The following is a 71,377-nucleotide window of genomic DNA, read 5'->3' on the forward strand; positions in this document are numbered from 1 at the left end:
CCTGCCTTTGTTTGAACTGGAGATTTCCTATGAAAACTCAACGCAACACGATCTCTTTAGCAAAAGAATCCCCTCCCAAAGTGTTTGAGTTCACCTCAGTGTAGATTTATCCTCCATCTTTGTGGGAGTAATGTACCAGCAACAAGCAATTAGGAGATATCTCAAATGGAGTTAGAGGGAAATGTGTGGATGCAATATGTTTCTGGGGCAGACTCGATTTCCATCTGTATCTCGTTATCTCATATATTCCACTATGCAAATACCCCAGCAGGCTACAGGAAGTCGTAACTTGCATAATTGAAAAAAGAGAGACACGATCTCAGCAAAATTAGTTGACACATGCGCTGCAGCTTCATTTTCATTCACCCTGAGCCCAAACAAACATGCAGCCACACATAAAAAGCAGAGCAAACATGAAAAGCAGAGCAAGCCACTTGATTAAGACGGCGCTAACACTCCAGAAAATATCCTCATCCAACCTGGCAGCCAACGTTACAACTACATCACTGTTTGTGACTTGAGGTGCTGCATTAGAGACTTGTATCTGCTCGACAGCTTAATTACTGCAATTTCAGGGCCAAATATCAAACAACTCTCGTAGTAAAACTTCTTGAATCTATGCCACTGTAGACTATTCTGCCAGATGCATTTACACTTCCTGAGCATTAAATATACATGCAGCTGGGACTCACTATAGCTGAATGCAGAATCCCCTTAACCTTAAAAAACTGAGTCTCCAAGTCAGCGGCCTGACTTTTAGACGTGCTCCATTATCTCAGCACATCTTGTCTCTGCACAGTTGAAAACCCCTAGATTCACACTGCGAGTTTTCTTTCAATAATTAATTGACAGACAGAAAAGTGCAAAAAGGAAAAAGTAAGTGGAAAGTCAAAAATATAGGCGTGTCGACATATAAGACTGAGTAGGATTTACAAAGAAGAAAATAACATCTGTCAACAAAGGACATTTTAATGATGTTTCAAGTTCCTAATCTTGTTAAAGGAATTCATTGTTTTACCAACACACTCACTGCTGCTCTGTCACACAGCAAGACAAATACAAAACAGCAGCGACGGGGAAGAAAAGTTGACCGTCTGATGCCCTGATGCTCAGCAATTCACCAAAATTACATTTGATACACAGCAATCAGAATCAAGTTCTATGTTATTAAAATCAGCGGGGAAAAATAAGTCACGTGCAACATCTGGTGAGACATGCTGGAAAGTATGTCGATCATCTTTATGGTCCAAAGTCATGTAAGTGATGCTGCTCTGAGTTTGTGTGTTTGTGTGTTTGTGTGTGTGTGTGTGTGTGTGTGTGTGTGTGTGTGTGTGTGTGTGTGTGTGTGTGTGTGTGTGTGTGTGTGCGTGTGTGTGTGCGTGTGCGTGTGCATGTGCGTGTGTGTGTGTGTGTGTGTTTGGTTTTACAACACTGCCATAAATATCTCATTAGATAAGATGGAGACAAGATAAGTCAAGAGAGACTTTAACATTCAGGTCTTTCCAGTCCGACATTCTAGTCTGAGGCAAAAAGGCTCCTCAAAATAATCGTATGTTTCCTCACTTCAAGATGTTGCCAGCAGAGTTGTGTCTTTTTTCTAACTTCTTTTCAGTATAGTTTTAAAATATGAAACAGGCAAATACAGAACAGAAATGGGTCAAATATCTCTAAATATAACTAAGAGTCTTAAAATGAGTTCTGATGCTAAAATGAGACACATTACAAAAAAAAAAGAAGAAAGGGACATATTTTAAGGTTTCTTTAATGTGTCTGTGAGGTGATGTGACGGGTTAATTAAGGGTACTATTCATCTTATAGCTCATTTAGATTAGCGTGAGGTCTATGAATTATCTTCATATCTGCAGCTCTGATAAGAAGACAGTGAGTGGTTGCAGTGAAGCTTAATGTATATCCATCTGGTCCACATAAGATCAGGCACAGTGCCGTGTTTCACTGCATAAAGACAAGGCTGTGTAGAGACCGACTGACCCCTCTGAGCTCACTAAACCTGTTCTCACTTAAGATGCATCCACACTGTCAGATCTATGTGATGGTCACTAAGGTCGTAACCCAGGTCAGCCACAGATGTAGTGTCTTTCCAATGACAGAGAGAGAGAGAGCCTTAAAGGTCAAAGGGCACTCAATTACATGGAACCATTTTGTCACATTTATGTTTCACGTTTCAGACGTCTGAGGTCATGTTTCAAAAAGAGGGCAGAGTTTCAAAAACCTTTTAAGACCCCGATTTCAAATGCGACAAATGATCCAGATTTGGTTGAATTGTTTGGAGACGCGGTGTCACTCTTAATGTCACGGAGAGGTCTTTTCTGGGTCACAGCAGGTCAGGGCTCTCCTTTAATGTTCTCCAGTCAAAAAAACACATCTTGGTTTTATATAAGTTGTCAGCACATAAATGAATTTGCATGACGGTTGTCCAGAATCCCTAATATGTACATGATGGCATTAAATTAACAAAAATGTCACTTAATGTGGAAGCAAATTTAATACACATAACAACCTTTTGTGTGATTTTTACTGTTGTGTTATGGTCCTGCACCAGTGTATGGGTGGTGGCTGTTCTTGTTGAATCTTTGATTATCCCAGAGCATTTTGTCTGACTCAATAGACAGCAGGACAAGCCTCTTTTCAGTGGATGCATATAGACTTACCTTTCATGCACTGCAAAGAGGAGTAGTGTTACAAATTCTGTGTGGGAGAACATAAAGCACATTGTGAACATTTGATATTGGTGGCAAAAGGAACAAATAGGTTTGCAAAAAAGATCACATTTCTACACCTGGTGAAAATTGTAGTGCACTGTCTATTTCTTTGTTGTTGAATTGATGCACATTAATTATTATTTGTAGAGAAATGTTACAATTTAAAAAAAAAAAAAAAAAAAATGTTTTTTTTTATTGGTTCATATAGGCTAAGCAAAAAGTTAATATATAGGTAAAGACATTCTATGAAGTCAACAAAAGTGACTCAGTAGTTTTCACCCACTTAAATTAACAGTTCCACTGCAGCAGCAGGAGTGAAACTCTCAGGAGCACTAGTCCGTCTCTCCAGGATTGGTGGGGGCTTCTTGTTTAAGCCAATAGGCAGGGAGCAGCGCTAATGTCATTTCACTGTGACCGCCGAGAGGAGAACCATAGCGCACCGTGCACCGTTGAAATGACTGAGATGTGGTGACAGTGGGTGAAGTCAGACCAGGCTCTCTCTCAGCTCTCCTCTCCAATGCAGCCAGTATCTGGGGTTTAAGCTTATCACTTTGCACAGCTCAGCTTTGCGGCACAGCGGCGCGCTCTCTCTGGACTTTGCATTTTAATGCCAATGAGACGCAGCGTGAATCACTTCTCTCACTTCAGGAATATTGGTTCTGGATACTCGGTTTACTGCGACTGAACTCTTTTGGAGGTGAGTGGACCAGGTTATTAAAAGTATTTAACTCAAGAATCTACCTAGCTTTTAAACAATTTCACCGATGGTCCCATCTGTCTGTTTGTATGATTTTTACGGCCAATTCATTTTAATTTTTATGATGCAGTGGCAAAGAAAATACGGACCTTTTAACTTAAGTGTTGTGGTTTTGATAATGAAAACAAGCAGCACTTTAAATTATATATCGTTCAAACACTCACATACTCTGTAGAGACCATATGTTTACTTCTGTCAGCCCCAAAACTCGGTATACTGGTTTTAATCGCGCTAACGCTACTTTGCGCTTTTACGCAGCAACATCTCCAAAGAGACACGTTCCACTTTCCCTGCGCGTAAAGTCAGAGTAACCGCATTTCTCTGACGCTAAAAAAAACATAGCCTGAGACGTCGGAAGTGTGGAGTCCCTGGGGCCTCCAGATGTATGGACTCAGCTGTCGCCTGTCACTTTGGTGACAACTGGTCGGCGCTCTGTGACCGCTGTCTGTCCGCCACCGCAGACTCCGTAGCTGTCAAGAGTGCTGTTTAGTGAGAGAGAAGGTGGTCACATACCTCGGCCACATACAGTACGTGTAGTTACTCTCACTTTCTTAAATTTTAACCATGATCGATAACTTTGGAACGGCTGCAAAAAAATAAACATTCTTGGAAGTCATTACAGTTTTATTAAAGTAAGTGAAGACATCTGGAAACGTATTTTTCATAAGAATAACTTGTTTTGAGAATATCCATGAGTCAGTGTGGATCCCCTTGATAAGGTGATCTGTTCTGTCTTGCTGTAAAATTTAATGACTGGTTTTAAATCTGAATTTAAGACCAAGACATACTTTTTTCCAGCAGTTCCAATGTCGTGAATTAAAAAAAACCTGCAAGCTGCTTGAGTGAATTCATCACTCCTTGTGGACCTCTCACAGAGCTAAACATGCCATAAAGGGTTTCCTTTGGAGACCAATGACACACCCTTAAGTTTCAAACATTTTCCAGCCTCAGAAAGTGCAAAACCTACGAGACACAGGAGAGCAGTTAGTTATATTTAACCAAAGCTGTCTAAAATAATATTTTACTCTCATTGGTCCGCAGTCAATATCTCCATAAGCCTTTCAATCTTGAGCATACCTTCTTTGGGACTGACAAAATGACCCCACTTGAGTTAAACTGGCCTGAAATCTGTCACTACAACCACAGCTGATGAACACAGAGCACTGCTGTGATCCCAGGACAGTTCAGCTTGAAGCCAGGTAAAAGGACAGATGCAGGATATGGCTTTTTTTTTTTTTCATTTGGACATATGAAATTGAGAGCTTATGGAAGGGTTGCGGGCAGTTCAAGTGAATATGCATCTAAATAAATGGTATTGGAGGACTCTGACAGTACAAAGGAGGAAGATTAACTGTAGGTTCTGCAGTGTCAACAGTGCCACTTCAAAGTGTAACTCCCCAGGTCCGAGTCTTGCTATAATTGTACCAGAAGCTATTTTAAAACCTGGTCACTCCCGTCCATGATTACAGCACTTTAAATAATTTCCCCTTCGTTGTTTTATTCTTGGGATACTGGCCAGTAGAGGAAACGATCAGACAAAGAAGTAGATTGAGTGTGAGTGGGTAAGTGCGGTGGACAGATACAGCACAGAACCAAGGTGGTAGTGTCACCTAGTGGCCAGAATACAGGTTGACAGCTTCACTGCCTCGGAGTCAGAGGGGTCATTTGATTGACTTTTAAACCATAAACGATCATTCGTTCAGCCTAGGATTAAATAAGAGCATGTAGGCCTACATCTACGATTTAGACCTGGTTTCATATTATCATTGCAAATTAATGATTTACATCTATTTAACTGTGAATGCCATGAGATGTACCACATGTGTCGTATACACTATATAGACTAAAATCTGGGTCTCATACTTCACAGCTGCAGCTATTAATGTGTGCATGATGTAGCAGAAAAGGCATGTGTTGGGGGCGATGTAGCTTATACTTTCAATGATCTGCTGCAGGTGAGAATTCTCTCATGATGTTATTTATAGACTAAATGATTTACAAGAGGTGACTTTGGAGCAGTTCCACATGTCACACGCTGCTTGTTCCTGTCTCATTTCCACAGCCTTGAGGTGAATCAAAGGTACCATTAATAGAATGAAAACACTTCTAAAGTGTGTTGTTCAGGATTTGTGTGTGAGCGCAAGAGGGAATTAAAATAGCTCTGGCCTTATAATTTTTTGGACACAGTAATGGAAACAGTTCTGATCCTTCTCAGCCAACTCGATGTTTACTCACTTCATAAATGTGGATTATGTTGATGGTTTATTTGAGTACCAAAGCGCTTTGTTAAATACTGGAGGTTTTGAGTCTGGGCAGCAGATATAGATGGGTCTATGTCATGTATGAGCACCGAGTAATGCAGTTTAGAGCACAGCAACAGTGGTTTAGGTGGAAACAAATCACAGAAATGAAAACAGTTTCAGACATAAACAGCAGGGCATGTCGCGTGTGTCTGAGATGGACAGAGACAAAGTGTTCACCTCTGTGTGTGTATGACTGTCGTTAGGTGTCGGAGAGACCCAGCTGAGTGTGAATGAGCAGAATATAAGTCCCAATGTCTGTGTGTGTGTGTGTGTGTGTGTGTGTGTGTATACGTTTCCCACTGTTGATTTAAAAGCCCAGTACCAGTGAGTGAAATGTACACAGAGGCTTGTTTGTGCAAAGCTAGAATGAATCACCCTCGCGTCCGTGTAAATCGCCGGCAAGCCAAACACTCTGGCAGCCCTTTATCCCCAGACGTGGCCCAGCTCACCGCAGCAGGGCTAAAAGCGGAGCGGGACAGGGCCGTGTGTTGTGAGGAGCTGTCAGAGGAGGCCAGTCTTTCATGGCTCTGGATGGGGAGATGTGGCATGGAGTCATGTTGCCACAGACAAACTCCACAGAGCAGAGTCCATTGACTGTAAACTGTTTGTGGTAGGTTGGCAGGAGATCGGATGAAATATGGCTTGTTTAAACGCCGGTGGTCCCTGAAGCTGTGGTCACTGGGCCTGGCTGGATGAACGCTGGCTTGGATGGTCAAATGTAGGGCACTGTTACAGTGCGGTCGTCCAGAGTGGGATAACCATTGTGGATGTTGCTGTCTGTCGGAGAGATTATAACTTTGTGCTTGCCATACTGTAAAGTTCCCCCTGTGTTACTTTCAAACAGCATCATGTATGAGAGTCAGTGGGATCTGCCTGAAGCGGTGGCACACATTGGATCCACATGCTAAGCATTATTCTAAAGTGATTAAAGGTAGTTAGTGATTTAGCGCTTGCAGGCACAACTTTGTTTATTAGGAGCTGCATGAAGTTAGAGGAAAACGGGTTTGGCTCACACACTGGAGTTTAATGCCTCAGCAGATCTCTGGTAACCACACAGCGTAATTGTGGGACCGACCATCAGACCACCACGATGATGAAAGTCGTACTCGACACACATGTCTCATTATCACCACCATGTACAGGCATGATGCTCAGCTTTGGATGTGTAGTGCATAATAACCATGGTGTCGTGTTACAAAGCCGGTTATTATCAACATGTCTGTCTCTGATAAATGTCAGCAACCTCAGTGATGGAGAGTTTGGAAAGTTCATCTGACCCAATGTTACGCAGTCAGGGATACCTGCAGGAGGGCTTGTTTTCACTCTGTCCTCCGCTTCTGTAGGGATCCATCCAATCCATCACAGCATCACAGGGCTAGAAGCAAAAGAAAACATATTAGCCTGAGATAGTCATTAAAAAGCCCAGCTCATTTCCCCAGCGCACAACAGGGGATTCAGTTAAAGCTTTCCGGACTCCCGCCTGGAAATATGCAAAACACACACTCCCTCCCCTTCTCCCCTTCCTGTGGCTCTTGTTCCTCCTGTTAGCATTGTCACAGGGGTGGAGTCAGTGAGCATGGATGATATGGAAAAGGTCAACAGGGTTTAAAAATGGACCCTGCAGGGCAAGGGATTTTTTTTTTTGGACCGACAACAAAGGTATTTCCTCAGATTTTTCTGAAAGGTTACAGTTACAGACTGTGGGGACAGTGGCTGGATGTCTGCCAGAATATTCCTCTCAGAACATTTACTCATTAAAACTCCTGTCATAGCCTACTGTGTCATTAATCTGGTTTGGAAACAAATGTATGCACAGTTTGACCATATTCCCAAATCACACAGTGCTGAATTTGATTATAAGTCATGCAAAGTATTTCCAAAAAAATATCATAAGAAGATTAACAGGAACATAAAGCAATAAATCAACACATTATCTCCTTCCCGCTCCCGATGATTTAACGAGGTGTTTCTTCTTCTCTTTATTTTTCACTGGAAGAGTTTTTCATGAGTTTATTCAAAGATAATTCCTTAACAAGATGTTCCATCCAAGAATAGTGGATGCCCTGTTTACCACCTCATATACACAGCGCATGCTTAACATTCATAATGAAACACTCAGCCTCTTCCCACTTCAGTGGTTTGGCTCCAAAGGTGCTGAATTCTGACATTATTAGCATCTATTTATAGTTCCACCATTATGAAACTCTGCAGCAGGGTTACAGGTAGACAGCCAGCTCTCAATCAAAGCAGATGTTTTAAAACCAAGGATTACATGCATTTTGATTCCATTTATTATTTGTTCAAAATGAAGTTTGGACCTACTGTAAATCTATGCACATTGTTATACAAGTTTTAGTGCGCTGGTTGGATTTAGTGTTCTGAAGTGAGGGTAGGCTTTACAACAAACAGCAGTCGTACAAGAAAAAGGGAGGAAGTTCACAACATATATAGCAGTATCATCATAGTGCCACAGAATCAACTAATCATAGCGTTTAAAACAAGTAAGTGTTGTGAAAGGCAAGGGAATATTCATATTTGTATTTGGCTTTCAACACATCTTAGGTTTTAATTATGTGAAAATGCAGAGCTATCATTCTTTAACTGAATTGAATTGAGGTGATGTATCATTTCATTAAGTGATGCTGTGAGGAGGACTAAGTTGAGCTATATTTTGCAGCGCTGGACACAAATAATGTGATAATAGAAAATGAATGCAGGGATTCTTCTTTTGAAAAGCTACCGACTGGAGCGCATGTTCAGTCACATTATTTGTTCTGTTCATTTTGATTTCCTAAACACTCAATTTAATGCTATTTTTGTGTTACATCCCTCCCTCCCCTTCTCCCTCCCCCCTTCCCCCCCAACCCCCCTCACTGTGAGTATCACTGATACCTCTTATAAAGTTTACACTGGATTCATGTTTAGTATTTTCTACCTTGTAATATCTTATAATCTGTTCACACGGAAGAAATGTATTATTATCAGTTGGAAAGAGCCATACATCACAGTGAAGGTAAATGTTGCTGGATGACATACAGATGGGTTAATATTGACAAAGGCCAACTGAGGACATGTCTTGCAGAGCAGCAGCCTGAGGCCCACAATGGGCTCACTGAGCTGACACAGGAACAGTTCGTTTGGCCACAACAACCTGTCGGCAGCCCCTAGTGAGAGGCCAGTTCAAAGAGTCAGACTTTTGTTTGCTATGCTCGCACTGTCTTCCTGTTAGGGGTTGGGCTCCCAAAGAAAACAAGAGCGCTGGCTCAACAGATGTGTACAGCTGTGCTTGTGTCCTGTCCGTAGGCAGGCGCACACTCCTGACAATTCAGGGAGCTTGTTGGATATTTTATGATTTAAAAAAAAAAAAAAGGCAGCTCATATTTTATGGAAAGGACGATTATTTTTCAAATAAAACGCAGTGTCCCTTCACTCTGTCACATGATCTGTGGCTGAAAATGGTTGGGTGTCATTAGTGACCTCAGTATTAGCAGTGCCAAAAATAACACATTGATGCTGACAGAAACAGACACATTACATGCAAGGTTTCTAAGAATATGCCCTGCCCTGGAGGACTGGTATCCGTAATTTGAAGGGTGATAAGGTGGCCAGTTGTGTCCTTTTTTCCATTCCACACATGCATTACGCCAAAACACGCATGCATGCACACACATACACACACACACACACACACACACACACACACACACACACACACACACACACACGCACACACACGCACACACACGCACACACACACACACACACACTCAGATCCCAGGCACTAATGTCTGGTCTGTATATCAGATACACTGACTGAGCCTTCCAGAGGCCTTCAGATTGGACCTCACTATATATACAGCGTAACATGCAACTCCTATACTTTATCTATGCTATCTACCACAAGTGAGACTTTGCACTCTTTTTAAAGTTACATGTCAAAATTCACATGAGGAAAGTCTCTGGGTTTGAAGTGATACGGGTACATTCATCTTCATGTTGAATTTGTCACAGAAATGACTCATTTAAAATGAAATCAGAATTGTATGACTTTACTGAGTATGCATGCAGAGATTTAGTTTAGTCATGGCAGGTCATTAACTAAAGTTTTTGTGATGAAGTCATTCCTGCTCTAATGTTACCTAATGCCAAGTTTAGACTATGTTTTTTCAAACACAGTTCGAGACAGACAGTATCGTGCGCACCACTTCAGAAACTTAATAGTCATCTAATCTGACCATCAGAAAAGATTATTTTCAAAATTTTACAGGAAAATAGAAGAATTACCAAAGTAAAAGTGCAGTGAATTATGTTTTTTTTTTTTTATATATATATATATATATAATTTGGAGAATCAGAGCACTGGTATTGGATCAATATTAAGAGTCAGCCTATAGCCTACATTGAGGTAAAGGGAGACATAAAGTTGGATAGATGGTTTCTTTAGTTTATAGTGTTGGATAAAGCCACAAAGGACATACAGAAGAAATCTATAAGTTTCCCTCCCAAGATGTAGCTTTCCAAACATGCATAACGTCTTTGTCCTCTTAAGACGTGAATATTTTAGACATATCTAACAGACAAGCCAACAAGGCCCATTTCAGACCAGACTAAAAATCCAGCTGGAAATTTTGTTTCTGTATGTTTTAATATGAGTCACATGAGGAGGTGAAAGGGTCAACAACATCAGAGCAACGGGGAGCCTTACAGGGGAGATCGTTGGGCCTCTCCTCTGCTCTTTCTGCTGTTTTACTACCACCTTAATGACTTAAATTGTATCCAATTAAGCAGCGCTGGAAAGAAGCATCCCCGCTCACAGTTGTCAAAGTTCCCTCTGTGCTGTGGCACTGGAGCATGTGTTTAATTAGAACGCTCTAAAAAGACTGTAACAGAGCGTTTCTTCAGGAATGTTAATCATTAGTGGGATTCTGACTGAGCAGCTCTTAACTGTTTGAGAGTATTGTTGGATTCCACGGTTTGCCTTTTGAAGCCATGCGGTTCAGGAAAATGTTCCACGTGTGGGAATTGTCAACCTTTTCTTCTTAAAAAAAAAAAAAAAAAAAAAAAAAACGGCATCGTCTCCTTCGACAACGGCCGGCAGCGCTCACGCCCGAGTATTGCCTGTTTTGTTACGGCGGTCTCATTCACGTGTCCATTTGAGCCCAAGGCTGGCAACACAGAAGAAATAGTTCTGCTGCCATATGAAGTATATACTGTTGAACTTAGAGGAAGGTTGAGGAGTAAAGCCCAGATGTGTGAGGTGTGAGGTTTAAGGGGCATGTGAGCTCGACTCCCCGAAAGTATGAGGTCATAAACTGAAAATATAGTGAAGTCTCAGACGTCACGTGTTGAACCTAGACGTCGATGGGGTGCATGTTTCAACAGAGTTGATCAAACCTTTTCACGAGGATGGAAATGAAGGCATGGAAAACCTGACAGTTTGCACGGTCATAGGGAAAACATTACAGCTTCATAAAATGATGGTAAAGCAGAGACTTGTTGGTTGAACACACTGGTTTGAGGTGTAAATAGGGCTGTTTGGTAATTTTATGTCTATATTCATCCCAGTTTGTCCATGGAGACCACACATGACAGGCTTTGCCCTTTGCTGATCCACTGCTTTTGTTAGTCCAAGTGTGTAGTGTAAGAGCAGCCCATTCATCCTCAGCCTGCTCTGTGTGCAGACAGCCACAGGCTTTTGTTGAGTTATAGCGTCCTTAAATAAAGGGGCTTCCTCCCTTTAACAGCCCCGGGAGCTCTGTCGCTCCACTTCCCATTGTTCCCAATGAGGTCCGGCTTTTACAACTAGGTGAGAGGGTGTCAAATTGAGGGTGAAATACGACCCGTCCCGATCATGCACCACTGCGATGTTTGGCAAAGCAGTTACACAGTAGTGTACGTATGACCAAGTGAAGAAACAGTTCCCTGACCCCCGGCTTTGTTCCGAGATATGGCACGTCTTGTTTTGCATGTTACTGCATGGAAACTGAACATTCATGTTCTATTACATCATACATGACACAATGAGGTTGCAGCAGATGAAATAAAAAGTAGAAATAAACAAGTAGATAAGTGGTGTTTTGGGAGATTGCTTTCGTAAAACCAGAACCATTCAAACTTACGTCATCTACAGTACTTAACGAGTATTGTGTTATTGGTTTAATACAACAGTATTACATACTGTAATCTAATAATTAAACCCAGACAGCCTCCTTATAGACTTATAAAGTAAACATTGAGACCTTCTGTGTTTCTATTTGGCAAGTTCGAAAATTAGATTTTCAGTAGAGGTGTAAAAGTTCACATGTAACCATATCTCATTACCAATTTAGTCCAATAAATCTCAAATGCTTTCTGTTTTCCAAATTCTATTTTCATACTCAGCACTCTTGAGAAACACATGATCTTTAGAGTCAAGCGAGTAGATATTTCTCTTAAATTTTTACAAATGTCTCTTGTCAGAAACTAAGGTCAGATGCCCTCAGCTGCCTCCAATGTGTCAGAGTGAAACAGTAAAAAGGGGTTATGTGAGGGTTATAGGACTAACAAGCCCACAGTCTGACCTGAGTTTGTCAGCGCCAATCTAGCTAAGTCAATATCAATGCGCTGACTGCTCCACCAGTTGACCTTTTCCTCCCTCTTTCAAGGCGTAAAAAGGATTGTTGTTACAGTAGGGTGATAGGCTTTTATTGGCCTTTATAACTGAAGCTTTTGTTGGGCCTGTGTCCTGCTAATACCCGTTGGCAAGTCATTTAAACCTTGAGAATGCCTACTTTTTATAAGGTAGCTCACACACCAGTGAGAGCTCTCCTCAACAATGGTCATCAATGACTGTAACTTAGAGACTGACCTTCCCTTTGCCCCCTGCGGTACCCCAATTTAGGACAAGACAGAAACTTGTCTCATTTAAATAGATTACATCAGGCTTTAATTCATGCTAGTGTCACAGCGAGGATTATATGCTTGCTGTGAGATGTAGCACTCAGCAGATGCTTGGTTTTATGGGTTCCCTTCTTCAAGGACGTGTTTGGACCAGAGAAGAATGCAGTTTTATCGTTGGGCGTTGGTTCTGATGATCATCATCTCTGTCCTGTCATTGTCAGGGCATGCTGGTCACAGACTACCTCGCCGCTAGCACAGGGCGTATTTTTTTCTTCTTCTTCTTCTTTTACAGCGGTGAGAAGGTGCAGACCAGGTGTGAGATGCTGTTCAGGTCGTTGTGTCTATGACAGGGGAATAGGCCGTAAAGCCCCGGGGTCATAGATTTATGGGTCATCTGGTGCTCTCTAAGGTCAAGGGTCAGGGACGCGAGACTTGTCCAGCTTTATATTATTCAACTATGTGAGGCGAACCTTGAACTGTGCGGGCAGCTACTGCTAACTTTAGCTTGGTACGATCGGTGATTCTCAGCGGGTTGTTATTCTGATACAAGTTCCTGTGTGAGAGACTAAAGATAATCCGCTGATGCCTTTGAATAGATGTCCACCTTAGTTCACTGTCAAAGTCCACACATGTAAACTTCAGTTTGTGGTGGCCTCTTTGAAACCTGTTGCTCAGCTATCTTTCAAATGTCCAGCTTTGAAATCCGTCCAAACTTTATGAAAAGACAAAGCATCCCTTAAAATGTCAAAGTATCGCATTAAATGAAGATGGTGATTCATTTTTACATGTTGAGAAAATAAAGAACAATTCTTTTTTCATAATGGCAAGGATGTTGCTCTGCAACTTTTGTGCTGATTAGTTGACCATCTTGGCTTTGCATTTCATGAATCCAGCCTGGTGGGGGTGGTGGGGTGGGGGGCATTGTGTCGTCCCTCCTCTCAAAGACTTGCTAATGGAGCAGGGTGCTGAGTCTTTTGGACCAGCACAAAGGCCTGAAGTTTGCTGTGAAAGGGTGCCTCTCCTCCCTGGCCTTGGCTGCTACAATGGCTTTGTCCGCACACCCACACACCTCGACAGTGCGTCCACCACGCAGGGGGTTAATGCCCATTTTAGTCAAATCCAATGGGTTTTTTTTGGTAAACGTTCTCTTACTTTTTAAAGAGTATATCTACAATTTTAAACTGCATTTTGTTTACATTTAAATACCGGCCACCATTCACCACCCACGCCGTGATATTTCAGCACATAATGGTGTGAATGTGAAGAGTGTGGGCGTGTAGAGGATGGAGAAATGTTAGACGCTGTCAGTCACAGAAAATAAATGAGCTTTTGGTCTTCAACAATCTGTGGTCTGAGTAAAGGAGAGTGCGAGAGCACTTAACTGACATTGTGTCCCAACTTCAAACAGTTTGACAGAACTGTGCATACAAATAGGGAAGACATTTTTTTTTTAAACAATGTCACTGCTTTTGCTACATAACATTATTGGCCTTTGCAAACCTTGCACTTTAAAAAAAATTTAAAAAATTAAAAAAAAAAACAGTTTACAGAATTAGGCCCTGACGTCACATCCACAAAATCAAGCAGCTACTAAAGTGTTTATAAAGAAAGCAATTCTAGCTGTTTAATAGATTCCTTGCTTCCTTGTAAAATGTTCTAGTGCTTTGTTTTACAGTCTTAAAGTATGTTAACACTGAAAAGGAAGCTCTGCGACACAATTATGTCCACTGGTAAACCTGTCCTTTTGGGCGAAAGCAACACTTTGACATTGCAACTAAACAACCAGAGAAGGATGTAAAAGGTGCAACTGTTCAGAATTTGACCCGAACTGGTCACTTTTGTTTTCTGAGGCAACAGGAAGAGAATCACGTTCTGACATTCCTGCAGGGGTGAAGGAGAGGCAGAGGTCAGCTGCGTCCTCCCGGGGTGCTTCACTGGATGGGCGATTATGTACATTTGGGTTTAATAGATGTTGATAATTTAAGTTCCTGTCCTTCCTGACACACAACAAAGGCAAACGGAAAGGATATTAGCCAATAGTCTGAGACATTCAAAACCCTCGTTGTAATGATTTTTGTATTTTTGTAATGTTTCTTGCAATAGGCATTACATTTTACGACATTGTTATAATTATATAATGTTTGCAATATGAAGATGCACAAAAAAAAAAAATACTGATTGATTATATACACACTTTATGTTATACAGCATATACTTTATGATTCCAGTGATAAGGTTACATGTATGTGTTTTTCCGGACGTACCAAAGCTGATTTGAGCGACGTTGGACATTTTTAACTCTGACTCAGACCATGTTAAACTGATAATAACAGCTTTGTGGTTGAAATATTTGTCTTCCAGCGAGGACTTCCCTGACTCGCATGTTAATGGCCTGATAACTGCTCTCATGTAGACTTGCTGACATCATGCTCAGTTCAGTGGGAAGGGTTATTTGTGAGGCTGATCTAAGATGTCGTAGACGGTGGGAAGCTATCATGCTTGCAGGATAAATAAAGCATATTTCTTTCATTTTCATCTGACAATCACTCTGTAGTCATAAAACTGTAGTCACTCTATCACTTAGTGACATTTTAGCGCGAAAGAAAAGAGAGACAAACCACCAGATAAACCAACGTCTGACTGTAACATTGACCACCCTCCCCACATCTTTGGACTGTTGATAGGGAAAGAGAAAAAAAGAACGTCACGTGAAAGCTGTTGTGGATATGGGGCGGTTAGTGTGGTAAAACGAGCTCTGCCATCACTGATGTGCTACTTAAAAAGCGCAGTTCCTGTGAGCTGTGCTGGTGGTTCTCATTTGAGAGCATGCGTTTGAAGTGCGAGGGGAGGGTAAGCGGGAGGGGAGACGCCTCGCTCTGCCGTATCCTGCCGTGACTGGCTGCTCTGAGGTTAAGGGGCCGGGCTGAGGTTAGGAGGGCTGGGTCGAGGGAGCGGGGGGAGGAGTGCTGGGGTGAGAGAGACAAGGGTGGGATGACCATCTGGTCGGGCTCCTTCATGTACACGCACACGCACACACCTCGCTCAAACACTCTCTCCCATGTACTCAGACATCTCCCTGACTTTTTACAGTCTTCTCTTTGATATGGGCCGCTCCTTCACTGACAGCTGCGGTAGAGAAGGCTGACTGCTCCCGTCCCGGATTTTAGAGCTCAGAGGATCTTGCATAGATATGGAGGCCAGAGGCTGGAGAAGAATCTAGGACTGGCTATAGTGGTGATAAGATTATTTTTCCTGCACGCCTCAGGAGATTTGGCCTACACTGAGGTAAGACCAGCAGGGAACTGACTGAAGATGTAAACTGGTTCCTCAGAGGAGTCTTCTTTGGGTTGTAGAGAGGCTCTAAGGAAAACATGTAGACTTCATCCTTATGTGTCTGTTGAAGTTCATTGGAGTCTGATGAAAAGTTTAAACATGTACGTGAAATCTCTTGGTTTATTTAGCGTAACATGAGGATAGATTCATTATTAATCTGTGTTTTGCATGATGTGCAAACATGCAGAGTATTACACATATAGATGGAGCAATTTCTGATATTTGCTGAAGTGAAAGTCTGCTTTCAGAAGTGCTCTTCTGCAAATAAGGTGATGTGAAGGGTGTCATTGTCTTCTGTGTCTGCTGACTCAATGCACTCGGATGTAAATGTGTAGATCTCTGTGGGGATGTCACTCCCATCCATTTGGTCTTGGAAAAACACTCCCCCGGCCGAAAGGAGGCCCCCTTAAGTTGACCAAAAGTCCGGACCTGTAGCACCTCGACACTGGATAAACCCGCTTTGGTTCTTTGGTCGGCAGCATTTCTGCTTTGGCCTTTCAAGTTGACTGCATTCAGATGTTGTGCGAAGAGAAAAAAATATGAATGAACATCTTCAGTGCTGTTTTCCAGCTCTTGGTTTTTATGAGGCTCGGTTGGCTTAGTCATGTTTGGTATATAAAGATCATTCACTTATAACTTTAACAGTGATTTACCAGTGAGGCTTCTGGTTCTCACAAGGATGTAATTGTCTCACAAATCTTATTTGGCCAGCAGTTACTATAGGTTTTTTTTTAATATATACAAAGGATATAACATTAAGTGCCAAAACTTGACAGGTCGTCATTTTGAAATATTTGTGTGTACAGAGAAAGCAATGTTACATATATGCATATTTTTCTGTCTTGTCTGACATAAAAAATAAACTGATATGTCTGTGTTGACGCTCAAGCAGGCAGAAACTTTGAACTGAATTTCTTGTTTTTCTCTCCAACTAGAGTCTACGCTGCATTGCTGAGCTAGCAGAAGCCAAGTTAAACATGTCGGGCCGGTCCAAACTGACAGAGAGCACTGTGTTGGGTTGTGTGCATGTCCATCATCCACTTCCTAGAGGAATATAGACAGTAATTCAGACCAGAAGCTGCTTGTTTTTCCTGTGCACTCGTTGCAGGGTTGTAAAGCCAAGGCTCCAGTGTCTGGATTTTGGGGGTCTCTGTTTTAAGTGTTGTTGGATACTATTTAAAAATGTCACTGTTGGCTGTATTTATTGGTCCGTTGCAGTATGAGGTCTTGTGAGAGGTTTGTATTCCACCGAGTGATAAATAACATTACACTGTAGTTAAGACAGAGTCAGACACTACTTTCTTAAGGGAGAATACAAACGCGTGGTTATTTTGTTCTTTAATGAATCGTCTTTGCGCCCACTCATTCACTGAGCTTCTGTTATACAGAGCTTGTAGGAAAATAAGCTTCATTGTGCACCTCTTAAGTGAACACAAGCCCTTCATTCATTCTAAATAACTTGTGGGATGTTTTAAAGATTTGCATTCACTGAAGACCGTTCAAAGCAAGCATGTGTTTGAGCATCCCTCTTTCACCTGGCTTGACTTAAATTTCCTCCTCTTTTGTGTAACAAGACATTAACATTTTCATACATGCCAGTCACCCCATTTTAGCCACAGTCTGATGGGGACACCCCCCCCCCCCCCCCCCCCCCCCCACACACACACACACACACCCGCCCTCTAGCCCTCTGTGGGCAGATCAGTCAGATATGCAGGCCTGCAGCTCCCAAAGCCATGTTAACAAGCACCTTTACAAAAGAGTGAGGGGCTGTTAAACATTCAGGACTGCAGGGGTCTGGCTAGTGTGGGAGGAGGGCAGGAAAGGGGGAGCGGGGTGAGAAAGAGGTGGAGTTTCAAAACGAATCTCACAAACCATAGATCCCTTGTTAGGAGAAAAAGTTTAAAAGCCAGCATGAGTGATGAGTCAGTAAGTTGGCTGGTCAGTCTGAGCACGGTTTGGTTAGTTGGCTCACTGCTTCTGTCACTCACAATGTCGAGGAAGCGTTCTGGGCAAAGTCAGAGGAAACAAACTGCATGACATCTGAAGGAAAAATTAGCATGCGAGCAGATGTGTTCGTTTGAGAAAGGGGGCTTTTGCCTAACCGTGTACATCCCGTATTCCTGGCTGAAGTTCAACCCTGACATTGCTGTGAGTCAGGTTTGTCAGTGAGAGATGTCCTCGCAGATACTTGGCCAACATGTGAAAGCAAACATCTTTCTAACAAATGTAGCACAAGAGTGACTGATAAAAAACATTTTTTTTTTTTTTTTTAATTTAGAGTGAGGCTAAAGAGTCTCTGGGCTCCTGACTGAACCTGCCTTACAGTTAGCCATCTCCCACATGAAACCCAAGCTGCACTCAAACAAGGCCACATTTTTGACGGTTATTTTGGTCTCATTTGCAAGTCAATAGATGCCAATAGAACAAGAGAGGGTCTTATTTCTCGCCCTGCTCTCATCTGCGGACAGGTTATCCGGGTTTGAGGGCTTTAACTCTCATTTATGAGGAGATAACGCACCACATCTTCAGGAAGAAAAAAAGACTTAAAGAGAGATAAACAGAATCTTGATGGAACAAGCCTTCAGTGGATTCTTGCACAAAGGCACCATTGTTGAGGACATTAGAGGCATTTTAATGGGACATGTCACAAGCCTGTTTGCCTAAGCTGAGTTTTTGGTACAGTGCAGTCATAAATTCCTCTCAAAAAGCACATGAATCCACTACGACCACTATCCATCACTGTTAAGTCTGATAGTCTATGACTAGGTATGTTTAAGTTGGCATGCCAGTTATTGCTCATGGCTGGCTTGTCCTTCAGGAAGATGAGTTGATGTGAATAGCCAGTAGCTGCCTGGACTAGCATGTCTTGTTACATTACATTACATTTCATTTAGCTGACGCTTTTATCCAAAGCGACTTACAATAAGTGCATTTCAACCACGAGGGTCTTGTGGAGCAGTTAATCATCCACAGACATGCCTATCTCATTAAAAACGAAGGTATGTACATGAGCATACCGCCGAGTCTGACAGGGTGTTGATAATGCTGTTTGCGCTCGTGTGGACCAGCTTCGCCCACAGCAGGCCGTGTCTTTCTGTCTGCATCCATGTGTGTGCATTCCCTCTTCAAGTATGGGAGCTGCACACTCCCAGAAGCAGCCAGGCACATATATCATTCAAGGAGAGAGCGCAGATTTTCAGGCCCCTTTACTGTCACGTCTGTGTTCAAAGGCTGCACTCGAGTGCATCTGGTTTTCTCAGCTGTCCCTCTGTGGCCCTCTGTGCCCTTGCCGGCCATAGGGGGTGGCTGCTCGGGGGGAGGGGGAGGAGGGAGGGTGCTGGATGCTGGCCGTGCTCCCATTTGATCTCAGCTAGAGCCCCTTGGCCTGAGAAATTACCACAACTGGACACACATTCATCTTCTCCATGTTTACACGGTCCTAAAAAGCTTACAGCAGCTCAGGAATAGAAGCTGAGGGTTTTTAGTAGTGATGTTAGGAGCGGTGGACAGAGCGGTGCCAGACCCATGAAGGAGTTAGATATGGAGGGATAAATAGAGGGGGGGGGGGGGGGGGGGGGTGAGCACATGGAGGTGACGAACAATTACTCAAAATGAATTCAAGTAAGAACAGTTTCTGAATTGGTTTATGTCATGAACACGTTACACTTGGTGACATTTTCTTTTGTCACAGAACAGAACATTTTCTCACCACTTTGTCTAATTGTAAATTTACAGACCTCATATAACGGATAAGTCAAGACACTTTTGAAAGAACAAATAACACACTCTTCCTCTCACAAAACACATAACAAAATGTTCTTGCAAATAAACAGAAGTAATAAGATTCACTCTTGCGTGCAATCTTTTATATAAACTTAGGGGTTTTGCTGTAGACAGTCTGGCTAATTATATTTAAACATTGAATCAGTTGGCTGATTTAATTTCACTATTCTTGTGCTATTATTAAACTATGTTTTAGAATTGCCTCGTTATAAATATGACCATTATTGGCATACAGTATGTTCACTTTGTAGTTACATTTGGCAATAAAGATTAAATTCATGTAGTGATTTTTTTTTTTAATTTGTATTTATCCAGCTATGTACAGATTTATTTTGTTTCTGTTTTGTCACTACAGCTGCACTGTCATGTCTGCAGGACCGTAGATGTGTAGAAATGCATGAGTGACCATTTTCACCACACACACAGATCAACACGATCCTAGTCTTTGATCTCCCTGTTCTATTTTGTGCCCCTTGTTGCACTGTCAGTATCAGTCAACCCAGTCCGTCCGCATCACCCCACTATCCATCCCTCCCTATCCAGCTACGTCACCTGTCTGCCATTGCTTTGTCCGAGATGAAACAGTGATCAGACACTCACTGCAGCAGGTTGGAAAACAAACAGTCCAAAGGAAAAAGGGGAGATGAAGGGAGAGAGCAGGCTTGTGGACATTCCCCATATGGTGGCCGTTTCTTAAGGCTGGGCCTGTGTTTATACAGACCTCAGCCTCAACTGATCAAGCCAGCATCAGAGCCCATGTGGTGGCCCCTCTTGGGACATTGCATGACGGAGCACCTCGGCGGGGTAAAATGATGACTCATCCAGACCTTAAACTCCACAGATGACGTGAAACGTAAAGATTTAGCCGGTGGCGTCTGATGCAGAACATTGGCTAAAAGTTGGAGTACATAGAAGCAATTTCGAGTTCACTGTGTATTCATTCGAAAAGCTAACTGCATACCGTCGCTATAATGAGATCGGACGTCACCTCAGGGAGCTTCGGGAATTTCCTAATGGTCTCCACAACCTCAAAAGCCACATGAGGAGGGCACATGTTTAACTGCCACCACACTAGCAGTGAAAGGGTATAGTTCTCTTTATGAGTGTCATTGCGTAGTAGACTCATCACCAGAAGTGAACCAAGTAAAGCCTGCTTGGATACCATAATGGGCCTTTGAGGGGGGGGGCTGTTAGCCTCATAAAAGAGGCAGCGATGGTGTGATTCAGCTGGTGGTTAACATTCAGTGAAATAGCGCTGACATGAGAGAGCCAGATTAGATGGACTGAGGATAGTATTATGCAGGGACTGATGTCAAACATCAGCTTGATAACAAACATCTTGTTTTCTTATCTTTCGATCCTCCTGCCTGTTCCTCTCCTCTCCTCTCTGTCTTTCCTTCTATCTTTTTTCTTCCTCCAGTAAAAAGAGAGTCTGATGAGCCTGGCGAGCGCAGCAGGGCCGGCCGCTGGCTTCCAGGGTGGGGCGCGGCAGCGAGACTTCATGATGGAGCAGAAAGTCAGTAAGCTAACCTCCGGCTTCCAACGCAGCTCCACCTCCGATGATGACTCAGGCTGTGCATTGGAGGAATACTCCTGGGTCCCACCCGGGCTTAGACCTGAACAGGTAAGCAGAATAACGCTCACAACTGACTGTTCTTAGTGCTGTACGCAGTTCATCATCTTAAACAAACCTGCTCTATTTGAATGTGGTCCTTTTGTGCTCAAAGTAGACTGGCAACATGACAACGTTCTCTTTAATTGTGGTATCTATTTCACAAATCATTTCTTCCCCGAATCGCCACGGTGGCTGACGGTGTATCCTCCTGACAGGGAATAAAAACAGCCCTGACCTGATTCTAACTCCCTTATAGCCCATTTGCCTGGCCCAGATAAATGCTATTCAGCACATTACTGAGCAACACACCAAGAAAAGCCTGTAATGGCACCAACGGGACACACAACATATTTAATAAAACATGCTTGGTCTTTTTTTTGTTTGAGGCAGACTTGTCAGGCGGTACCAGGCAGCCACTTACAGGCAGGATGTGTGTACTTTTATTTACAAACTGCGGTACAGCAAAGTCTGCTTGTGATTACGAGAGATCTGTTCAGAGGAAGACTTGGTGGGTCGAGCCTTCTGCTGCTGGCAGGGTCGGGAATCAAGGGGCCCGTCTTTTAACAAGCCTTCTCCTCCACAAACACAAGCAGGGCTGTTAGTTGCGTCCGCAGGGCAGCCAGTGTGATGTGGCACTTTTCCCAAATCTGCTGCATTTTTCTCCCTGTTGCTCTCTCTTTTCTAGCTCTCTCACTCCATCCCGCTTCCCTTGTTAACCAACACACATGGAAGCAATGAGCAGGTGAAGGGCAAGAAGAAATGGGCTTGCAGCAACCCCAAAGTCTAAACATGCATGGCCTTTTGTTTTTTGGGAAATGCACAGGTCAACTGTAATGCCTTTACTGCGGCCATTTCCCTAAATGAGCCGTGCATTATGGGTCATCATTACAGTGGAGAGGCACATAGGGCCGTGGGTGATCGCTGACTGTTCCTCAGCCCCCAGGGAGCTGGATGGAGGGTAATAGCAGCATGAAGATGTGCATAATTTATGGTGGTGAGGGGGGGGCTTCGGGTTGATTGTCAGGATAAATTGCTGTAACCCCCTCTCTAGACGGCCAAAGCTGCAGGAAGTCCCACAACACACAAGAAAAGCACATCCCACCTCTTTATCTGGCTGACTGTAATAGCCCCTCCCTCATAAAGTTCAGTGGTCAGTCCCGAGGGTCAGGGTGCCATCATGACAGGCTGCTTTGTCCTGTCCCTATAGAGACAAACATATGACCAGGAAAATACAACCGTTAAACTGATTTGACCTGTTGACCTTAGTACAGATTTATGAAGAAAATGAGTCCTCCAGTGCTACCATCAAAGAGCATTGCTGCTTATGTTTTGCCCTCTTGAAATAAAGCTGATTTGGGAGTTTGGAAAAACTCAAACAAATGACTTTGATTCCACAAAGTCAGTCTTCCATACATTTTACACAGAGCCATCCCAGAATGTGTTCCATCACAAATAAATGGGTTGGCTCTCTGGTTCCTTGGAAAAGAATTTGTGTTAATAAAAGTTGGGCTATTCTGTCCAAGATAATAACAATGATGTATCGCTGCAATCTGATGGATGAAAATTTGGGTTTAAAAATGTTTTTTTGGGCGGGGGGGGACCAAGAACTATATGCTCAGAACAATGTCCACAAATTACAGAAAAGGTATAATTTGGAATAGATTCAGTTGTCTCGTGTTGGATTTATTGAACCTTTCAGTTCCACTAAAAATATTTTGTGTGTGATATATTCAGAGTTTTAAAAATATTTTCAGAAAATGTCACTAAAACGTACCTAATGCCTCGATGCCCCGATCTTTCCAGGTGCAGTTATATTTCTCCTGTCTACCTGAGGACAAGATCCCCTATGTCAACAGTCTGGGAGAGAAGTTCAGAATCAAGCAGCTCCTCTACCAACTGCCACCACATGATAATGAGGTGAGAATATTTTGTGTGCATGTGTGCAAATGCAAGTATCATAAAACTCCTCCCAGCAGGTCCCCTCATTTACACCCCAAGCTGCAGGAAAGATCCACTCTCCGTTGTGTTTGAGTAGTTGTATCTGTTGCTGCTCACTGATCCCACAGTGTCAAAGCTTCACCATCTCCGTGCCATCCCACCGATGTGAGCCCTTGGCATTCATGTTGACATCACACTGGGGGATTTTTGTTCCACAATCTTGTAGACATGCAGTGTGGGCACAATGTGACTTTTGACTCGATGATTTTATGATGTTTGCCAGGAGCCCCCACCAGCTGGATTCCTGTCATAGCAGTGGTTTTTACGAGGCCTGCTCAGTGGGAGAGAGGGATGCTGCTTGAAAGAGGCTTTATGTGATGCCACCACCACAGTGGCACCACAGTTCGACTTGGCTGTCTCTCTTCCTTTGTTGCCCGTCCTCCTGATTTCACTCTAAACACAGGCCTTGTTTGTGTAAACGTCTGCTTTCCCTCTTGTTAAGGCTTTGGGAAACATAAAAAAGGCCTGTTGTAAAAATGAGGTTCTCAATCAGGGGCTGTGGGTGGAGATATGTTGTGTGTGGGGGGGAGGAGGGGGGGGGGGCGTAGGAAGGGCAAGCTAGGGTCAAGAGTTGCTTTTGCTCAGCATGCTCTGGTATGCACTCTGCCCTCTCTCATACTTACCTAAGTGTATAATCTTTATTAGTGACTGACAGCGCTGCAATGGGATCTTTCAAGGGAAATAATATGAAAACGTCACTTAAAAAACATCATATCTCACACAGCTGTTTTTCTTTTAGTAGTAGACTTTTAGAAAAAAGTAATAATCCCATTTATGATGTAAAAGTTGTGAAATTGCTCTTCTCATCCATAACTTATCATCTCCTTTTCACAGGTTCGTTATTGCCAGTCTCTCAGTGAGGAGGAGAAGAAGGAGCTACATATGTTCAGTGTCCAGAGGAAGAAGGAAGCCTTGGGGAGGGGCACGATAAAACTGCTGCCCCGCAATCTTCTGAACAGCATTTGTGAGCATGTACGTTCCCCGTCTTGCATGTATAATTTACAATATGGAGAGGATTGGGAGAGAGGTAGTGGGATGAAGTTGTTTTGAAATCAAGCTCCTAGTCCTTATTCTTTTAAAGTATAAAACCCTTTTTCAACTATAGGATTGTAAAAAGTCACGCTATTTAAGAGATCACTAAATACACAATGTGTAGCCATGCACACTAAAAAAGTGTTTGTCTGTTGAGTGGGCTGGAGCACCCAGTGCAGTGTTTCATTCAGCATTTACAATGATCGTTAAGCAGCCAGAGGCTGCCCATAAACCTTGTCAAAACATAGTCCCACTGATGTAGCTCTTCACAAGACACTCATACTTCTCCAAGATTTTCCTCTTTTGAAGGGTCCGTCCTTTTCAAAGTCGTTATAGTTGATTTGATAAATCATAGGATGCATCGGTCAGAAAGACGGGCAGGAAAGAAAAACAAATCTGCCACTCTGGGACTGTAGTTTGGACAACCTGATGGGCTGGCTGGCACGCACAGACGTCCCTCATCAACAGAGCAAATGAACTTGGAAGGTCCATGATATTGTAGTTTCTAATGGCCAGGCTTTGTGTTACATTTGGACACGAAAGCCAAACCTATGCAGGATTCACATCATCTGACCTCAGAATATATTTATAAACTACTGCCACTTTGCATTTTCACAATCTTTTCAGGATGTTATAACCAATCAATCAATCCTGTCTGTATATCGCAGTGTGGCGAGAACATCAACGGTGGAGAAATGGCGGTGTCTGCCTCGAGGGCGAGCCCTGGGCTGTGCTGGCACCCGGCATGCTTTGCCTGCTCCACTTGTCATGAACTGCTGGTGGATTTGATCTACTTCTACCACGATGGAAAGATCCACTGTGGAAGGCACCATGCTGAGCTACTCAAACCACGCTGCTCAGCCTGCGATGAGGTAAAACCGCAAGACTGAAATACAGTGAGAAAACAATGTAGCGCAGGAAACATGTCAGAAGTTTATGGGCTTTCAAAATTCCTCTGGAATAGCAGTAAGATTCGTCCTACGGTCTTGACTAAATCCAGTATCAATATAAAAAATGTCTGTTTTGGCTCATCCAGTAAAATCTTTGTCTACAGATCATCTTTGCTGATGAGTGCACGGAGGCAGAGGGGCGCCATTGGCACATGAAGCACTTCTCCTGTTTTGAGTGTGAGACCGTTCTGGGGGGCCAGCGCTACATCATGAAGGATGGCAGGCCGTACTGCTGTGGCTGCTTCGAGTCCCTCTATGCGGAATACTGCGAGGCCTGCGGAGAACACATCGGTAAGGATGATCATTCTCTAGAGCTTAAACATTTTTGATGATTGCCTAGTCCCCTGAATTGCTTGCTTACGATCTCGACGCCCCCCCTCTTCCAGGCGTCGATCACGCTCAGATGACCTATGACGGGCTCCACTGGCATGCCACAGAGAGCTGCTTCAGCTGTGCCCAGTGTAAGAGCTCTCTGCTGGGTTGCCCCTTCCTGCCGCACCAGGGTCGTATTTACTGCTCTAAGGCCTGCAGTCTCGGGGAAGACGTGCACGCCTCTGATTCCTCCGACTCGGCCTTCCAGTCAGCACGCTCACGTGAATCCCGCCGCAGCGTGCGCATGGGCAAGAGCAGCCGCTCAGCCGACCAATGCCGACAGTCGCTCCTCTTCTCGCCCTCTGTCAACTACAAGTTCCCAGGCTTCAGTGGAAATGCTGACGACACCCTGACCAACAAGTTAGCCCACATGAACTTATCAGATGAGCATTTCTGGAGGGGCCGTGGTGAGGAGACTGAGGCACCTGAGGAGCCAGAGGAGGAGTGGGCTGAGCATGAAGACTACATGACTCAGCTGCTATTAAAGTTTGGGGAACACGGGGTCTTCCAGCAAGCCAATGACTCCAGACCCACAGATTTCTGGATCGCTGAAAAGGACATCAAGTCAAAGCAGGAGTCCACAAAAACTGGCAGTGGTGGTGGCGGAGGAGGAGGTGGAGAAAGGGGCAGCCTGGCCAGTAAGAAGTACCAGGCTGACATGTACTGGGCACAGTCACAGGATGGGCTAGGGGACTCGGCCTACGGTAGCCATCCAGGCCCTGCAAGCAGCAGAAAAATCCAAGAGCTAGAGCTGGATCATGGGGCTGGAGGAGGTTTCCAGGGAGAGGAGCCACAATGGTACACTGACTCTTTGGAGTGTATCACGGACGAATTCAAGAAGACAAATCAGAGTGTCCGAGACTCCATGGACTCACTTGCTCTCTCCAATATTACTGGTAAGTAGACACATGATACGTCAGATCAGTCTTGAGTTCATGTGCAAACATTTTATAATTGTTCTCTCTCCTCTCCAGGGGCCTCAGTAGATGGTGACGGTAAAGATAGATCTTTGGTATATTCCCTGCAAGGCTTCCATGAACTGGAGACCGAAGACTGTGAGAAAACCAGTAACATGGGAACCCTCAACTCTTCTATGTTACACAGAAGTGCAAATTCCTTGAAGAGTCTTGCATCTGAGCAGGAGGAGGAGGAGGTGGAGGACAATGTTCCAGAAGAGGAGGAAGCAGCCACGGAGGACAGACCCAAACCTCATGTCCCCTCCCTCAGAAGGACGCGTTCACAATCTAGGCCCCAGCAAGTCAAATTCTCCGACGACGTGGTGGATAATGGCCATTGCGGTGATGTCCCAGTACGTCATCCCCCTATGAGCGAACGGACTCGCCGGAGAGTGTACCACTTTGAGGAGCAGGGCCAGGAACTTCCCTCCGGTCGCCATCATCACCACCACAGGAGGCGTCGGAGTCGCAAGTCTCGCTCCGACAATGCTCTTAACCTTCTGCCCAAGGAGAGGGCCCAAATGTACTACAATGGGGACCGTAGAGGAAATGCCCTTGTTCCCAAGGGGCACCAAGCCTTCAATGGTCCCCCCAATCCTGCGGCCATGTCAGATTACAGGCTACAGGGCCCAGCCATGGGGAGGTTCTTGGGACTGTATGGCGACGATGATGAGTGGTGCTCCACGTGCTCTTCTTCCTCCTCTGATTCTGAGGAGGAGGGCTTTTTCCTGGGTCAACCCATCCCTCAGCCCAGGCCCCACAGACACTACTACACTGATGACTTGCCCAGCCCGGTAGCAGGCATGCCCTCGCCTCCTTACGGCCAATGGACTAAGTCCAAAAAGAAAAAAGGCCACAAAGGAAAAAACTGTATAATTTCATAGACTTTACTCCAATGAGCTTTAGGTATCGTGTTACCAGTCGCATCTGTGTCTTTTGTTCACTGTTTGAAGTACAGAAACTATTTGCTTGCTATTAAATGCTTCGCTACACTCAATTTACCAAGGTGGTTGTGTAACACACAAGTCCATTCTGATTATTCATTATGTGTATGCTTCTGCAGCATTACAAACTGCTGGTAAAGTATTTCAGAGTAATGCATATTTATGAAACACAATCTAAACTGTGTTTATTTAACAGTGCAGATACTATGTATATATTGTAGAATAAAGTAAAAAAAAAAAACAACAACAAAAAAAAAAACGGCTATTTTTGTACCCTTAACTTGTTTTGTACCAAAGTGGCATTAACAATAAACTATTGGCAGTTGGTACAGAACCATTTTTATGAGGGTGTCAGAAATTGAATAAGAAATTGACTGTGACCCAAGCTCTTCAAATGTGTTTTCCTCCAGGCGTGTGCGGCGCAAACATAAAAGCACAGTGTATTAAATTGTCTGGCTGAGCGGTGTATTTATGGGTCATTGTATTGCAAGCAAATCATTGTAATCTGTATAAATGTACAAACTGGAATATAAGGCTAAGATAGATGATAATTGTAATAAAAATATCTATATATATCATGATTTGTGTTGTTTTTTGTTTTTTTTTCCTGCACAAACATATTCAGCGGGTGTACTGTAAAAGAACAGGACACATCATTTTATTCAAAGCCTCAGCTTTTATTTACAAAACTATGAATCTAAAAATGATATTCACAAACAGCTGAGTTTCAACTGAAAATAAAACCAAAATGCATAAACTATGGAATGCTTTTAGTCATTTCGTATAAAAAAAATAAAATAAAAAGCACGACTCTGGGAAAACACCATACCATTTTGGATCATTCGATACTGGTTGGAAAATATTTGTTTAACTTTGAGTCAGTTCTACTTGCAGCCAGCGCAGCAAGAAATGTAGCCGCTGGAGGCAACATTCACCACACATCACCAAAGACTGAATGAAAGGCAGCCCTTTCAATTTCACACATAATACTGTAGGTGTTTTGACTGTGACAGCATATTCATTTCATCAGTTATTTTAAGTTCGTAGTGTCGATACTTCCTTCTTCCTTTACCTGTGATCCTGTCTTGTTTATTAAGGTGCATTATTTGTAAATAAATCACTCTTATTTGACTAAAAATACAATTAAAAAACCAAAACTGTGCCTCCAGGATATCATGACTTGTAAATCAAAATAATTCATATGTATTCAACTAATCTTTGTGGGAGCTTGCAATGAAAAAAAAAAAAAAAAAAATCCTATGAATGATCTGCAGTAAAAAGTATTTAGTAGAAGCTCTGCTGAAGGCAGTAATCCTTTCCACACAAAAAAAAAACAACAACTTTGGTTTATCAATGAAAGTAAGTCCTCAATTACACTTCAACGTCATGATCAAAACAAGTCACATGCCGGTTGACCGGGAGAAAACGGCAAAACGGGAAGTGGGTTCGGGGTTCGTGTGAAATGTAGTCTTATTATAAGAACTAGGCTCCCAATCATCACACTTCCACTTTGTCATTTAAAGCACTATTTACAGAAAATGTATGTTTCCGATACAGCAGTCACGGACTGTTTTGTAAAACTACATCACCTTTAGGACTCAGGAACTTTTTTTGTAACTTTGAGTTCATGGTTCTTGAGTTCAAAAAGTTCAAAAAATTAAAAATAAAATATTTGCAGCTATGTCTGTGATTTCTGTTATCAGGGGAAGTGATTTCATGTGATTATTTCTTTGTTAGAAAGTAGTTTTTTTTGGTTTATTGCAATTTCTTCTCCTTGAGTTGCAATTTGAACCAATTCCAATAATTTCACCAAACAAACCCCCCCCCCCCAAAAAAAAAAAAAAAAAAACCCAAACAAAAATAAAGATCACATACAACTTTGCTAATTTCATTGCCATTATTGAGAGAACCCCCTTTATAAATCAAGCCTATTTGATCCTGGAGGGAGTGAAAAAAATCGAATGGTTAAATTCTTCAGTTCACTGGGACAATTTCCACTTAGTTCAAGTGTATAGTTCATAGTCACCACAGTGTTTTTCGACCTGTAGTTTATGCTGATTTGTCCGGCTGGTCTTCTGCCTTGTCCAGTTCCTTCACGAAGCTCTTAAGGGCATCTACGCAGCGCTCTTTCATCTCCAACAGATTCTTATCCAGTGGAGCTTGCAGCAGATTTTCCAAACTGGGCTCCTTGGCCACCAGCATATTCACCACGGTGCGAAATGTCTCACAGTCCTGCCTGTAATGCTGCACATGAAACAATCACATCAGGAATGCCAATATCCTTCATGATGCAATGAGTTACACAGTGTAGAGAAGCAAAGTCACGTTATAGATCATTCTGACGCCGAGGAACTCTGAATGTTTACAGGTCTTTACTGTGCATTTAGTTTAAAGGCTGAACATTGAAACTCTGTGGGCTCCATCTTACACACAGCGCGAGGCTGCGCTAAGTGCGACGCAGGCGTCTTTTCTAATTTAAGGCCGATGAAGTTGACATTTTCGCGTCCGGCACCCACATTGTTTATATACCAAATGTGTCCGCGGGCTCCGTTGGTCTTAAAATGAGGTCTGTCGCTAACGAATCCGCTGTGATCATAGCGATCCGCCGAGCTGCAAGTGTACCTGGTAACTACAGGGAGGGGGAGACGAAACGGAGTTATTTCATGTGACACGTAATGCATCTACAGTATGTGATTACTTAAGAGGCTAGTTTGTACAGCCCCTTTTAAACACATGCACAATACTTTGCGCTCAGATTATCCACCGCTAGAAAAAGTGGATTTAAAAACACCCTAAATGCACTTTAGGCTGCGCTTAGATTATTCAAATAGAGCCCTGTTTCTCTGTTATTCTGGGCCTCAATCACATTTCTGAAAATGGCAACATAATGATTTTTATGATTCACAATAAATAATGAAGGTTTTTCTTTTAAATTTGTTTTTCATAATAACTGCGTGTACCCTGAAGTAAATATTAGTGTACATGATTTGCAGGTGAAGTTAGAATATCCCACAATCATTATGTAAGTGAGGATATTGGTAACTTATGCACATGCAACAACAACAAAAAACAGTGTATTCGAGAAAATTAGTACCTTTATAATTTGATACACTTATCAGGCCACGGAGCAAATACGTTAACTGACCTCAGACGCAACAGAGCACCCTTTATTTGACAGCTGTTTGAATTCTACAGACCGACTCTTGCACCGACGCCTTGCTGTGAACTTAATGAACCCAGCTCTGCCAAATTGGTGTATTCCATGAAACAGGTGTGTGAATGTGTGTATGTGAGCCTATCCAAGAGCATGCCTGCCCATAACAAAAGGGACACGAGGTGTCAGAATATGTTAGTGGTGCTGTAGCATTCTTTCACACCACATTGCAACAAGCTCCCACATCCCTCTCAGATTTTACTGCCGACCCAAAACGGCTGTTAAGTTCTTTATTAGAGTCCCAGGTGCAAGCTCACAACCTCTTTATCACCTGGAGAGAAAAGGCTAAATGAACGGCCCTTCACTGGAGCCGCTCAGAGGTTTAGGGCCACGCCAGCCTGTCAAGGAGGAGTATGGGACATTAGAGTCCTCCAGGGTTGAGCCCCGGTCACCTCTCGCCTCAAGTAAGAGTCTCTGGGGCACACAGGATACTTTACTGTGACTTAAAACAGCCACTCTATAAGCAATGGATCAATAATTTAACATTGGATCTTGTCTACACACAAATAAGCATATATATATACATATGACCATAAAACACATTTTTACCTCAACATTTTTTAGTACCTTTTATACCTGAATGAACTGTTGATAATCATTTATCAGACAGACACTCTTGTCAATTTGACTCAAGTGTCTGGAGGCGTGACCTACTTTTTTCAAATGAATGACTCAATCAAACAGTAGCAGTGTCCTCAGAGGTACTATATCTGTGTCACGTTCAGGCCGTGTAGCCATTTTAGGAATGTGGGCTGTGTGGGTCTGAGTTGTAGAACAAAAATTAGTTTGACAGTATCTCATCTACTATTACCAGTCTGTTAAATGCAATAAAACACAGGCCATCAGCGCTTTGGTAACTTTGAAAAGATAAATGCTGCCTGTCAACTGAAATGAGTGTCCGTGCTCGAGCAGAATGTGAGGTTAGCCGATTAAATACGTTTTATTCCAGCTTTCTGTCAGTTATGGGGAAATTTAAACCCACAACTGCCGTTTCTTTGCCTAGATACATGTGATATAATGAGAGCCTGGGCTGACTCATGATCGAGTATCCATTAATCTGAACAGTGATCACATGATAATTTACAAATTCACTGTCACAAGACGTAACCTTCCCTTTCATTAAGGTTTTGAGCAGGAAAAAAAAGTGTCTTCAATATACTGTATGATTTACTTTAGTATTTGACAGTCAATACTGAGGGAGAACAGGAGGAAAATCCAAGTGCAAGTCGACAATATTTTTAAAAGCATAAAATTCACCGCAGTCAAAATCTGAGAGGGAGCTCAGCTGGGTGGGGCTTTAAACACACAGAAGAGGTCAAAGACACAAAAATAATATGACATTCAGTCTGGAACAATAAGGATGGAAACAGTTCACCACATGGGAACCATTTACTCTGTTTTCAAGCAAAAGAAAGGTCCCGTGTTTAAAAAGCAAACGTCCAAAAAAGACAGCTACTGAGAGGATCTGTTGAAAAGAACAAAAAAAAAAAAATCCCAGGTGCACAACTGTGTGTGTGTGTGTTAGACTGTGAGCAGAGTAGGCTGAACAGGGTTATATGAAATGGTAAAATTACACACAAAGCTTGGCTATGCTCTACTTGATAATTACAATGACGTTAAAAAACAGCGATGCCTCAAGCCTCTTTAGTTCTCCTTTTTATTTCATTCCTCTCTCTCCTCCTGCTAATCTGCAGCTGAACCAGCTACAGCATGTTCACATCGTTGATTAGTAGTTCATCCCTGCATCTCTAACCTATCTTCTGCACCGCAGCACGTGCATTTGCTCCAACTCCAAGGAAAATATACCAAATATTACCGGTAGTGAAAAAAAAAAAAAAAAAAAAAGACTATTACGGTGATACAGTTTATCGTCCATGTATCACAACATGTATCGTACATGCGCACACATGCAGGGGGGAAGGCCAGTCAAGACAACCCTGACAGAAATATCCCAGACTGTGGGAGATGTTTGGGCTCCGGCAGACGCTTTAATGTCTGCAGATCATGTCAAGCGAATTTGCGGCCCCCACATAATGATAGTCTTCAGCGCGACCACAAGGAAGCGAGAGACTCACGACACGTGTGGCCGGCTAAGCTCAGGGTCAACTTCATTCAACTATTGTAGTTCTCCTTCTCCCTGCAGCGTGAGCTGCTCCTTCTCAGGCTATTCTGCATATTTACTTGTAAATAGTCTTAATTGAAGACACCACAGATTGCAGGTGATTTCCACGCCACCGTCTCTGAAAGAGCAGGGCTCTCCTTTCTGAAACAGTTTCACAAAGTAAACATTGTTAAGAAAAAAAAAAACAACAACTTGGAAGGTTGGAAGACGTGAGAGGAAACGCTGGCTTAAATGAGACACCGACATATGGTGCATGTCTCACAAATCCCCACTAATCAGTTTGGGGTTGCTTATGTTTGCCATCTTTCGAAACAAAACCTTCCTAAGCTTTTCCCAGGCTGCCGCCTTTGTTGGCAGTGATTACATTTTCACTTCATTATATCCCCTATACACAGTTTTAAACACTTCAGAATTGGCTGAGAGAAAGTGTCCTTGCAATGAACTATGAACTCAAAAACACAGTTCCCACAATGGTACTGAAGTACACACCACTGTGAGCTATCATGTGCTACACGGAAACTTGTGCGAGATGAACAGCATCACTATAAATGTATTACAGTACTGAGTAATTGTGGAGTGACTTAATACGTCTGTTTGGTAAAAAACTGCTCCCATGTCACTTGAACAAACAGGAAGGGTGCTTTTGACCTGAGCGTGCTCTTTATGTTGTGAGAAAAGTTTGCAGGGAGGTTCTGCCTAAATTCCCTCCCTAGTGAGAGCAATGAGCTGATCTTTAAGCCTGATACTACGGGGGCCACACAGGACGGACCGGAGCCCCGAGAAAAACTGCAACACTAGGGGCCTTAAGGAGGGACCTGAAAGAAGTGGGCTTCTGCCCAAATCGGATGTTTGTGGAGGTCCAAATTGTGAACATACCGACAGGAGTGTGCGCTGCAATGCCGGGTGGGGGTTGGGAAGTTAAGGGTTTGAGTGAGATTATACATACGGCTCTCATGTGGACATTTAGTGAGGCTCTGTTCAAATGAGCGCTGATGCAGGCAGGGGTCCTGCATAATAAGGGAAGTAGAGTAATGACTTGAGGGCTGGTACACATTAGGGGATATTAAAAGAGCCATTTTAATCACTCAAGCTGCAAACCGGACCTCTCAATGGAGGGGCTAATAGTTGAAATGGATACGTTTCATTTGTGCTGATTAGGATGATGAATGGACTTCTCTGAAAATCACTCCCAGGCACTAAGCTCCATTGTGATATTTCAATATGGATATTTCCTAAGTTTCTATGATGTTTTTGTTATTTTACAGGCCATGATTTGTTCTGTGGTCAGACTCAAGAATTATAAATTGCTCCGCTGGCCATCTGTTGCATTAGAAAAAAGGAGAATAAGGTATTGTGATGAAGGTTTACAAAACACCGACATGCTGGTCATTATGCCGCTAATGAAATCTTGGAAGATGTTATGACAAGCAATGTCATAACCAGTGGAGACGTTAACGGCCAGTGAATTTGATTGAGGTTCTGGATTTCATTTATAACTCTGAAACACCTGCAGATAGTATATATTCCAACACGCTCTTGGCTGAAAAAACAATGAGCTATGTTGGTGTAACAAATCCATTCCTGACTGAATGAGCTCCATGCTAACAGGGATGTAGAAAGACTTTGCTGAAAACGCCCATTTTGGAAAAACAAAAAAAATGAAAAGTAGGATGGAGTCATTTCATTTTTGGACAAGCTCGTTTTAAACTAACTAGATTGGAGCAGTTCTTTCAAACCAGTTTAAAGAGTCTGCGATCCGGCTCTGCCCACTTATCTCCTCAGATTAGCAATCCACAACAGCGATGGATCAATGCGTGTTTAACTGCGCCCGCAGCAGATGTTACAGTACAGACATACAGGAGGTTTCTGCCTCTCACCACGTCTGTAGGAGCAGCTGGAAATGGCAGGGTAAAGCATGTGTGCGCTAATGCCAAGAGATGTACCACACTGTGTGTGGGCCGCCTGCATCCTGCAGGGCAATTCCTGCCCTGCTTTAACGGGAACAGATAAGTGGTACTGTAGTGCAAAGTGATGAAGGGGAGGGAAAAAAAAAAAAAAAAAAAAAAAAAGAGCAACTCCAAATAGCAGGCCACAAGACGCGTCACAACATCAGATGCTATGGACTTTTCTGCTGACTCATCCTCCTTTTCTTCAGCAAAAAATATTTCTTAATACGCCGTTTCTCAAATATTATGTGTAGCCTGCAAACATATATTTATGCAACTTTTACATCGACCCATCAACCGTCAGCCGCATCGTAAACCCACCTCGAGATTAGGGTAATATGTGGGATTCCCACAGAGTAGTGTAAACCCATTAGGAACCTTCGTTTTAAAAGCTACAGTGTACAAAAAACAATTTTATACAAACAAAACTGTTCGGTATGTTTGTTATTTATTACTGTCGGGCACGGCTTTACACATTCCCATACCTGTGCCAATGTCCTGTCTAATCATTTTGACCCAGGACGTCAAAGGTTGTTTGGGGTGGTATATAAGAGTCAATCATGGGTCAGCCTCATGTTAGAACACAAAGGCTAAACAAGATATAAGTTGCTTAAAGGTCCAATATTGTATAAATTCAGATTTCCATTTGTTTTTTCACTTTGAAAGGTCTATGTGCTACATAAAGACTGTGTCAAAATGCTCAGTCCACAAAGAAATGCACACAGCCCATGTTTAGCAACTGTGCCATTTGGACTTTTGCAAGGTTTGTGATGTCACAAAATCCTGTTTCCTGTCATATGCCCGCCCTAAGCACGACCAACTGTCCAACTTTTTCGGGGGAATAAAACACTGAGTGATCGGTGCATCGCAGAGCTAGCAAGCTACAAGACTGGAGGAAACCTGTGGTTCGTCTGGCCATGCGTCATTAAAAAAAGAGTGTCGGCCAATCAGAAGAGAGGGTCTTTGAAATCAATGTGCCTTAAGGACACACACAAAACAGCGTGCTCTTGGTAGAGCTACAAAGCTTGATCGTAAAACAGAAAGACTATCTCACCTTACTGCCAGACTTTCCAGTTTTTTTTTTAAAGGAAATAATAACGTAAGAAATGAATGGCTGGTTTAGAAAATTCAGCTTTATATCTATCTTATACATTTTACAGTATATTAAACACAGTGATACTAATGGCGGATGGTTCAGACCCAACAAAAGCAATGTAGACAGTCTAGGTTTGGTCAGATTATAGCATAAACAACAAAGAGTCATGAGAATTCACAGAAGTGAGGCAAATTCATGAAGCGAGTCTTAATACCTTCTCAATTTCCAGAGCCTTAGCCTTAATGGCCTCCAACCGGCGAGCCTTGAAGCCTTCCTCTGGTGTCAGCTTTGGCTCCATGCTGGCAGCCGCCACCTCCTCCGACTCCGCTACAGATGCTGAAGTTTTTTCCTGGCAGGCCAAAGGTTAAAGGGTAAGAGCTGAGGCCACCAGGTTTAGAAACGGGCTCTGATTTCAAAGTGGTTCAAATAGAGACAACTCTGCTCTCTTACAGGTGTTGAGTTTTTGTTTTCGTGTGTCTCATTATGCATGCCGCTTGTCAACAGCAAACACAAATGAGGTACCATACAGAGTTCAACGCTCTGATTACAGGATCGGGAAACCTAAATGTCTGAGTATTTTATTTATTATTCCTAAAGTAACATACGGATGGTTTTGCCTATTTGTGGCACAATGACTACAAATTGATATCCTGTATATTTCACTCTTACGCGTTAGTTACACAACCATTGCATAACAATACAGCTGCAAATACATGTTAATGAATTTAAAGACCTAAAGGCAATTATTGCAATTATGAAAAATTATGCTTGTTTTATTTTTATTCTAAATTACTATTTATATTATGTATTATTATCCTGATCTAAGTGCTTATTTTAGGATTGACCAGGTTAGAGGTGTGTCATCAATAATTATACAAAAATGTAAATAACATTTCCTTGTTCAGCTTCCATATCAAACCACAAGAAAGAGTAGACCATATTAGACATGAACAGTGTGCAGCATTATGCAGCATTTTCCAATTGTCTTTTTTGGGAGTGCTACGGCATTATATTTTACTCACTGCAACACATTTCTTGAGTTTAGATTGCCCTAAAATTCTGTTTTTTACCTTTGAGGATCCTGAACTGTGAGGAGAACCCTCCACAGAGCTGCTGGGAGTGTGACTCGTCACCACACTGGGCTTATCTGTGGAGGAAGTATGAAAGTACAGTAAGGAAATAAAAACACAATTATCCGCAGATAATTAAAGAAAATGAAAAGTTCTGACTGAGGTTAGACAACGACAAAAAGAGGGTGATTCAAACAATACATAAGGGCCACCATGACATTCTTTTATTTAATTTTCCTTTATTAAAATAACCCCTGTGAGAACATCCTGGTAGGTTGTGGTCTGGGACGCATGCCACATTATATGCAGCATCTCTGGTTCAAATCTGGATCTTGGTTGTAGTTTAATCACCTCTTTCCACACATGTTCCTTAACTCTATGCAAAATGTCATAAAATAATATTTTTCAAAGATGCCCTGGAGTAACAATTTCTTCCTTCTGTGAGGCACTAAACAGTCATTCACTTATCACTGAGAACAGTCGTGAGGCCGCAGCGTTATGAGGCAGCTGAATAGCATAAATCTGTTTTTTTAATACTCCCTTGTTGGAGCCTCCCACACAACAGTGGTCGTGGAGTTCAGCTGTGCCTAAATTGAAATATTGTCCTCTGTTGGCTCCAGTGTGTCTAGAAAAAAAACAAATAGGGCGAAGTTGTTTGTTTTCAGTGAGGAAATCTCTCATAGTGATGATCCAAGGTAAAACTTAATTTGAGTCCCTCAGCAGGACCACGGCGTCCCCAGACTAGACAGGCTGGATCCTCAGATGCTGTGGTTAAGAGAATTGAGACTTACAACAGTTTAAAGGCTGGGTGCTTAAAACAAACTAGTTAACATGACATGTCACTGAACCACTTAAGCAAAGGCTGCTGTAGCTGATATACTGTAGCTGTTCCTTCAAAGCTGGAGTTGGGGCAAACAGCCGGCCATCATCCACAGAGGTTTGATTTAATAATGTGATGAAGTAGTTGTGTACAGATCAGGCGCCAACCAACAGTGACATCACCCACTGGTTTGTGAATCTCCATTATGAAGCTTTGAGTTTGACTTTTCGTCCGTCCACCATCTTGTTAGTTCGGAGCAGTTTGGAGCCAGAAGTGAGCATATTTGGACGAGTTGGAGAGGAGCAAGAGGTGGATTTGATTTGATCTGATTGGGAACCCAAAGGCATTACTCCCCACCCGCCTATAGGAGAAACCTTACTGCACCACAGGCCTGTCAATCAAAGAGACACGCCCCCCTAAAATATGTTTTTTATTTACGCCTAATATTTAATTCACGATGAGATTATTTTCAGACTGACCACCCAAAAACTGATAAGAAGGAGGGAATTTAGCTCATGATTTATGAAAAAAAAAATGTATGGACTTGAATGAGAGTCTATGGAGCCAAAGCCTGCTAAGAGCCAACCCCTATTGGCCCTCGTGGTATTACAGTTGATGGCACTTTCGCACTGGCCTCATTTTTCAAACCAAGTAAAAATGTCCACTTTTTTTTTTTTTTACAGAGTCTATGGACCAGATTAGTTCTCACCTCTAGACTCCGAGCCAACTGCTGCATTAAACTGGTTTCCTTCTCAGATGATTAATTTTAGAAAAGTTTGGTTTTGACACTGTTTAATGATCCAGTGAGCATTTTGTTTTAAATCACACAGACCGCTTTATTGTCTGGAGCATGAAATTGCACGGAGGTGATTCTGTCATCCTCTGGGGAAAAGTCCATCACAGCAGAACTCAGCTGGGAGCTGGTAATTCTCCCCACGTCACGTAGATGAGAAACTTGGTTTCTGTAATTGTGTTAGGGTATTACAGAGATTTGATTTCCGAGCTAGATTTATCCTAACTAACCCTATCCAACCTGTCTCCCAAAAGCTACCATAAACAGGCTCCAGCAAGCGGCTGTGTGCTACACTTGTTAACTTAACATGTATTTGAAAAGCCAATCAGTAAATATTCATCCTTAAATTAATGTTAAACAGAAAAAAGTTGCTTCTGAGAAAACATATATCTCACCTGTAACATTGTTAATTGCCAATATGAGTCATCACTGACAAGTTATTGTAAAAACACATTGAGAACACTCTGTGTGCCTGACAAAGCCTGATATATATACCCCATCATCAAACCCCCCTTTTTGAAGACTTTGGTTTGCTGCCCTGATTAGTATCCCAGATGGGAGTGGAGTTGGGAGGTACAACTGTTTTCTCACTGCTTTATTGCTTTTTCAAAGGGAGGTACAACACTGAGCCAAGCTTTCAACACATTAATATGTTTATGCATCTTAGAAGTCAAAGGCCTGAAGAAATTACTGTCCACACTTCTTTCCTCAAATCAAGAAGATTGCTTATGTCAGATCACTTTAAAACAAGCTATTGTAAAAGTCAGTCTATACAGTACATTAGTTTAGATTTGCTAATTAAAGTTCTGAAGGCCGCAAAAGTCCCAAAAGACATTATGTGAGACGGCAAACCCAATGTGACTTTGAAGACGTCGTTATCTGGCATCTTAACTACTTTCTCACTGAAGAGAAGTTCAGGATCTGAATCCAAAGCCAAACCACCCCAATAAACCGAGGGTATCCTTTTTTCCCAGCCTCTAAAAGTGTGAGTAGTGTTAGAGTAATTAACATCCTAACATGTTTTAGCACACCCTGAACTCTCACATTACACGGCACTTCAGAAAACAGATGCTTCACCTGGAAAGACTTTATTCCTTTAGACATCTTAATCATACATATCTGTTTGTGAAATGGGAAAGCGATTTCTATTATTGTCATTACAAAGGAACTTAGATAAGGGTAAATTCTCAATTCTCCCAAATCACTTTTTATTAACTTTTTCTCTAGCATTTCTTACATGCCGTGGCCAGTCACAGGGTGTCAGGTAGTTCAGAGCGGTGCTTTGTTATTAGATGTCATACTATGAAATTGGAATTAAATGCCACACAATGCAGCAATTACAACAACAGACAGTCTTCTCTCTCTTGTCACTTCGACATGACACCAGTTTCATACTATCCACTTGGGGCACCAGGTCAGACGGTCAAGTCCATTACTGCTACATCTGTACAACAGATTTAAAATCAAAGGTGGAAAACAAGAGCAAGAGGAAAGCGCACGATGGATTTAGAAATGGAGACGAGTTTGACTTTTCCGCTTCCTCTCGCACTGTTTTCAGGCTAAAAAACATCATCAGAATAAGAACCCACCATCTGCCATATGAATTAAGGTGGTGTTGCATTAACTGTACTTGGACTGACTGTTGCTGCATACTGGCTCAGATATGGTGAAGCACACAGAACATATTCTACAAACTATTAAATAACCATTATCAGCTTGTGTGGGGAAACCTGCTTTTAGTCCTCTCAGCTGATCATAATGTGATTTTGTAAGTGAAGTTTCTTCAAATCCATTAACCTGAGCTATTTGACATCCACAGACGAGTTAATACTTACGCTTCTGTTGTGGCTGCTGGTAGGTGTAGCCTTTGTCCCTGTCGGGAGAGAAGTTCCTATTGTTTGGGTTTGATCCAGAGCGGACCGTTGGCTGGGCCTCCCTCCTTCCAGGAGAAGAGCGGTCCCGTTTGGTTGCTCCAGGCTGAGCGGTCCTGTCACGGTCCTCTCTGTGGAAATAATGATAAGCAGTAATCAAGAATTTTGGAAGTCAACTGAATTCTCCCAAAGTTTGCAATTCAAAAACCTTCTGCAAAGCAAAATGATGTGGTGAATAGTGGTGGCAAAACAAAAACGTTTAAATATGTATTTATCCGTTGGTGTCTTTACACGGCAGCTGGAGGCAGGAACACATTTTTTAAAGTGTGCTTTACAATGGACATCGTACTGGCCTTGGGGATCTACAGTGCAATGACGTCTTAAAAACGGTACACCTGCTGATTAGCATTAAATCTGCTGTCTTTTTTGTGGCTGAGTTATTTTGCTTCAGTTGAGTAGGAGCCTCAGCTTTCATGCCTTTTTAGACTTTGATGGGGCGGCTGTGGCTCAGAAGGTGGAGCGGGTTGACACTGAACCCAAATTGCTCCCGATGGCAGGCGAGCACCTCGCACGGCAGCTTTGCCGCCACTGGTGTGGGTGTGTGAGTGGGTGAATGGGAGCTAAGACCATTTACTATTTACTGCCTTAATGAGCGAGATGAGACCAGATGATCCTTTGTGACAAGTTGTTTAAAAAATGGTGTCCTATTATAAAAAGACACACTGGTAACCACCTTCTTTCAAAATAGTTTAAGAATGGTAAGTCACCTGTGCGTTTGAATGTCACTCAATACAAAAGCCTCTGTTCAATGTTCTTATAGATTGAGTGTGATTTGAAAACCCCACTTCTTAAAGGACCTGTGTGTAGAAGTCAGTCCTGGCAGAAATTGAATGTCATATTCCTAATTATGTTTTTATTAGTGTATAATCACCAGACACTACGAATCGTTTTGTTTTTGTAACCTTAGAAGGAGCCCTTCATATATTGGGAGCCTGTCTTATTCTACTGAGCCCGGTATGTTTTGACAGCAGTCCAGATGGGACAAAACAGAAACTGAGAGTTTCACAACCACTGTACATTCTGCTACACACTTGGAAGCTGAATGTGAAGCGAGGGGTGTTCAGTTTATTGCAACTTGCAAGCTCAACACTAAATGTGACAAAATCTTACAGACTGCTCCTTTAAAATCAAAAATTAGACAACAGATTTTAAGACCTGCCTGCTCACAGAGTTAGGTTTTGAAATGTATACTAGATGGATGTGAGGGCACTTGACTTTTCTGTCCTGCACCGACCTTTGAGGATGACCTAACGCGCCACCTCTGTTGCGGAAATTTGGAGCTCTGCCACTGTTCCTGAAAAACAGGGAAAAAAAACAAAAAACAGACTCAAATTAAGCAGTCCAGGCAAAACATGAGAAATAAATTAATAAGAGCACATTCAAAATGCATTATATTAATGGTTTAGGAAGAAAAAGCGATGGATATTCATCAGTGAATGCCTTCCGATTGATAATGGAAACAGAATAAATAAAAGAGGACATGAATTTAGACTCAGCGGAGTCACTGTGGCACACTGATCAATTTGTGGAATAGAGGCAATCTTCCTCTTTGGCACAAGCAACGGTTGGCTAACAGATGGAGCAATTTTGGTCTTCCTCACTCTGATCTATGTTCAGTTGAATGCGGGGCTATGATCAAGCCCAAATACGGCACTGACGTGAAAAAGCAATACCACCAAATGTGTTATTTATCCGTGTAATGTCATTTCTGAGCGTGTGTGTAAAATGTGATAGCCCTAGCATGACTACTTTATCTTCATTGTTCGTTTCACCTTGTTTTGAGGATTTTTCAAACTCAAAGCTTGTGTCCAAACAACATCCTTCAGGTCCGGAGGTAAAAACAAGCCAAAGGCACCTGGCTGTCATGACCTCTTCCTGAACTCAAGCCACATCTCAAACAGAAAGCAGGTCTAACAAGGCCTCAAACTTTTACGACTCCAGGCCTGTTTGAAGTAGCAAGGACTCAGCCTGCTGTTTGCAAAACACTCAATTTCCATTCATGGAGTACAAAACTAACTTCAGAAGGCTATATAAAAAAATATATATATATAAAAAAAAAAAAAAAAAAAAAAAAAAAAAGTTGTGTACTTTATTTAGAGCAAATGAAGAAACCCAGAGAGACTGTATGAAGCATTTATCAGACAGGCATCCACACAAAAATGACAAGAGTTGTGTTTTATTGCAGGGGAATATTCTTGATCTTAATAGTCAATATACTAAGAAATTTATAGTTGGATGAGTCACAAAGCCTAAAAATGAGCACCAATAGGTTTTTATTCCATTTGTTTTCTTTGATAACTGCAAAAAGCAAACTGTTCATTCGTAGTGACTAAGATACACCTTTCTCTCCATGAGCACGAGCCCTGTTCGGGCTAACAGAGGCTGCAGTACCTACAGTTTCTGTCTTGTGCTAGAGTTGACAGAGTCGTTCTATATTTGGTCCCTTGTCATAATGGCCACTGTAGAACCTTCTGGAAGACAGAATCCGACTTCCTGCCACGTGGTTTGGGCAACAGGATGGAGAGAAATCAGCTTCCTGCTGACAGCAGAAGCTGAAGCACAAACCTTCCTTAAACTAAAACGCTGCATTTATACCTTTCTGATGAGGAGTATCATTACACGGGTGTCATTAAAGAATATGATGCCCATGCTGCCTCCAACGAGACTTCAAATGACACCAAAATGTGTCTGAAGTTAATATGAAGCTTTGGTAGTTAACCAAGTTAGCCATATTAAATCTTTAAAATGTACAGTCATTCAGTACAGAATGCCTTCTTTGTCTTTTCTAGTGTGAGACACCAGTACAATTAAAAGGGAATCTGCTACTTAAAAGACTGTAACTTTGGATCTGATTAACTGAGACTGAGTATCATATGGACTTCAGGTTTAATTTTAGAATTTATTTTTACACGGAAGTAAAAATTGGATTTTGTCTCCAATCACTTGATACTGGAAACATGTCAGGAAGAGATCTTTAATGGCCAGTATAAACAGGAATATATCTTTTATGGTATGCACATCTTCACATACTATGAATAATTTGATCGACATGTGTGCACCTCACTTGATATGGAGCATTATCAGTGTGGATAGATTTTAGGGTAATTTGTACCTTGAAATTATCCAATAAAAGTTTTAATTGAATTCAGAAAATACTTAAAAAAAAATAATAATAAAAAAGAGAGGCTAAAAACATATGCTGCTCTGAGTATCTGAGATGTGTGTGTTTGACAGAAAAGGAGTGGTCCAGCTGTTTTTCCTTTCAGGGTGGGGTAAGAGTGTGTGTGTGTTGTGTGTGTGTGTGTGTGTGTGTGTGTGTGTGTGTGTGTGTGTGTGTGTGTGTGTGTGTGTGTAGAGGGGTGGGGTGGGGGGGTGTTTGGCTGAGTCAGTAGACACTAGTGCCCTTTGTCCCCCTCTTTAGCCTGGTATGGCTCCTGGAGAGGGAGGCCTGGGCTCCTAAACTGGTGGCATGTCGAAGTGACAGGAGAAAGAAGACTGTCTGTTGTTGTAATTGCTGCTTTGTGTGTCATTTAATTTCAATTATTAATGTCAATCAATTCTTGAAATATGCTTTAAAAGCAACACTTTTCTGCCTCAGCATTTGCCATGACAATATGTTTTAATATTATAGTATTTACTCTTGGGTAAAGAATTAAAAAGAAATGTCAACAGATTTTACATATGAGAGCTTGAGCTGAAATATATCATTTCACAATGATATTAAAAGCCACGCACAAGTCATCAAATCTCCATTAAGCTGATTTTCTTCACTTTTGAAAAGACAGAACTCTGCCGACATCTAGTGTCAACTTGATGCATCACACAGAGAATTGATTGAAGTGACTGAAAATCTGACATAATGAGGATGAAAAAGGCAAAAAGAATCAATATATTTTTTTTTTACCTTGATCCTAACTGATGCCTCAGATCATCTCTGCCGTAATACTGTTGGGGGTATAGGCCCTCCTGAAAACAAAAGCACAATTCAAATAACCTTAACTGGACAATAATACAAATGTGACATTCTACTATTGTTCATGACATTGTTGGGATCTGCAATCTGCCCACAAACACCTTAATAAATGAATGCAACTTGCCATGCAGTTGTTAACTTTTCTCACACACACACACAGGTTGGAGTCATACACCGTGGTATGCCATTCAGTTATATCTCTGTGATCAGCCAAAAATAATCAAACCTGTAACCTAAAACTGATTTTAGCGCATCGATCCAAGCATGCGTACCAAGCTTGCCTTACATTTCGTGGGGGCGAAGAATTTCTGCGAAAGCCTCCAAAGTTGGGGTTTTCCTCAAAGTATCGACGATCGCTGGGTGGATGATTGCCATCACCGTGACAACCTCTTGCATCCTGGTATTGTCGAGGACCTCCGTACCACTGGTCCTCATTATATCCTCTGTCATAGTCCAACCCAGGACGTGGCATAGGACTCCTCTTTTCAACAATATTGACGACTCGATGAACTGTCACCTTAATTGACAAAATATCATATTTGACATGTCAGTGCTTTTGCCTGAGCAAAAACCTGAGTACAGAGTAACTTACATACTAGATAACAGGATGACCTCAGTGTGATGAGAATTGGATACAACATTAATATGTATATGGTGACTTACAAAAGATTGCATTACAGCAATAGAAGACAATAACTGAATCTGAAACAAAGATTAAAAACAAAAAACAGTTCTTCTCACTAATTATCATAGCTTAGTCAAACTAATAAACTATTTTGGCCATGCAAAGCCATCTCCCCTTACCTCTCTTCCATCCATTGGAAAGAAGCGGTCCTCATATGCCTCTCTAATTGATTTTCGACTATGTCGGAAGGCCACTACAAAAGCACGAAAGAAAAAAAAGTTAGTTTGTTTGTGTGCTGATCAGATTTCATTGTAAATCGAGTAAGTAAGTAAATAAGTAAGTTTATCTAATATAGCACCTTTCACAGGCAAAGTCACAAAGTGCTTCACAGCAGAAATAATAGCAGAATACAACAATATTAAAAGCAACCTACAATCACAGTACACAACAACGGACCACTGAAATAAAAAGCACTAGATATCAAGAGGTGAGACAAAGGCCAATCTGAAAAGATATGTCTTCAGACGTCTTTTGAAGGCGTCTACTGACACTGCCAAACGTAGGTCGGGGGGAAGAGCGTTCCACAGAGTTGGAGCAACCGTTTCAAAAGCACGATCACCTTTAGTTTTCAAACGGGTGCTTGGGAAAGCCAGTAAGCTCTGATCAGAAGACCTAAGTGACCTACTGGCGGTATAATGTTGGAGCAGGTCAATTATATATTCCAGGGCCTGACCATGGAGGGCTTTATAAGTAACAACAAGGATTTTGAACTGGATCTTGAACCTGATGGGCAGCCAGTGAAGAGAGAATAAAATGGGGGTGATGTGAGTCATTTTACTTGACCTGGTTAAGAGCCTCGCAGCAACATTTTGGACCAGCTGTAGACGGTCCAGAGATGACTTGCTGACGCAGGTGAAAAGGGAGTTACAATAGTCCAGTCGGGATGATATGAAGGCGTGAATGATCATTTCCAGTTCCGGTTTTAAAACAAGAGATTGTAGTTTGGCAATGTTTCTGAGGTGAAAGAAGCATGTACGGGTGAGTGATTTGACATGCGGCTGAAAAGACATAGATTGGTCAAAAATAACACTAAGGTTTCTAAGGTTGGACTGAATGGCTGAGGAAAGAGATCCAATACACTGAGACACCTTAGTGGCTACGCTGTCTGAAGCTAAGATCAGGACCTCGTTCTTGTCTGCATTAAGCTGTGGGAAGTTGTCAGCCATCCACTCCTTAATGTCAGCCAGACATTTGTGCAATTGGTCAAGTTTGTCAGTCTCGTCAGGTCTAAAGGACATGTATAGTTGTATGTCTCGGTGTAATGGTGATCTATGGAGTAACATTTTAGCATTTTTCATTCACAATTGGTTAAGAAGTGACAAGAAATGGGTGTAAATAAATGATATCAATAACATAAATACAATATTTTTAGCTAGACCACAACAGCAGGGCCAGAACTAAACAGCAAATGTCAGTTAATGAGTGAGTGATATAGTTACACCGTTGGTTGGCCAAATGCTGGGACTTCCATTTCAAATTAAAAGCCATCTACCGTTTCACACACGATGCAGCCACATACTAAGTTTTGACCCAGAAGTGCGTCTCTTAGAGGGAGATTGGGGTTCCAAAAGGCAGGGGAAACACTGCACTTCAACTTCAGTTAATCTTTTTCTTCTGTTTCACATGTTTCAAAATATTTTGGCCACACATGAGTTGAGGACATTGTAGTAACCAAGTTGGGAATAGGTTAGGTTAGGTTAGGTTAGGTTAGGTAGTTACTTTATTCATCCCCGAGGGGACATTTTTTTCACTACAGCAGCATACAGAAGCAATAAGATAATAATAGAATAATAGAAAAGCAATAAAATAGCAGTAAATAGCAGTAAAAAATATAAAATGCACAGTATATACAGTACAGTATATAGCTATATATATATTATATACAAACAACCAAGAAACACAATCAACAGTGTTATTGTTATGTGATGGATTTTGCCAGAGGTGAGTTATTGTACAGTCTTATCGCGGTCGGCAGGAATGATCTCCTGTATCTATATATAGATATAGATAGAGATAGAGATATAGAATAGAGGCTTCTCTACCCATAGCCTGGGTTACACTATCGACCTTTAAACTGCATCAGTCTCTGCACGCACATTGATCATATGCAGCACCAGCCACCACCACAAGTAAATTATCAACCTGTTGGAAACACTTCTAGGTCACCAGCTAAGGCAAAAAAAAAAAAAGTTTTAAAAAGCCAGACGGCCAGTATATCATCTGGGGTTGATTCTAGGTTTCCGGCATCCTCTCCAACTTGGTGAAGTCTGACAAGTAGAAGTTCAGATCCACATTCTTAAAAGCTTTCCGCATGACACGTCTACAATTTCTCATGGTTCCTTTGAAACTGGGGAGACAAAGATAGGCACGGCTCTGTTGGCAAGCTGAAGGCACCCTTCATAGGACCACTGGAGTGTTGATGAAGGATGAGAGCCAGCGGCTGCTGGCTGAAAAACTCTCCAACTCTCAAGTAGCAAGACGTTTTCTACTTCAATCACATTCATTGCCAATAGCCATGATTTATCTCTTATCAGTAAGACTTCTGTAAATAGCTAGTCATATCATGTGTTTGGATTTTATCACCAAGGTGAGGCTTCCAGCTCCACAGCTCGAGTGATTCTCATTGGATGTTTTTTAAGACCTGTAGCCACAACAGGACTTCTGAGATTTGGCCTGGCCTTGAAAGGCCCACAGGTCTAATCAGTGGGAAAATCTTCTCTATCACCAAACTGGAAGAAGTAATAAATGGGGAATAGTCTGCTCTGCAGAGACAGAAAGAGTTCAATCCATCCTTGCCAAAATGGTCATTCTAATTGTCACATCAGGTAATGTGCAACAGGCAAAGTACTACAATGTTGTATCGGCTCGTACTAAATGAAAATGTCATCATGCTGAAGAAAGTGGAACAGCCAATCAGTCCAGTTATATGTTGAGATCGCTCACAAGAACACCGATAACACGCATGGATGCAAAAACGTGCAAAATGCAGTGTTTTCACTTACTGTTGAAGGGATGGCGTCGGTTCCCTGTCTGTTATGCTGAAGATGTCTCAGTCGGTAATGACAAACCTGTAAAAAAAAAAAAAGGACAATATTAAAGCCTTGTTTATCTGACTCGGTGTGGACACTTTGCCCATCATCAGTCAAGCCGGAGACCCACTCTGACCTCGGTTCAAAAGCATTTCCATACTAACTTCTTACCATTAAAACATCTCTTCGGGCTCGGTTTAGTTTTTGATGGTGCAACAAAACAAATAATTAAGTTATTCTTCATAGAGTGTATATTATACCCCTAGTTAAGGGGTCCTAAACACCTAACTCTCAAGAGTAATGTCTTTATAAAGTTCTCCAGGGGACCACCGTGCGTGTCCACATTTTGACTCTACACATCCAGAGTATCTAAGTATCTGAGGAGCGATGCAAACAGTCCGCATGAGTGACAATAACAGGAGCTGACAACGTGAACACGTGGTTCTGCTGTATGTCGTTGTTGTTGTTGTTGTTGTTGTGTTCGGACGAAGAAGCTTTATAATCATTGTTGTTACCAAACCTGGCTAGTTAGCGCACGAGAAAACCCCAAACTCACCAAATAATGAATTCAACACTCTTCGACACAAAGTGCACATGCCATGATTCTCCTATCGCCAAAGGACACGTACACGTAACCCCGAGTTACACAGCAATCCAGACTTTTCTCTTCATGTCCATGAGGAAAACCAACCTAGTAAACACGGTACAAACTACACCTCTTCATTTCCTGCATACTCTTCTTCTTCGGCTGCTTCTTCTTCTTCTTTTTCTTTTTTGGAGATGACTGTTGGCAGTTGGATGACTCACTTCAAAGTGTATTACCGCCACCTATTGGACTGGAGTGTTGCGCAAAGATAGAAAAAAACGGGCAAAAAAAAACAACTACATTTTATTTATCAGACCAGTTTCATCAACAAATTAGAAAATTCGTATATACTTTCCAATGCATGTTATCTACAGTGGCCCCTTAGATAAGATAGATAAGATTGTTCCTTTTTTTATTGTTTATGGCAGTCTAATAAAACACGATGAACTGATTCCAGCGTGAATTTACTGAATCCTTTTCACCACATTAACAGGGCTTACAAATTAAATCATCAAATCAACATCTTAAGCGTGACAGAAGTAGCTTTTAAAATATATTTACACTCGTAAATTGACCTTAAAAATGTTGTTCTGTATAGAATTATTCAAACAAAACCGAAATAATGCAAAATCGCTCTAGTTTGCCTTTTTCTGCACCACATTAAACACAGTTGGTCAGTTGTGCAATTTCTCCCCCGGTATTTGTCGCAGTAAATCTTTTTAAAATCCCTATCTATATACCTTTTTACTCGCCTATTCCCTCACTGAAACTTTGCCTGCGTGAAGTTTACAACGCTGCGAAACGTACAAAAAGCGCCTTGTTGTCAAACGTGGAGCTGTTGTGATTACACTCAAGGCGATTGGACGAAGCCGCGTCACGTGACCGTCCGTCGACAGGAGTTTCCACGACATCTGAGTGGCAGCTAAATGCGCTTTTTCACCTGTAACGCTGCTTCCTTTTTTTAAAAAAAAAAAACTCCCGTGAGACCCAAGTTTTGTAAAATGGGAGACAAGAAGAGTCCCACGAGGTAAAACTTCCCGCTCGCAGGTTTGCAATGGGAGACTTTATCGGGCCGTCGGTTAAAACAGAAAAGCTCGGTCAATGGATGAAGCCGTTTCACTGAAGTGCTCATGGCGGCTGGCTGGCTGGGTTTAATGTGGGGACGCTGGCTGCGCGAACCGAAGGCTCCCTTGTTTTTGCTTCAGCGACTTGACTCCTGAGCACAAAATATTCCCCCGAGTGTCTTTTTCTTGTCCGTCTGCGGTCGTCTGTTTCGAACAGGTAGTTTTTTTTGACGTCGTTATTGTCATTGTAAAATTGCCGTTGTCCCTGTGTTTTTTTGTTTTGTGTTTTTTTTGTCTGAAGGCCGAAGCGGCAATCCAAGCCGTTCACCGACGATGGGTACTGGGACTGCAGCGTGTGTACGTTCAGGAACAGCGCTGAGGCGTTCAAGTGCATGATGTGTGATGTCAGGAAGGGAACGTCCACTCGGTAAGGAAAACTTGAGCTGTTCATTTTTAACTGTTTAAAGCACTCCGGAAGTCTTTTCTTTTTTCTTTTCTTTTTTTTTTTACGTATCCTCGGCTGTGTATAACCCGCGTTCACGTTGTCGGTTTTTTTTTTTTTTTTTTTTTTTTTTCGTAACATTGATGCAGTGGTGGAATTCAACTTTAGTATATTTACTTAAAAATTGTACTTGCGTTCAAATTCATGGTACTTTTGGTTGAGTACTTCTTCGTACTATGCAGCTTTATAGTTCTACTGCACTACATCTCAAAGGCAAATATTGTACTCTTTACTCCACTGGATTTGTCTGACAGCTTTAGTTTCCCAAAATACTATATGATTATTATTTTTTTTTTTTTATAGCCTTTATGTCGAGGGAAATCCATATATCACCAAATTTGGCGATTTTGTATTTAATTATTTTTTTTAATCAAACTGGACGGTTAGGTAGCCTATTCCTTGATGTGTTGGAGAAAAAAAAAATCTCATACTTTTTAAGCTATTTAAACAATTTTAAAACCCACTTGGAATCACTGGAACATGCATTGTTTTTCTGAACTTGCTGACTATTTAGCAGTACATGGATCTGACAGAGCAGAAACAGCACAAATATATGATGATCTGATAGAATATGATTCATTACTATAGAATAAACTAACCAGCGGTTTGTGAAGGGGTTAAAATATGCACAATCCCAAATAACTACAGCAGTAAACTGCCCATTACTTCAACACTAATATTAATCGAAAACCATCATACATAACGATAAAACACTTACAGGGAGTATTTACTGCATAGTGTGAACTTTTACTTCTGATACCCAAGTACATTTTGTTGATAATACAGACTTTTACCCAAGTAAAGTTTTGAATGCAGGACATTAACTTGTAGTGGAGTGTTTTCACAGTGTGGTATTAGTACTTTTACTTCAGTAAAGGGCCTGAATACTTCCTCCACCACTGCATTGATGCAAATTGCATAATAAAGCAGTACTCAGTTGCAGGCTTATTAAGTAGAGCACTATCTATTACAACGACCGTGCAAACAAAAATATTTGAAGGTTAGAATGTTTATAAACTGTTTTATAGAGTTGCTCATTTAACTCTAGACATATTTTTGTCACATTGAGGTCATGTCCTCAATATTTTTCTGTAAATGTAGAGATGTAGCTTATCTGGTTACTTTTAAGGGCAACAAAAATAAGTAAAAAATATTCAGTATTTCACCAAACTTTGAGACTTTATTACTCTGTGTGTGTGTGTACACTGAATAAACATCACAACTGTTGGTGTCTGGTCGAAATTAGCAGTTGTCGTGCGTACTTGGACTCATGACCTCAGTCTTTCATTCTGTTTGTTGTCTTCCTAAATTTTAGTTTACGTCTGTGAATTGTAGCATCTACTAATAGCCTGCATGTCAGTCGTTTTAGAGGACATTTGTAAATTGTAGCCTCAGAAAAAAAAAGGATTACACTCTCTCCACTCTCACCTATCTATTCGATCATGTCTGATGATAACAAGAAGTAAGACTAGTGTATACACGGGCACCTGACTACTGTTTTTCAGACTGTGGTGAAAGTTGTTAACCCATCTTTTAACTGTTTGTCTAAATAAGGAGTTTTGGAAATTCAGTCAGACCTCTGCTTTTTCTGGTCATGCTGAATACACATAGTACGCAGTTTAATATTGCGAACCACTTGTTCACCCTACTTATAGCTTCAGTGATATAAATGTAACTGCAATGCCAATAACTTTTTTTTTTCTCTCTTTCAGGAAACCACGACCTGTTTCTCAGCTGGTCGCACAGCAAGTAAATCAGCAGTTTGCACCACCAGCATATCCCAAGAAGGAGAAGAAAGAAAAATCAGAGAAAGACAAAAGTGATAAAGAACCCATGCTGAAAAAGAAAAGCCACAAAAATATGAGGTAATGAATCCTTCTTCTTTTTTTTCTTTTTTTTTTAAATAGCTGAAGAGATCATTATATTTCTGTGGTCCTATTGCGGCCTCTGCCAAGACTGAAATATCACGATGCAGTTTTCATTTCCTGTTTGTTTCTCCTCAACAGGCCCAGGTTAAAAAACATAGACAGGAGCAGTGCACAGCATTTGGAAGTCACAGTTGGGGACTTGACTGTGATAATCACAGACTTTAAGGAGAAAGCAAAACCCACGTCTACTTCAACAAGTGCTGCCTCAGCAGACCAACACAGTCAAAGTGGCTCAAGCTCTGATAACACTGAACGAGGGGTCTCCAGATGCTCTTCACCCCGCGGGGAAGGATCGTCCGTTAATGGAGAGACTCACTAACTTTCACACACTCAGTCAGCACAACCCATTCTTCTGCACTCTCAGCCTCAAGCAGAGATTAAACTTCAGAATGCACGTTTTGTTTTTTTTGTTTAAAACAAATAATTATACTATAAATGCCAGTAAGATAGCGTTCACTTTCATTTTTGGGGTTGTATTTTTTTATGACAATAAATAATTCAGGAATCAGGATGTATGCTGAAGGCTCAATTCAAAGAGCTGTAGCAGCGAAATCTATCGTGATGAACTGAAAAAAGGAACAGTAGCATTAACCTGAATGACAGGGGAGCTGTGCCACGTGTTGTGGTAACTTGTGTTTTAACACCTCAGTGTTACATCACATTTAGTTGGCCAGATTAAATAATGCATTATGAAATGAAATGTGAAGAAGTCATCTCAGAATTGTAGTTCATCCTTGAATTTTGTTGTCATTATTTGCACTTAATAGCATCCTGTGTTCATGGTAAAAAAAAAAAAAAAAAAACATTTAGCATTATTTCCACCTTTGCCATTATCAGGAAATCATAACACTGTTGGTTACTGGCCTTATCCAGCTCTCATTTCATGCCATTGGATGCAATAATTGTTTTAATGTCTAACTTTTGAGTACAAATATTGAACAGTTATTCTAAGTATGCTTCTCCTTCTCTGGGTAGAGTTGAGCATGATTTAATCTATAGAATGGTTTATATTGTAAAAAAATTGTTGAATAAAATAATCTGTAGATACTTAAATATGTTTTTATTTCATTATGTTTTGAAGCCTGAATGTGCGGTAGCTGCTTTAAAGTAGGTGCAACTTGTAAATCATGAATATAACTCGTTTGTCACCGAGGTATTAATTTAGTTTCTGTCTCTCTGAAATTGAGTGGAATTTTTTTCCATCATTATTATTTTGTTTTAAAATAAGAATTATAAATTATGTTTATTTTTGTGTCGCATATAAGTTGAGCTGTGAGGGACTGGTATATTTCCCCCTGGTACTTCACACTTTTATTTCACGGCATTCCAGAGAGGTATTGTCAACTTTCATTGACATTTATTTAACCTCCATATATCAAATAGATCATAAACAAACAAAACATGTATATGGTGAATTAATACGTCAAAATGCTGCTAATGCATCAGTAATTGTAATAATGGGATACTTTTACTTTTGATACTTAAAGTAATGGATATCTGGCTGATTGATAATACGTTTGTACTTCAGTAACTATTTTAATGAAGAAAATTTACATTGTGAAATTGGTACTTAAGTCGAGCATCTCTTTCCCCTACTACTGTTCATAAACTTTCCAGAACGTTGCTATGATGACAAGGAAGAGATGTCGCAAGAGGACAAGCAGTTTATGCTGTCAGTGCAAAAGACAACAAAGTTTGTGGATGGACATCACTGCATCGGACTTCCGTTTAAACATAAAGCATCTAAGTTGCCGAATAACCGCTGTATGGCAGAACAGCGAGCTGCTAGCCTGAAGAGAAAACTGAAAAACAATTATGTCTTTCTTGAAGATTACAAAGACTTCATGAAAAGCATACTGGATAAAGGCTATGCTGTTGAAGTTCCTGAAGAACAGCTTGACCATGATGACTACAGGGTCTGGTACCTCCCACACCATGGGGTGTACCACCCAAAGAAAAAGAAAAATTTGCGTGGTCTTTGACTGCACTGCTTCTTTTCAGGATATGTCGTTGAATGGACGAGCAGTAGTTATCCATTTTCTGGACTGACAGTACGACAATTCTGAGATACATTGACGGTCAGACGGCTCGCTTCAAAACCTCTGTGGCAAACAGGATTGCTCTCATCCAAGAGGTTACCAAACCGTCACACTGGAGGTACGTCAGAACATCACAGAATCCCACCAGAGGCATGAAAGTTAGGAGCTTTATAGAAGATGATATGTGGATAAAAGGACCACAGTTTCTGTTGTGGCCAGAAAGTGAATGGCCAGAGACCAGATAATGAGACGCAAGACCTGCAAGAAGATCCAGAGGTCAGCAACATCACAGGGAATACGATCATAGTTGAGGAGAATGCTGATCCTGTGAACAAACTGCTTCAGTATTACTCAAGTTGGGACAGACTGAAGACAGCAGTTGCATGGATTTTGAGAGCCAAGGAAACTTTGATCCACCTGAAAGACAAAAGAAAAGAGGTACAACACTCCATCAGTCAGGTCGAAAAGGATCCAGAAAGACAGAAATTACTTATGCAGCAACAAATGAAAAAGGCCAAATCTGTCAGCAAAGAAAACACTGAGCCTGGAACAGTTGTTGGCTGCAGAAACGGAAATCATTTGACACAGTCAAAAACAATGGTTTCCGGAAGAAGAGAAGGCCCTCCACGGCAGTCGGTCTGTCAATTGAAACAGTCAGCTACACAAGCTTGACCCCACTTTGCAAGATGGCATCTTAAGAGTTGGAGGACGGCTGGACAAATCCACCATGAAAGACTGTGCCAAACACCCAGCAATTCTGTCAAAAGACTCCAGAGTCGCCACCCTCATCTCGCTTTATTTTCGTTGAAAGACTGGACATTGTGGGCGCAACTATATGTTGTCGCAGTTAAGACAAAGGTTTTGGATTCCGCAAGCAATCTCAGCCATCAGGAAGCTTATCTCAAAATGCACAGTCTGCAGGAAACTCCAAGGCAGAGTGGGAGAGCAAAAAATGCCCAATCTGCCAGAAGATCACCTCATACCAGATCAGACACCTTTTACCAATGTAGGTGTGGATTATTTTGGTCCCTTTGATGTAAAACATATTGCCAAAAGGAATGGTGTAATGTTTACCTTCCTCACCGTTAGCGCAGTGCATACCGAGATAGAAGACAGTCTCGACACCAGCTCTTGCATCAACGCCTTACACCATGTCATAAGCAGAAGAGATCAAGGTTTCCATTATGCACTCTGACAACGGCACAAATTTTGTTGGCACAGAAAAAGAGTTGCGAGACGCCATTGAGAACCTGAACCAGTTACAGATTGAAAAACCTATGCAGAAGAAGGGCATAAAATGGATTCTCAACAGCCCAGCTGCTTCCCACCAAGGAGGGGTTTTGGAGCGCCAAAGCCGTACCGCACGGAGGATCCTTAACGCCCTCATGAGAGAACAGACCCTCACTGACGACAATCTCCAAACGCTAATGTGTGAGGTTGAAAGTATCATCAGTGGACGGCCACTCACTAGCCCATCAGATGATCCATGTGACATCCAATCATCTGCTGATGATGAAAGTGCAGCCCAACAAGCCACCGGGAACATTCAACAAACATGATCAATATGCAAGGAGACGCTGGAGGGAAGTACAGTACCTCGCAGATCTATTTTGGACCAGATGGACTCAGGAATACTTACCTCTCCTCCAGGAGGTCAAGGATGATAAGAAACTTCAGGCATGGAGATGTGGTGCTCGTAGTTAACAGCAGCAGTTGTCTGTCAGCACGAAACACATGGATAATGAGAAAGATAATCCAAACCATACCTGACTCCAGTGGAACTGTACGCAGACTGAAGCTGCAGACCAAAACCAGCACCCTGGAGAGACCTGTAAATCAACTGTGTTTGCTGCAAGAAGCAATGTGAACATAATAGGATCAGATGATAAAACTATTTGAAGAAAAAGACTGATAAACAAGACTTAAAGGGGTTATGTGCAGTGTTTTTTTTTTTTGTTTGTTTTTTTTTTAATATTTATTTAGTTTGATATTTGGTTCAGTTGATGGCTCTGAGAATGTAAATTGTTTGGTAATGGTTTAATCTTCCTGCTTAACCATAGTTGGTTAAGATACGTAAGAGCCACGATTGTTTAATATGACTTAATTAGAATTTGTCAGGAATATTCCTAATTTAATTTCTGATTCATGCTCATTGTGCAGGGACTAGCTATGGAAAATATTTTGAAAAGAAAGTTCACTGACGCTCCTTTTTGTACTTTGAATTGCCTTGTTGTTAAAATGTTGCTCCACAAATAAATTTGCCTGGCCTCGCCTTGTGATTTAATGACGTCATGACGGCAGCAGGTTCCAAACGGAGAGCTGCATTGGACACGGGAGCACAGTTGTTCTACCGCGTGACAGTGTAAATATTTGTGTCTAATTTTTGGATAAATCAGACGGAACGCCGCTACAGGGTGTATTTTAATGATCACATCGCATTAGTCACAGTCAATGAGATCTTGCATGTACCAAGTATCTGGATGTGGCTACTGATTACAACACAATTATACCGGCCTCATTCCCTCCTTAGTTCCCTTGAATGTGGATTAGAAAGAACTAAGGATGATTTTGTGTGTGTGTGTGTGTGTGTGTGTGATGTTTTGCTGAGCGTTTCCACCATAATGGTCCCCATGCTGTGTGCCACACTAGTGAAACATATATTTACTTAGGCACAGTGCACGTAGCTTACAAGTCAAAAATTAAGCTGCTTTACTGTTCACTGTTGACAGACGGCTGATCAGACGGCACACGTGCAACAGGGGGGGCGGGTGGGGCGGACAGCTGTCAACACCGTGCTCTTCAACTCACCCCGACTCGATTTATGATGGATCAGCTGTCTGGCAGCGCAACAGGCGGTGACCTGCTCAAATAAACCAAACATGGTTCCTTAGCGCGTAAAACCCGGAGCGCAAAATGCGATGCTATGTTCGGGCCTTTCTCCTGTGCATGGTCTTCACCCTCTGTTCACTGCTGTACGTGTTCAGTCAGCTCGCCTCCAGCTTGGAGGACGGAGACGAGTGGACCGTGAAGGAACACGGGACACCCGACAGGCGCGGCCGTGTCACCGTGCGCCTTCTCAGGAAAGCGCCGGGACTGGCGGGCCTTCGAGACCGCGCAGGAGGGCTCGACAGGTAGCTTAGCTCTCTTTGTCACCTGGTTTTATGTCACAACCGAGTCTACTAGGAGTAGTTCTCTTTATGCTGTTGTTAAAGTAGCGTGCCTTTGTAATTTAAACGTTTACGTTAGTTTGACTTGTTGCAGCTGATGTTTACTAACGTTAATAACACATTAGTTTTACAGCCAGGTTTATGTGCGCTACCCGGCTGGTAAGTCCTGTAACCACAGCTGGATAAACCGGACACGTATAACGTTGTAATTGCGCTGTTATAAATTGTTATATGCTATTTTAAATCTGTTTTAAAGCCACCACCTGGAAGCTTTCGAGATCATTTGATCAGCTTAACGTTACTTCTAGCAAATTGAGTGCTTCTTTGACGTTGTCTTTAGGCTGGATTAGGACCACAACAAACAACTCCAGGAGGAAAGAGCGCATCACAAAACATATGGCTCTGCTGTCGTCGAGTTTAATGTAACTTTGAGGATCCAAAAGATCATGTTTTTATTCTGTCAGGTGTAAATCACTATCAGTTTCTTACTGGAATCCATATTGGAGACTGCCTGCTGATGTTTGTGGAGTGAACTGCTTATTGGAATCATCTCCTAGGTATGGCTGATTTTATGAACCCTCTATTAATGATACCAGTGATTAATATCGGTAATAAACAGACTGTAACGTCCAACTCTCACCCACTTCCACAGGTCAGATTATCTGTATGCTGCTTCCGGTGTTCCTTGTGACTAATCTGCAGTTTCTGAAGTCATAACTAGTACAATAAATTCTCAGTAATTAAACATAATCTAATCGAGCTAATCACACAGTATTGAAGTTACTGACAGATTTGTGGCATTAGTTTCTGTTCTTAGTTCGGGCATTTTTTGAGACTTTCTCGTTGCCATTGAATATATGCTGATATCATCATCAAAATTGAAGGGTGAATAAAATGACAGTGTAAAGTTTTTTTTTATTATCATCTATGTGTATGCCGACTTGCCATACTTGTCATGTATACACAGACAGAATTTAAATTTGGTCTGTGAGGTCTTGGAAAAGTGTAACAGCAGGTTACATTCATTAAAGCAGCAGTTCACACAGGGAGTGCTTGGAGGCAGCACAAAGTATGAGTGATAGTTCTCTTCTACGTCCCTCCATTAACTCTAATGACACGTCCGACCCTACAGGGCTGAGTACCAGTCTGCTGATATTTTCTTTACATTGTTTTCTCCTGCAGTTTTCAGTGTATCCATCCTGCTGTAAAACAAAAACAAAAAAGCCAGGGTTAAGTACTGATTCATGTAACTCTTGTCTTGGCTCTTAGCGAGCGGTCGGGCTCTGCAGTGAAGGAACATAGTGATGAGAGGAGTCACCTGGCTGTGGTGGCCTGCGGCCCCAGGCTGGAGGAAACTCTCACCATGTTGAAATCTGCCGTTCTCTTCAGCAAAAAGCCTCTGCACTTCTACATCTTTGCAGAGGATGAACTGCATGACAGCTTCCGGAACGTTGTAAGTGTCTAACCCCCAACAACACCTGAACTTTCATGTATTTGAGTATTAGTTTGCTGTTGGGCACGGCATTCAAAGCAATTCATTTATCATTCACAACTGGCATGTACTGAATCCCAGTAAGAAGCCATTACAGCAATTATTGCTCAAATTGAACAAGCCAACTCAAGACATATTAAAGAAAAGGTCTGTCAGTCTGCCTGATTGTAAACAACCCATTAGCTCTTCCCATGGTTTTAAAGTAAAGTATTCTTTTTACACAGTTCTTGTAACGTTTTTGGCCCAAAGGCAAAGATGCATCATTTATGAAAGAGAACAACACAAATTGAAATAGTACATGCATTATGGATTTTGTTGAGATACGTTTTTTCTTTGTGCCTATTTTTTTCTTGAAGCTGGAATCGTGGCCTGGGACATTTCAAATGAATTTTAACTTCACTATCTACCCCATCACTTTTCCCAAAGAGAATGCAAAAGAATGGAAAAAGCTCTTCAAACCTTGTGCTTCACAGAGACTCTTCCTGCCAGTAGGTCATCCTTCACTCATGCAACTTGTAACAATTATACTTTAACCAAAATGTCCTCATACGGTTTTTTTGTGTTTTTTTTATGCTTCTTTTCCAGCTGATCCTGAAGGAGGTGGACTCTTTGCTCTACGTAGACACAGATATAATTTTTCTGCGGCCAGTGGAGGACATCTGGTCCCTGCTTTCTCAGTTCAATTCAAGCCACTTAGCAGCCATGGCTCCAGAGCACGAGGAGCCACGTATCGGCTGGTACAACCGTTTTGCCCGTCACCCTTACTATGGCAAGACAGGCATCAACTCAGGGGTCATGCTCATGAACATGACGCGCCTCAGGGAGAAATATTTCAAGGTAAAGGCACTTTTGTTGTATGTTTACCACTATCATCTATTTCTGCTGTCTTAAGGGTTGTGCTTTAATATATCATGATTAATATAAAGTCATAACAGCCATTAAATATGGACATTAACACTAATAGAACTCCATATTATTATTCAATAGGAAGTTTCATGATGTCGACTGATGGCGTTCAGTGCGATATGCGGCTAAGTCCTCAATTTAAAAAACGAGAAGTGCAGCACACTTGTGGAACATCTACGATTTTTTTTAATTAAATGTATTATTCCTAGGTGTTATGAATTTTTTTTTTTAACAATCCCACGTTACATTAAATGAATGACTGAAACATCAAAGATGTTGTAATATTTTGACAGACACATTGAGAATGTTGAAGGAGCCTCAAAAGTAGCTCTACTGCACCGCCAAGATTGACCAGTAGAGGTCACTCTTGTAATTCCTTTCTAAATCCAAGCCCCAGTGAGCTCACTTGTTTGACAGACAAACCATTCCTTTTGAGTTGAATTGAAGTGTTGACCATAGGACTCATCCATCAGAATTGCGGGATTATGGTTTCTCGATGCAAAATAACACAAATGCTCTGTGATTGCTGTGTTTTGTTCCGCCAGAATGACATGACAACAGTTTCACTGCAGTGGGAAGAAATCCTGATGCCCCTTCTCCAGAAGTATAAACTCAATATCACCTGGGGTGATCAGGACCTTCTTAATATCATATTTTACCACAACCCAGGTTTGTCAAATCACATACACCGCATTGTTTTGAGTCTTGAATGTTACGTTAGTTTAGGACACAAACACAGCTTCCTTAAAAATGTTTGTTGTTTTGGACATGTTACTTGTTTTTTATTGAAGAAACCCCAGTTATCTATAATCCTTACCAACCCAATCTTGTCTCTTGCTGTGTTACAGAAAGCTTGTATGTGTTCCCCTGCCAGTGGAACTACCGTCCAGACCACTGTATCTATGGCAGCAACTGTCAACCGGCTGAACAAGAAGGTGTCTTCATTCTCCATGGTAACCGGGGAGTTTATCACGACGACAAGCAGCCAGCGTTTCGAGCAGTCTATGAGGCCATCCTTAAGGTAGAGACAGCACCACAGAAATCAGTGGAGACCCTGCAGTCAAATAAAAAGACAAACAAATTGTTAGCTACATCTTGCTAAATGTATCTGAAAAGAACTGAATATATTTATTCTTCCAAAACTTATTGTTGCGAACCAGACACAGCCGACTGGACAACTTAATGCAAGAGGATGTCATTTTTTAAATGGCTTTGTTTACTCTAGTGAGGAGTGATCATTTTACAGGCTGTCTTTCTGGTGCCTCTCTGTCTTTAGAGGGCAGTTGTGTAGGAAGACCGAACTATTTGGAGAAACATTCCCTAGTCATTAGATTATCAATAGGCACTCCAGTCCTTATGGATGCTCTCCTCCTCCAGTGCTTAATCAATAGCCTGTTAAACATTTCCGTCATCCTGTCTTAGGTTTTCCAAACCAGGAAAATCAGCCCCACCCGGCCTCAGCCAGTGGAACTGTAGCTTGAAACTGTAAGGCTGAAATACATGATGCTTCCTGCAGAGTTGCTGCATCTCATAAAGAGAGGTCTGGTCCTTCTCTATCATTATCATTATTCAAACATCTTATGATGGTGAATACTGCTATGCTTTTCAATGTAAACAAACTATTCAAACACACATGCTTATTTCAAGGATAAGTATATTTTCGTTATTGTCCCATGAAAAGACCAAAACCATGAATGCGTTTGTCCATCTCTCAGTACTTCCCAACTTCTCCAGCCTTTCTCTGTGGCACTCAACCCCAAAGCCCACTCATTCCTACTCAAGATGTGGTTCTTTAAAAAACAGGTCATGAATACATACTTTGAATTTTTAACTGATGTAATTCCCGAATAGACCTGTACAGTGCTGTGTGTATTTACAGCCGCAGGGTGGTTTGGGGGGGTTGAATCGAAATATACTGCAGTCCCCATGTTTATAAGCAATGAATACGTGTCACCTAGTGCTACATCATATCAGGTTTTGGTCACAGTAAGAGTTCATAGGCTCAGTTCATTGTTGGATTTGGTGTTTTAATGAAATTTGTGACTTTAATGTTCTCTGAGAAGGCCTGCTCTCACCTGTTCAGAACACTATTGTCTTGTGTCTTTACACCTTCTGTATAATGATCGAGACATTTTCAGATTTAAAGCATCCTTAAGTTTGTGTGACGCCTCACAGAGCACTTCCCGGGCAATGCTGGCACCTGAAAATGAAGACAGAACTTGGAATAGAAACATAAAAGCAGTATGGCATCTTTCAAATTAACTTCTAAAGCATTACAGCTTTCAGAGTTTAAAAGTCCACTACACTTCTGTCATCAGTGAGAAAGCAAATCAGCCTGAGAGCTCTCCCGCTGTTTCGCTGGCGGCTTCGCCTTCGATCTGCTCTTGTTGATTTCAGCACTCCGGTCAACATGCAGGCAGCAATCGGGGGAGCAAGGGAAGCTTCATTAGCTGGTCTCCATCCATTACCGCCACAGGGCCTAGCCTGGCCACTATCAGTGCGGGCAATGTTCTCAGCCATTAAGTAAACGAGCAGGCTTCATTATGGGGCACTCGGCCCTCGCACTTCCATCAGTCTCTCCGACAGCACAAACACACATACAGCCCATACCACACCCGCCGGATTTTAGGAGGAAGAGGAGTGCTGTGGTTTGAAGATGAACGTAAGATTGATACACAATTATTATAAATAGAGAACTGAAGAGCGTTTCATCCTTTGTTTTTATGTATTTTGTTGAAATTGTATTATCATCTCCTCCTGTTGCTTCTGCTCCCCGGGTACCCTCCCACTTTGTTTCCACTTAGTCCTTTGAGGACAGCATCCTAAAGCCTGGAGTGGGCCATTCTAGAAGAAACTCTCATTTCCATCCAACCAAGAGCTCCTAAGTCAGCCCAGCTCCCAAGGCACGCGCTCTCAGGCAGCAGAGGAGCTTGCAATAAAGGGCACTACCATTATCCAGCCAAGCCCACAGAAGAGTAGTAAAATGTTTAGTGCTGATGCTAGTTTGAGACATCATGATGGCTGTGTGGACAACGCACCAGCCACATCCACATAAAAATCGATAGGAGGCTGTTAATGGTGCTTTATTGCCTGCTGCAGTATATGAAAGATAATAAAGAAAGCGTGCTTTGAGTAACGTAATGCTTTGCCAAACTGGAGTCAAATATGATGCTGTAAAATAGGGATTTCTTTTATTTACTAGAGCAGTAAAAGATTGGGGCCCCTCAATATAAAAATGAAAGGCCCACATCTTTATTTGCATACTGTACGTAACAAAAGGCTCAGCTGCTGATATCAACTGGTTGAAGAGCTGGACGTGTTGTCTTTTTTCCTTTAATGTTTACTTGGTGAAACAAAAGCATCCAATAACGAAGCATATCTGGAGAGCTGAAGCTGTGGCTTTCACCACTGCTGTCACGCCTTGCTAAGCCCATTCGCGGGTAGTTGTGGTGATAGATATTCGTCATCCGAAGACGCTTTCGTAATTGACAGATATGAATCAAATGCAGAATGTTATTGTCTTGAAGTGACAGTGACAAATGTGGCACTTAATTCATGAGATTTAAATGCAGTTCTCATTGTCCAGGCAGGCAACAGGTGTTAAAACACACACCTATGCTTTTTTTTAATTTCTTTTATATTTTCAAAAACATGTTTTCATTTTATTGTTTTATAAGTATTGTGAGGGAAAGAAAGGGGCTGGAATTAAAGAAGGCGCCCCAGAGACACAACCGTGTGGATGTACATCAGTTCAGTTAATAAAACCTGATCTTTATTATCTTTAATCATGAATCTAATACCTGCTCATGTTTGTCTTCATCCCAGCACCCGTTTGGTGAGAACATGGAGGCTTCACTGCTGCAGCCGCTGGAAGCTTCGCTGCAGACGACCACACACACCTACTGTGGCAGAGCCAGCCACCTGTTTACCAAGAGGCTAAAACAGAGCATCATGTCTGTTCAACAGGACGTCAACAAGGAGAAGATGGTGGGGTAAACGTGCAAATACCGCTCCACGAATAGTGCCTGATGCCTCTCTGTTAGCAGAGACTTTCAGTTAAATCACTCCTGTGGAGACGATGAGCTGGATGACAAACAGACTCTGGTCAACACCAAACCCTCCTTTGTTTACAAACTGCATAATGGAGGAGGGTAATCTGTGTAAATGGGTTTTATTTTTAAGTGTCGGTACATATCTGTCCAGTGGACTCGCAATCAGTTCCCGTGTGGTTTGTCACTGTGGTGGAAAATGCACTGAATCCACTTTTGGACAAGAGGTACTTCTCCTTTATTCCAAACAATCAGGTTGTATTCTTTTTGGGGTTTTGAGACAGAACTTACAATCATTTTCTTCAAGTGTCTCAAGTTTTTGTTGAAAGAAAGACATGCAGACTTACTGTATCAATACTATTTTATTAGTTTTAATATAATTCTGCATACAGGTTGTGTATCGGTGTTTTTTTAATTGCAGTATATCACAGAAAAGGGTTGTCATTATTTTAGGTACTTGTTAGCTACGTGAGAATGTTCTTTTTTTTATTGAACAAGAAACAAGACAGACTTATAATATCTGATCAGTATTTATTATTGTTGAATGTCCATGACAAGAAGCACTTTTAATTTCTACCTTAAGAATTTAACACTAGGTCATCATTTCATGTTCTCTGGTACGGGAGTTTTCAATGCATTGTTTACTGTGCATTGTCGTAGCATATCAGGCTTTTCATTTCATTGACCTATTAAAAACACATTTGTCTATAACTGGTACAATGTCATAGAGAGCAGAGAGTTTCTAATGAAGCCAGCTAGCACCGTGAAATCTGCTCTGAGGTGTATTACAACATTTGAACAGTTGATTTGTAAAATTGTATGAACACAAGATCATACCTGTAAAGTTTTACTGTAAAGGTGGGATAAACATTTAAATGTATATTAAATATATGGTAAATAAAGCAACATTTCGAATGATTGCATTGAAGTTGAATTGGAAATTTCACAGCATTTTAGATGTGATGCTGCTCAACACTGTGATATTGTTAAGATGTTCCTGTTGTTGCTTTAAAACTAAATATACAGCATTTTGATCATAACCTTTTACTTTATTGCAGATTAATGAAGCAATTACGCCAGTTACATGTTTATAATCAGGCAAATTTATTCTGGTGTAATGAAATTATTTTCATGCCCAACTGGAATTCCTAAAAGTTTAATTTGGAACACTTTATTCTCACTTTCTGACATTTAATTTTGTATTCTTATTAAGTCGTTTGCATCAGCCTTCATAACCACTTGGCATACAGTGTACTTGTTGCCCACTCACTCCACACAAAGACTGAGCATGAGCCATGGCCTAGAAGGCAGCAGCAGCAGCTTGAGAATAAGAAATCAATGTGTGAATGTGGAGTCTTCACAAAGTGTTGTTAGATGGCCAAAAAGGAGCTGATGTGTCTGGGTCAGTAGCCTCTGGCTCTTCATTTCACAGGCAGATTGACAGACGTGCCTGGAATAGGCAATAGGTCTGTGTGATGAATTGCAAATGGTGTCTATGCTAAGAAGCTGCTGGATGTGTCCATCTGCTTGTCAAGGCAGTGCTAAGTGTGCAGTGAGTGGGGAAAACGCTTTGTGTTTTAGGAAAGAATTATCTCCTCACAAGTTTTACCAGTTACTGCTAATGCTCGATATTATGATGTTGAATCAGTAGAAATGTAGAAGTGAGTCAAAAGATAAGCATATTCAGCAGTTAATAGATGTATAGCACTGTAAACTAATGAGCAATGACAGAATGGCTTTTATTTTATGGAGAAAGTTTCAGATTGGTAAATTTCTGCAAGCCTGACAGCATGTTACTCCTACACAGGGTTGATTTGACCAAGCTGCAGGCTGTAAGCAAGGCTTGTAAATTGGCTTGGCTTCATTATCTTAATGAAGAACTTACATGATACAGTCTCAACATTACAGACTTTCACTTGTTAAAGTATCTTTAAGAGACGAAGCAAATACAAACTGTGCTTGGTCCTGCACAAAAGAGGTCACAAAAGGTCAATTTATTTCTCCCATGAAGTGATTATACATTTGCAGAGACATGTTCAGTGCTATTGAATACGTTTGAGAGCACAATATTTATTAAGATGGATGTTTACAACTTCAAAAATGCAAAGCATATTCCGTTTTTAGAGGGAAACGTTAATGCTGCTCCAGACTTGGTTTCCCTCCCCCTGAGTATAATGGTGATTGAGATATCTTTCTCTTTCGCTCTAGCAGGAACTGCCAATGGATTATTCATGTTATTGCTTGCACCACTTGGCCTCCGTGATGTTCAATAGCGATTTAAAGCCCTGGCATAAATTGAAACAAGATCAGAGGCAAAATGGCCCAACACAGAGCAAAAAGGTTTACAAAGTAAGGATGATGAAGTGTTAGGGAGTGCAAAGTCGTGAACATGTTGTTTTTACCTGTAGAAAGTGTGGAGCTTAGGAGATTTTGAGTTTCAATATGACGGCATCTGTTTTGCAGAGTGCAGTCCAAATGTATGTACCATTTTCCACCCATAAACTACAGTTGAGAGGAATACCCACTAACAATGTGGACAATGCTCACACACACACTTTCCTAAAGTGTTTCACAGCGAGTGGGGAAAGCTGTTTCTGTGATTACGGATACCATAAGCTTATACATATGACCACCAGTCCACATTCAGTGACTCAAAATAACAAGGTGAAAACACGTTTTTAGAAATAAAGCCTAAAATCTCTGATGTACAAAAAAATTCAGACCCTAAATTTAATTTGTGGGAGGCCCTTTTACAGTCATTACCACTTTCAGTCCTCTTTGGTAAGTCTCTTTTAAACACCTGGGTTTGTGCAGTTTTATCCGAAGCCTTCCTGGCAGATCCTCTCAAGCTCAGATTGGATGGGTCGCCTCCGTGAAGCGCCACCTTTAGGTCTCTCCACAGATGTTCCATGGGGATCAAGTCTGGGCTTTGGCAGGGCCACGCAGCAGTAATCAGAGACGGTCTTGAAGCCGTTCCAGCATTGTCTTAGGCTGTATGCTTCAGGTCATTGTTGTGCTGAAAGGTGATCCACTCGTGCATTCTGGAGCAGCTTTTCTTCAAAGACCTCTCTGTATTTGACTGCACTCGTCCCCCTGTCAGTTCTCACCACCCTCCCTGTCCCTGCTATGAACCCAGCCCAACCCCATAGCATGATGCTGCCACCGCCATGCTTCACCATCGGGAATGGTACTAGCCAGGTAATGAGCGGTGATTGGAGTTCAATTTTTGTCTTATCAGACCAGAAAGACTTTGTTGTTAGTGGATTCTGTCTGGCCACTCTATCGAAGGGGTATATGGATTTAGTGATACTGAGATGGCCGTCCCCCCAGTAGTACTGTTACATTCGGGTTCTTTGTCACATCCCTGACCAAGGTCAGAGTTATTGCTAAGTTACCTAGTTTGGGCTGGGCTGAACTTAAGGAAAAGTCCTGGTGATTCCCAACTGCTTCCATTTCATAATTATTGAGGTCTCTGCTTTCCTGGGAACTCTCAAAGCTTTATAAAAGGTTTTATACCCTTGCACCGTCCAATGCTTCATCACAATTTTAGCATGGAGGTCTGCAGAGAGTTCACTGGACTTCACACCTTGGGTTTTGTCCTGACAAGGTGAATTGTGGGAACTTGTAGAGTGGAATGTGCGGTTCAATTTGCCACACACAGGTGCACTGCATTCAAGTTCTCTACACATCTGATGGATAATTAATGCAAACAGGTTGCACAGTTTTGAGTGCCACAGCAAAGACTCTGAATATTTCCGTAATTGAAAGATTCCACCTTTTGTTTGTTGTAAAGTTGCAAAAATGTCTTCCGATTGTTTTCACTTTGCCATGACACGTTATTGACTATAGATTCATCAGCAAAATTTTTATTTTTTTCAGTTTAAAATTAAATCTACAGCACAATGAAGTGTGCAGAAAGCCCTTGCTTCATAAGTTCGCACAATGTTGATTAAACCTTTTACCCTAAGATACATCTCTCTCTATACAGAATGTTTAAATCTGGTGTCTGGTGAGACATTCCAGCGCTGGCTGGATAAATGCTTACTGGGCTTGCTCTATGGGCACAGCATGAGCACTAGACTTCTGCTGGCCAAACTGAATTAATTCCAGTTCCTTCCAGATTAAATTGCAATAATTCAATCAGGTGGCTCTTCTAGACTTTCCAAATGTTATCAAACCAAATGGATCAAATTCTGATGGTGAAACGAGTGATTTTGTGGGGGTTGACATGCCTGTTATTTCATCTATCCACCACCATTTTACAGCCGCAACAGTTGCGACAGAGTATGCTCCGACAGAGCCCCTGAAGACACTTGTCGACATGTTTTTTTGGTAGTTACTCTTACTGGCAGGAGGGGGAGACAAAAGGGCTCCACTGCAGGTTTAATATGAATATCAAAGACAAGCATGTTCAAAGCACAAAGACACTTCAGATCAATATAAGAACTGCTCAGAATGTGAGCGACAACACAGAAGTTTTACTCATAAAGGGTATTTCTAAAGAATTCTCTTCAGTCTGCTCAGTGTGCAAGACAGCACTTCTGACTGAGTAGAAGATTCGAGGTAGTCAAGACAAGAACCTGACAGGCAGTGATGTCTCTTGTCACTGTGATGAACTGAACAAAGTGACAAACCATAGCAGTGATGAGAGAAAAGTAAGAGGTTTATCACAGCTGAATGGACCAGGTAGAAAATCAGTTTCTCCTCCCGTGCATCCATCTCCCTGCTCCCCACCTTTCCTGCTGCACAAGGATATCATTTAACTTGTAAACATTTTGATCAATAATACATTTGCCGGCGCTGCTGAGACAGGTATAATTGTGCTGGTATGTCAGGGTTTAAAACAATTAATGTAATTTACCGTTGAGCATTTGCAATGCATGGATCTTTCGGTATCATGCAGAGAAGTGAATTTGCCACAGTAAGCAGAACAAGATGAGAAATATGCAAATAAAATGAAATTGCTAGTTCAGTGCCTACAGTCACAGAGGATGGATTTTGTCATGAAATGAAGTTCAGTTTAACCAATTTATGACAAGGTAACTGAATATGGTTTGGATGCTGACTAAGTCTTCCTTGATAACATGGATAGACTGTCCTGTTCGGTTAAGCTTTGCCAGAAGAAGAACGCCATTTTTCACACATTTGCTGTTCAGTCACATATCTTCTTTATGTTACATACCAACATGGTCACCATTTCAATGCTGACATGCTCTTGAAGTGCTGTATAATGTTTACTGTTGTGTACCAAAAGACGTGCTTCCCATAGTACACTCACATATAGTACTCTAACCTGTTAATACACTGATATGTGTTGACCTTGAATTTGGACAGGTTGGTGTTGTCTCAAACCATTCTGCACTTACTGGAAATTACTGTAGCATTTTGAATATATCACCTGCCATGGTATATGCCCGCTTTCATCATTATACAGAGAAATGAAAGTGTTTTCAAGTCCTCTGTTTCACATACACAACAAACACATTGATGGCTTCTGTCCAACAGCAGTATAGTGGCACTTAGTGAAAAATAAACACTTTGTTGGGATGTTTGCAAACAGCTGGAGCTTCCTCAGCCGCCGCATTTTGAAAATACGTGAGGTTGGTGATCTTTCCTTTTCCACTACGCAGCCAAGAAGTCAACCGTTGAGTGTGGAAAGTGTCGAGCATTTCACACTCGTTTTGAGTACATCATCCGTGTACTTGTAGTAAACTGCGTGTTTTCATTCTTGTCAGTGTGAATGCACCTATGCGCCTAAAATAGTGAGTGTTAGTATGTAAGTACGCCATCTTAGTTTAGCATGTAGGTATGTTTACATTCGCTGAATAAAGGAGGTGGATATGCCGTTTTTCACTTTTTTTTTTGTCGTTGGCAATTAAATCAAATGTTTCTCAAATTCAAATTTAGACCAGATGATGACAGTTAATGTCGGAGGATCGGCTAATTTACAAAAAATTTCACCAACATGATATGTGCCTGATTTCATGAAAATCTGTAGTTGTCGAGACATCTCATTGAAAAACCACAAATGTCATCCTATAATGGTGGTGTTACAGGAAAGAGAAGAGCATCACCAAAGTCAGACCGTGAATGTCGACATATGTTTATGGCTATCCATCCAATCCTTATTAAGATATTTCAGTCTAAACCACAAGCAGCAAACTATCCTGAGCCATGCAGCTGGCCAACTAAAGATTATTCCCGGATCTACTTACCTTAACCTGCAGTTCACACACTGCAAATTCTTTCCATGTATTCCTCCATGAACAGAAGGTTAGCTGGATTAGTGACACATTGCCTTCTGCTACGATGCGTGGATCAATGTTTCGACAAATAATCAATACGCCCTGCTACCCGACGGTAGCGGCACCTCTCCTCATAGTCAGCAGCCATAAACAACAAGTCAAAGAGCTTCCACGGAGACCCCGAGGGCCCTCTCCTCTGCTGCCACCACATGCAGGAGAGCAGGGCATGTTTTATAGATGCATAACATTCAAACACACAAAAATAAGGATGTTATTACTCAGTCACACTCGTATATTGGCTTTTTATGGCCGAGTTGGAGCAAATGTCATTTAGATCAAGCACTCAAAATGCACAAGTAATACCATCTGTATTACTGCTCATGAAAGAGGGTATCAATCACTACAGTTGACCTTTTTTCCCCTGATAAAATGTCTCATCAATGAGCTACATCCCGTTGCCTGAGGGCATAAGGACTATTTGTTGAAATCAATGCCATGCCAAGTATTGTTAGTGAACAATATCCCCCATGATTCAATACTCCACATTTTCTTGATTGCATTGTAGACACCACTGACAAGTAGCCTTAATGAACTGAGCATTTGATTTATGGTAACTGATTGACTGCACTGACTATTACGGGCATCCGCTTCCGTGCACCATCATGACAACAGCATCAGTGGCCGTACATTGTCTGTGCACGACTAAATGCCAAGAACGTGTTTGTATTGTCTGTTTACATACAAATCACTGTGTGTGTGTGTGTGTGTGTGTGTGTGTGTGTGTGTGTGTGTGTGTGTGTGTGTGTGTGTGTGTGTGTGTGTGTCAGTCACTGTGTACGTTGTTGACTTTTAGGAAACGGGCCAGAGATGTGGTGTTTTGTTTGCTGAAGTTCTCACAGACTTCCTGCGGTATAACCGACCTTAGATTCACTGTCAATTTCTTTTTTTGACCCATATCTTTTTAATTGCTTAATAATTACAATGTACTGTGCAAACGTTGTTTTTTTGATAGCAGTTGTCTTTTCCCTTCATCTGTCTAGTCCCTTGAGTCCTCACTCTCATATACTGTAGGTCA

The 71,377-nt window shown here is 41.7% G+C and overlaps 4 protein-coding genes across 6 annotated transcripts; 3 read left to right on the forward strand and 1 right to left on the reverse strand.

The window, feature by feature from the left end:
- Positions 1-3,131: 3,131 nt before the first annotated feature.
- Positions 3,132-28,015, forward strand: prickle1a (prickle homolog 1a). 2 transcript variants are annotated; one of them, XM_069162141.1, is made up of 8 exons: positions 3,132-3,417; positions 21,199-21,402; positions 23,197-23,310; positions 24,226-24,363; positions 25,092-25,295; positions 25,478-25,664; positions 25,760-26,641; positions 26,720-28,015. In XM_069162141.1, exons 2-8 carry the CDS (start codon positions 21,214-21,216, stop codon positions 27,583-27,585), a joined length of 2,580 nt encoding a protein of 859 aa, XP_069018242.1. In that variant the 5' UTR covers positions 3,132-3,417; positions 21,199-21,213; the 3' UTR covers positions 27,586-28,015. The 2 variants fall into 2 exon arrangements, with proteins under 2 accessions (XP_069018242.1, XP_069018243.1); XM_069162142.1 differs by lacking the exon at positions 3,132-3,417 and adding an exon at positions 15,665-15,944.
- Positions 28,016-28,276: 261 nt separating this feature from the next.
- On the reverse strand, positions 28,277-49,811 carry LOC138205840 (periphilin-1-like). The gene is made up of 10 exons (XM_069162144.1): positions 48,881-49,811; positions 48,298-48,363; positions 45,415-45,488; positions 44,897-45,127; positions 44,542-44,603; positions 41,872-41,931; positions 40,542-40,708; positions 37,094-37,170; positions 36,238-36,372; positions 28,277-29,889 (listed from the first exon to the last, which is right to left on the reverse strand). Coding segments are annotated over exons 2-10 (1,002 nt in total). The 5' UTR covers positions 48,299-48,363; positions 48,881-49,811; the 3' UTR covers positions 28,277-29,694.
- Positions 49,812-49,815: 4 nt separating this feature from the next.
- LOC138205841 (YY1-associated factor 2-like) lies at positions 49,816-53,278 on the forward strand. The gene is made up of 4 exons (XM_069162145.1): positions 49,816-49,937; positions 50,276-50,401; positions 52,189-52,341; positions 52,483-53,278. The coding sequence occupies exons 1-4, from the start codon at positions 49,912-49,914 to the stop codon at positions 52,721-52,723; spliced, it is 546 nt and encodes a 181-aa protein (XP_069018246.1). The 5' UTR covers positions 49,816-49,911; the 3' UTR covers positions 52,724-53,278.
- Positions 53,279-57,228: 3,950 nt separating this feature from the next.
- On the forward strand, positions 57,229-64,976 carry LOC138206407 (glucoside xylosyltransferase 1-like). Of its 2 annotated transcripts, XM_069163097.1 has the most exons (8): positions 57,229-57,574; positions 58,075-58,167; positions 58,880-59,063; positions 59,459-59,590; positions 59,688-59,939; positions 60,554-60,677; positions 60,857-61,029; positions 63,834-64,976. In XM_069163097.1, exons 1-8 carry the CDS (start codon positions 57,357-57,359, stop codon positions 64,002-64,004), a joined length of 1,347 nt encoding a protein of 448 aa, XP_069019198.1. In that variant the 5' UTR covers positions 57,229-57,356; the 3' UTR covers positions 64,005-64,976. The 2 variants fall into 2 exon arrangements, with proteins under 2 accessions (XP_069019198.1, XP_069019199.1); XM_069163098.1 differs by lacking the exon at positions 58,075-58,167 and having other exon boundaries at positions 57,230-57,574.
- Positions 64,977-71,377: the final 6,401 nt, after the last annotated feature.

The sequence above is a fragment of the Embiotoca jacksoni genome, unplaced genomic scaffold (genome assembly GCF_022577435.1).
Source record: "Embiotoca jacksoni isolate LCO1_2020_lvr unplaced genomic scaffold, fEmbJac1.0.p SCAF_3, whole genome shotgun sequence".
In the NCBI taxonomy this organism is placed as follows: Eukaryota; Metazoa; Chordata; class Actinopteri; family Embiotocidae; genus Embiotoca; species Embiotoca jacksoni.

Coding starts and splice junctions, on each gene's coding strand:
- prickle1a (XM_069162141.1), top strand. CDS start 21,214: ATGAGCCTGGCGAGCGCAGCAGGGCCGGCCGCTGGCTTCCAGGGTGGG. Junction 25,296..25,477: donor GCTGCTCAGCCTGCGATGAG/GTAAAACCGCAA, acceptor CTTTGTCTACAG/ATCATCTTTGCTGATGAGTG. Junction 25,665..25,759: donor GGCCTGCGGAGAACACATCG/GTAAGGATGATC, acceptor CCCCTCTTCCAG/GCGTCGATCACGCTCAGATG.
- LOC138205840 (XM_069162144.1), bottom strand. Junction 45,128..45,414: donor TTCCAATGGATGGAAGAGAG/GTAAGGGGAGAT, acceptor TTGTCAATTAAG/GTGACAGTTCATCGAGTCGT. Junction 36,373..37,093: donor ACAGTTCAGGATCCTCAAAG/GTAAAAAACAGA, acceptor TTGGCCTGCCAG/GAAAAAACTTCAGCATCTGT.
- LOC138205841 (XM_069162145.1), top strand. CDS start 49,912: ATGGGAGACAAGAAGAGTCCCACGAG. Junction 49,938..50,275: donor GACAAGAAGAGTCCCACGAG/GTAAAACTTCCC, acceptor TTTTGTCTGAAG/GCCGAAGCGGCAATCCAAGC. Junction 52,342..52,482: donor AAAAGCCACAAAAATATGAG/GTAATGAATCCT, acceptor TCTCCTCAACAG/GCCCAGGTTAAAAAACATAG.
- LOC138206407 (XM_069163097.1), top strand. CDS start 57,357: ATGCGATGCTATGTTCGGGCCTTTCTCCTGTGCATGGTCTTCACCCTC. Junction 59,591..59,687: donor CACAGAGACTCTTCCTGCCA/GTAGGTCATCCT, acceptor CTTCTTTTCCAG/CTGATCCTGAAGGAGGTGGA. Junction 60,678..60,856: donor CATATTTTACCACAACCCAG/GTTTGTCAAATC, acceptor GCTGTGTTACAG/AAAGCTTGTATGTGTTCCCC.